The following is a 71,909-nucleotide window of genomic DNA, read 5'->3' on the forward strand; positions in this document are numbered from 1 at the left end:
CTTTTTATATTTTGTTAATTTGAATTAATTTTAAAAATAGTACTATACTTGATCTTAACCAAAAGACCAAGAAAGGTTAGCCAAAAGGCCGACCCAAAAAAATTTAGTATTACACTTGATCTTAACCAAAAGATTGAGAAGGTGTGATTATTATTTCTTTAACTCTATAGTTTTATAAGAGGCTTTTATGTAATCATTTTTACTTAAAAACATTCTGAAATTTGTAATTTGAATTAAACTCTTTTTATATTTTGTTAATTTGAATTAATTTTAATTTATTAAGTAATTACGAATTTTATAGAATTTATATCAATTAATAAATAAATACTGAAACACTTTGCACATTTAATAATATTATAGATATAGATATATAATAGTTGGATTTTTTTAAAATTATATAAAAATATATATATTAAAAATAAACAGTAATTTGTACTTCTGGTATTCTATCTTTTCCACTAGTAAAGTGGCACACTAACATATCAAAGAAATGCAATATTAGGTTACATCAACATAGAAGAACATGATCAGTTACAAGATCTGCTTCATTTAGGTCCCCAAATCAATCAGATCTAGAGCGGATTCATGTGAATCCATATCCAGATCCACATTTTAGTATTTAGGATTCATATTCTAATCCAGATTCAAAACGGATCCCATAGACATGATTCATATCCATCCATATATTTTAAAATTTTAAACAATATCCAAATTACTAAAATATACTTGACCGACTTAGGTTGAATCTCGAAAGAAATCAGATCAATTCCAATGTTAGCCAAATCCATACGCAATCCAAATCGGTGAAGGATGATGGATCTCTACATCAAGATCCATATCTGACCCAATTTGAATTTGGATTCAAAATTAAGAATCAAATTCGTTTAAATGGACTTCAAATAAAATCGGATCTCGGGTTGAACCTCTTCCATTTCAAGCCCTATCTGTGAGCATGATCCAAGTGAAAAACAAAACCCTGTATAAACTTGATCTAAAAAATTACTGATGCATCTAAACAGGAAAAAGTTTTATGCATGTACAAGATCAAAATCTCTAGTACTTTTAAGTTTTTCTTCACTACAGTAATTTTGCATATTTTGAATCGTATGAAAATAATGCATATGGGAAGTTGAAGTGAGAAGGCAAAAACCGACAGACCCATCTGCGAAAAAGATTTCAGCAGCAAATTATGAAATTGGCAATTGCTTCGAGCCAAGGAAATGAGGGCCTCAGTCTAGACAAAAATGACCTCGAATTTTGCACACGGGTTGTTTTCCACATGACTCCTAAATTCAGCATCCCCACTGAATCTGAAAGTAAATAAACCCTGCCTCTGTGTCATACCAACAGGATATATTCTGTAAACTTTGAGCTCATCCCCTCCTCTTATGCTTTCCGGTCTTTCCTGTTTCCAGATGGGAACATGTTTCAGGGACTTGAACTTCAGGAGCACAGCAGATTCCAAGGCCTCCAGAGTGAAATTTGATGATCTGCCCAGGAAAGTAAGATATCAGAATTCTTGACACCTCTAAAACAACAAACCAATCCTTTTAGAATGCTCGACTTTTGCAATTAGAAAAGGTAAGCAGGAAAAAAAAAATAAAAGAGAAGGAAGAAGAATATGTGGATCTTTTGATTAAATATGTGTCTACCGACAAGCAGGAAGAAAAAAAAAAATGTGTCTACCCCATCCAATTTCCTCAAATCCTCTAGTACTGAGAACACCTGCTGTTATGTCCCTTTCATTGTCCTACCTGGGTTGCTAGTTCTTGCCTCTTTGAATTTACACTCAGTTAACTATCACGGCTAGCACCCAAACCCACAAAGGTGGAAGAGAATTGAGTGCTATTGAGAATAATATGACTCATTTCAGAGCCTACAATGACCAAGCAGAATGGTTTCATTCTATCAAGGAATCCAACCACTAGATGTGACTATAAACATTTCAAAACAAACATAAACTTGCAATAAAGGACTAAGTTTTAGGATCCAAGTTTAGCTGGATAAAAAAATTGAATAAATCAAGTACAATTTTTCTTGCCAGGTAACCAAATATATTGGATTCTGCTAACATTTGAAAATGCATAAAATTTGAGCCTACAAGACCCCAACCAGATCTAATCATTTGCACCAGTAGTAGATTCTGATCACCAATGCAATCATGGATGTGAATTAGGCTTTTGACTTTAATTTCACAATTTAAGTATGCCAGCATATACTTGAGGTAACAACTGTTAACATCTTTTAACTACCATGTCACGAGTGTATAAGTTTTACAAGGATACAAAGTGTTCAACATGATTACAACAACAAAAAAAAAAAAAAAAAGTAATGTCTATCTAACTTAGACCACACAAATACGCATTTAACAGATGCACTGAAAGATAAAAGGCTTAAATTTATATATCCATTTCCTAGTAGCATTGTATACCACATGAGAACATCAAAAATGAGTTCTTATCGAGTCTGCAGGAAATTTCTCAATTATAATGTGCACCTTCTCTTCTCTTTTTTCCTTTTTCCCAAGCAAGGATACTTCTAGGACACTTCTAAGGAGAAGTCAAATCAGTTTTGGTATCATGATTGTTGCCACTCCTGGTAAACTCCTGGGCACATGTCAAACGCATATTGGATGTGCCCTTAATTTAAACAAAAAAAAAAAAATTCTTAGCATGTGGCTTATGCTTTTCAGAGACTTACAAGCAAAAGCCTGGACGTCACGTGTGACTATATTTTAACTCGGTTAAAAAAGAAGTATGAAGGGGAAATCAAATGACTTTATTAAAACATGTGTTCAATCAGTCTCAAAAATAAAAAATATAAAAAAGTTATATCATAGGCACGGACATTGGAGGAGAGTAAATTCTTATTGCATATACTCATCAATCCACATATGCACAAATATGTACTCATTCCATTCCAAAATAAGTGTCCACCTTTTTCTTTCAGGATGTCCTAATACAAGTGTCCACTTTCCTTCTTGGAATGTTTCAAATTCAAACTTTTCCAAATTGTCCTTGGATTTTGAAAAAAAATTCAAATGGGGTGATGTAAATGTTCATATTTTGTTCTGTTAGCTTTGCAATTTTCAAGGGGGAAAAAGTATTTCTCAAAAAGTTGTAATGGAGACACTTATTCAGGGAAGGAAGGTACATGTACAAAGCTAACGTTCCATGTACAAACATAAGATGTATAAACACACACATTTATGTATGTATAATTTCAAGGATCATATGAGATTTACCTCAAGAAAATGGACACCATCTCAAACCTTCCTCTCTCTCTTACATATACATGATAGATAGTGTCTGACCTTCTGCTACATTTGCAGGGTCGTTTAGGGAAACCTGGGCTCTTTTCTTCTTTCTCATGGACCATTGTTGCCAGGTAAATGCACAGACGGCACGATGAGTGAACTGCTGCCATATCTACAAGAGCCTTGAAAGAATCAGATGGACCGTCAAACTTCCACCTGAAAAATGAACACCCATTTGTAACGTAAACCCCTAAGTTGAAAGAACCAGCAGCAAACTCCAAAACATATCCCCGAAGGGAAGACATCATTAATAATAAAATAATGGATTTAGTATTCTATCCACATTCTAAAATTGTCATTACATACAAACGCACCGTAACGACTGATTGAATGCATCAGCATTTTCAGCAAGGTATTTCATGGTCTTGGCAACAGAATCAACATCCTTCAGTTCCTTAATATGTAAAACCGCACCTGGAGAAGGGGAAAAATCTTGGATATTTGGAGCACCAACCACCACAGGAACAGTTCCTACATATTTTGATAAATGATAAATTTATCTCTATCAGCACGATTACACATATGTAAGACTTATTTCTAAAGCATCCTATAAATGTTCCCCCCCCACCCTCAAATCTCAATTAAGCACCTGAAAGCAATTGCAGCATAATTCAACATATCACAAATCATAGTTCATAGCATGTTAAAAAAATATTTTAGATTATTTGATGAACTCACGAATTAGTCCAATTACTTCCAGAATCAAAGCTAATGTTTTTCTTTTTCCTTTCTTTCTAGCAAGGATTGCTATTTCAAAAACCAAATTCAAACTTAAACGTTTACAGAATTATTCCCAAAGATTAGCAATATTTTCCAGCACCACGGATCCAACTTTTTTCAAGATATTTTCCTTTCAGTTGAATAAATTAAAATTTTAAACTTCTGATTTTTATCATCCAAAAAGTAAATTTGTAAATGCATAACAATTCTTTTTTTTTTTTTTTTTTTTTTTGACAAGTAAAATGCATCATAATTCGAAACAAAATAAAGTTAGCAGCCAACCTCCAGATACAACAAAAAATCTGATTTTCCCAGACAGGTTTCAAATTCATAATTTCAGAGAAAAATAAAAAATAAAAAAATGGAACCTCTGATTTTTATCACCTAGAAATAAATTGTTCATGCATCCCAATTCTAAACCAAAATAAAGTTAGCAGCAACCTCCAGATACAACAAAAAATCTGATTAAAAAACTATAGAGCATGGATACTGACATAGGACATAGACATGGCATGATACAGACACGCCAACATGAGAAATCCTAGCAAAGTAGCACATGGACACGATGCAAAGGAATATACTTATAAAAAGAGAGTTGGTATATATAAAAAAGTTACTTTACGGTAAGTTAATATGACATTTTTACGACTGTAACATAAAATCACGTTAATAAATGATGACACATATGGTATAGAAAACGATTCGGCGAGGACACAATAAATTTGTTCATTATACGTGTATGAATACAGATCTGTATCGTGTTAGGAATTAATCCCCCCAAGATCTCACACAACAAATATGCAATGGCAACAAGGAAAAATAAGATGGAAAACACATAATCATGATAATTCCTTACTCCATCCGTGTCCACCTCTCTGATAGAACTTCCTATATTCTATTCTTTTCTAGTAAAAACTAAAAAATATGGTCTAATTTTTTTCATAATTTTTTTTATAAACCTTTAATTTTGATTATTCTTTGCATTTATACTATTTCTTTTTCATACTAAAAGAAATCACGTACAAATGGCCACATATTGAAATTAGAAAATTTATTTTAAAATTATGGATGCATCCAAGATGTGTTGACATGTGTCCAAAAGTGTCCTAGAAGTGTCAGCCTCCAATGCATGTCCACATGCCCAACACAAACATTGCTCTTCTTAGAAGCACCCCATATTTCTTAGTTACAAACTTATTTAAACAATATATATACTATCCAAATAAGATAAAACAAATAAATATGGAAATATTGCTAGGGCCAATCAGTTTCTAGAATTATATCAAGAATACAACATGGAGAAAACATAATGCTAACTTCATACCAGCAACAAGAGACTGAAAGAATTTTTCAGTGACATAATCCTCCTCATTAGAATTCTCAAAAGCCAAGCTGAATTTGTAGCGCTTCAGAGCTTGTACTTTGTCCACTGCAAAATAGTCATAGAATAAATTATTGCACACAAGTTTTGCTAGGAAGTGATGATTATACACATGAACTATCAAATGCAAAAATTTTTGTCTAATTACCAAATTTAAAGAAGTAATCAACATACAAAAGATTATTGGGGGGGGGGGGGGGGGGGGGGGGGGGTGGTGGGGATGATCTAAACACCAATGGAAAAATCAAAGATCACAAAATCTATATTAAATAGGGTGTTTGCTGATCCATGGTGGTTGCAAATATATATTATATATATTGAGATCTTTGAACACAAATTTTGTTGTGTTAATTTTATAAATTTTTTTTTTTCTTTTTTGTTAATTTATAACCTATTATTTGCAAAATGTGACTACCATATGCCTAGTTGTCTAAAATTTTACTTCTTGTCCATAAAAACAAAATGATGGGCCAACTAATTAACAAAAAGGAAAATTTCAGCTAAATGCTAAGTGTAAGGCCCAAACATACCCTAAGGCACCAACAACGATGGTCCAAACCACAACCTAGTAACCTACCACATGGACCCAGAAAAATACACTTGGTTAACACCACAAACAAGACTACCAAAGGTCAGCCTAACCCAAGAGAGCCTAAAATCCTACCTTGATTTTCAAAGCACCATGAAAACCCCCTGAGTTGCTTCAAACCCTATTTTGCTCTTCTCAACAACACGCCCTTTCCACCCATATCCATGACACCATGTCATCTAAACTCAAACTATGGTGAACATAAAGGAGTTAAAGCATCCAAGGACTCATACAAAGAATTTTACGATACATTAGCTATTTCGGTATGGTTACACTTGATTTTAGTCATTTCTGGGAGTTTCCTAATTTCACATGATTTTTGTTTAGGACCGAGTAGGATTCAGCTTGTTTTGATTTTTTGGTAGGCCATCTAATTTCATGAATTGGGGCTTATTAGTAATTTTTGTGATTTTTAGAGGTCTTTTGCTAGTAGTTAACCTTTTAGGGTTTTTTTTTTCACTATAAATAGTTGTACTGCTCAGGCTTTTAGAGAGTCTTCTTGTTAATAACAATCCGGTTTTTCTCTCTTCCAAACCTAGTGAATTCTTTGCTGAACACTTCCCCTTCGTTACTTGGGCTGTAAACAGGCAAACCAAGAAAATCATCAATAATCCCCATAAAATGAAAAGCCAAATATGGACGCAAATAAAATAGTATTCTACAGGGTAAAAGTGAAGAGTCTACTTTTTAGAGCAAACATGTGGACATTTGGAACTACAATACTAGGAGTAACTCCAATATATGAAATAATTAACTTATATAAAGAAGACCAATTTGCAGCAAAACAAATTGAACAAATACAAGCTTTCAGACTACCAAAAACAGCTACTGCCTAGAGAATGTACATATTAACCTAAAAACAGGAATTTTATAAAATTTTGCAATTCCATAACTAAAGAAATCCTTTAACATTATTGATATATATTTGACATGCACACCTTTTCCATCACGGTTTCGATGACAACCACCGTAAGAATCTATCTTAATGTTTGCCTTTTCAAGTTCTTCAAGAGCTTGCAACCGAAAGTTGCGAGCACCACAATTGGAAATGAAAGCAGCTGCCAGAGCACTCTCAGTCTTTGGTTGCAAAGGGGCCATAATATCATATTCAGCCCAAGAAAAATAGCCAACAGGAACATCTGATGATAGACTAGTTGTCATTATAATACTATATCCTCTCCTGATACACGAGGAAAATTGAATTATCAGCTTCACATATATTCGGGCAGAATTTTCTTTAAAAAAGAAAATCACTATTTCTGAGATAATCCCCAAATGGGAACAATTGTTATAGAAATATGACGAAAGATCATATTAATTGCCAGCATAAATTCCATTAACATGTGCATTATGCTATGCCCAAGTTCCAACAGGTAAGCAATTTCATTCAAGAAAATTTGATGTACCACTAATTTCTCCTCGGGCATGTCATTTCCATTCTGGTAAGGTAAAGGAACTTAGACACACTCAGCAAGACCAAAAGTAGACAAACTTTCCACTCTTTCTCAAATGGTGTTGTCCTCTAACAAACTCACTTGTTAATATGAAGATTAAAAAGAAGGATAAGAGGAATATGGTAACGAGGAGGCAAGGAAGAGGAGGAAATAACAGATTTTGATCAACCAACTAAAAAATTTACTTATTAAAAATAAATAAAAAAAAAACAACAACAACAACAGCTAAAAAATCGCAAAAAAATCCAAGTTCCTACAATTTATGTTTCAAGTGGATTAGACAGTTTGCCTGAGGACACATGTCTCCACCTATATATTGCATATGTTTTATTGTAGGAAATTGATCTGCCAAGGTTTCATTTTTCAACAAAACCATATTTAATAATTTTGCAAGACTAAATTCACTGTTTACAGACAGAAATGACATGCTCATTTTTCTTTGTATATATGCTTGTTTTTATACTCAATTAATCACCGCCAATTACTTCCGCAAACACTTTATTCAGCTAGTGAACCAACTTTCTTAGCTTAATCGCTATCATTAATCGAGTAGAGCTCGGCTGCTCGACAAGGGTGATTTTCGTAGTCTGAAACTCGGGATTCCTATATGTTTGGCTCTAGCACCTTTCATCAGGGAAGAAGAAAGTATGTGCTGAAGAAGAAGAAGAAGACACTTACCCAAAAACAAGGGTACACGGATCAAGAACATTTCAATCTAAGCCAATCAATAGTGAAAGAATGAACATTTTCTAGAAACAAACCAGTGTATAAAAAATGGACACTGTGATTGTGGATACCAGTGAGAATGTCGTATTTGATATAAACACAGTATCAGCCATCAGAACTTTCCAGGAACTAGGCATACAATCTGAACCAATCAATAGTGAAAGAATGAACATTTTCTAGAAACAAACCAGTGTATAAAAAATGGACACTGTGATTGTGGATACCAGTGAGAATGTCTATTTGACACAAACACACAATATCAGCCATCAGAACTTTCCAGGAACTAGGCAGTAGATACATTATGTGTGGCTGTGAATTAATTACATTGTGTTTTATAACTATCAACTCAGCCTGTGTTATCTTTAAACAGCCAGTCCCAAGCCCGGATAAAGGAAGAGAGGGCAGCTTGACAGCGAACATAAAACTTTTGCCATGACCAATATGAAGATGAATCCTGTGAATATTCAAGTAAATGAAATGGCATTGCTCTTAAGCAATGCATTGCATCGACTTCCAGATGCTTCGAAAAACGGGCAAGGGATTCAAATCATGAGTGGAGAAATGCACTCCTCACACTTATTTTCAAACGCACCCACATATTTAAATTTAAGAAAAACTAGTGACCACATTTTATTTCTTTTATGCACTCTCTTAGCAATGAAATATGGCACCCACATCATCAAACCAAGATCAGGTGATCAGCAGGACATTTGACACCAGTCCTCCAACCCTTTTGGTTGAAAAAAAGTTCATTTCAAGTTAATCAGAATCCTAACTTCTTTAGAAGTGTGGCAGTTAATGTGTTTGAAATTCGAACGTGCAATGAATCATCTCAGAGCGTGCTTACCCACCGTCGTGCATGAGCAATGTTGTTCTCAGAATAGTAATGAGATGATTCCATTGATCGAAGCACACTAGCTGTCCCAGTTTCTTGAGGTACCCCAAAAGCAGCATCAGGTTTCTTATTGGGGTTAAATCCAAACTTACACCCCACAGCACAAGACTTCCACTCCTAGATAAAAGGCATGCAAAAGAAATTTCAGAAAATATGCATGAGACGTGAGACTACGATCTATAGATGGTTATAATTCCAATTTATTCAAGATTAGAAAGAGAAAGAATGCAAACGTTATAGGGTCTGGACAAAGGACAAACTTTGAAATGACAAGAAACAACTGAGGACTGTCATTTGAAGCAGTTCAATCATTTTAACAAAATACTAGCAACCAGAGAAAAAAGAAATGAAAGAGTAACCATAAGGATACACTTCTCTCTCCTTGTCTTAATCCCATATAAATGGGCCGGCCACATGACTTCTCTCTCTAATCTTTTCTATTATATGTCATTTCACCTAATATATTTACCTTTTTAAAGTTTTTTTTTTTTGGGTAAATTCTTTTAAGTCATTTTTGGTCGTCCTGTCCGTCTATTACCATAAGGATTCACTTGTAAAGAGAATTTCTACAACCCTGCTAAAGATTTCAAATATACAGTTCATGCATGGAAACACAATTCAACTAAAGCACAAAAGTGACAATTTCCAGATTTGAGACCATCTGGCACTTATAAATTAAAATCCATATCAACAAATAAATGTGCATGCATACATCACACGTGGATACAAACGCACATACATATATGAATGTACGTAGATTTACATACAATACATATATATATATATATATATTAACAGCAAACATTTCTGTGAGAATTAACGAAAAGTAGAAAAGGAAATTAGTAATGTTTCAGCAAATATATACATATATATATGTGTGGTATATACATTACCAAAATCGGAGCTTACCTCCTCAAAACCATTAACTAAGATGGGTTCCTTCTGAAAATCCCTGGAATACACCACGGAGTCTTCTCTCTCCAACCACTCCTCGCAAGACTCGAGTTCGGAGCTCCGGTCAACAGTCAACACGTCCGACCCGACCTCATCGACTACCATCGCCGGCGAGGACGAGGTGAACTGATAGAAGGACTCGGCCCATGAGTTGAACAAAGCAACGTTCTTGGCCATGTCGAGCCGACCCAGAAAGCCGATCTCTGCAATAACAACTAGGGCTACCAATAAGGGCATCAAATTGGACCATCTCTTCTTGGAATTGTTGTTATTCGACGAAGAAGAAGAAGAAGAGTGAATGGGTAAATCTTCTTGCGTCGAACCTGGTCGTGTGAATCTTTGGTTTGGGGAAAAACCCATCAGAATTTTTTCCTTCCTCAGAAAATTTGGGTAAGAAAAATTGAAAATGAACGGAAAAAATAAGGAATTATAAGGTTGTGATGTTCATGGGTGGGTCGTCTATTTTGGGTTGAGGATGTTGAGGAGTGAATGTAGAGCTGAGATTATAGTCCTACCAAAAAGTCCACGCCTCCATGGAGGGTTTTCTACGGACGGACCAACATAGATAGAGGAAAATCAGATATGGTCATGGACTATGTTCGCTTCGCTCGTTGTTGCCGTGTTAATAATTTCTAGTATCATCTAATTATATATTTATATATATTATAAATAAACAAATATCACAAAATTTGAGGGATTACAAAGGACAAATTATTAGAGCATCTTCCTCCCACCTGAATCTTCAAAAAAATTCATTTACGTTATGAGTGGTAAATTGGTATATGAAATTTTGATATATCTATATATAAAATAAATTTATCTTAAATTTATTAATATTTTATTTTTTAATTAAACAACAAACAAAAATAAAATTAAAAGTTTTAATAATATGTGAGACTACATATTAAGATAATAGGAACAATTTATTTAGCTTATCAAAAACTAGTATGTCAAATTTGATATATATGATTCTACGTTAAATGAGAACTAAACATCTTATTATTCAGTTGGAGGAAACTTGTATACCAAAATTATATGTGTTGTGTTGGTATTGAAGATTCGGGTAGAGATAGTAGATGTGTGTTTGAAAATCTTGATGAGCATGGAGTGTGTATAAAGCGGACACTATCTACAATCTATGAACAGATCGTGATAGAGATTACATTCCAGTATAATGTCCAGCAAAATCTTTTTAGTGACTAAATAAATAAAGATAGACTCTCTTCTTATGATATTTATTTCAATTATTATGACATTCATCGGTAATGAACCGATCAATAAACAATCATTTTTCAATCATGGCATTTTCCTTTCTATCAATTCATTATGCATTTCAAACAAAATGGAGAAGTTGAGGATAATAATTGAACATCAACTAGACATTTGACTATTTAATTGGAGGAAACCTGTATGCTAAAACTATCCGCGCCACTTGAAAATTGAAGATTCGAGTGGAGATGCTTCTTAACATTCAAATAGGAAAAAAGGAAAAAAAATTATTAGGTTCTTGTTCGATTGTCACGACCAACCCACACTATGTAGACGTGTGTTTGAAAATCTTGATGAGCATGAAATGTATATAAAGCAGACACTATCTGCACAGTATGAACGAATCGTGACAGATATTGTCAAAGCCAATTCTAACTGCACGTAAGGAGAGCGTACACGGGGACTAATAGTATGAATATAAAGTTAGAATATATATTATAAATGAGTCAGTGGAATTTTAAAAAATTTTGGAGAGGGGGCATGGCGCCTCACAGTCCGCCATTAGCTGGGCCAAGAGGATAATTGTGACATCACACCACTTGAGAGGAGAGGTTGTTAATACTGGTATGGATGCACAATGTACACATGTTTTAAAAATCGTGAACGAATGCAGACAATTGTAGGTTATGTGGACGTGTAGTAAAACTTTGTTTTTGTACCACACTAATAGACATAGCCTTTGCTACATTGACTCAACATCTATTTATTGTTCAACTTTCATCGCATCTGACTCTATCTTCACCACCATCATAGACAGTCCAACCCTTCACAATAGGAGTCCTTCATATCTTCAAAGATAGAGATCAAACCATCAACCCTAGCACCACCTAACTCACCATACAAAACCTCTATGACACTAACTTATTCTCTCTTCAAACCCTACTTTCTTTATCCAAATCACAACTCACTAGCTCACACCCACACTCTCCACAACCAAACTCAAATTTGTAAATCAAGTGTCTCCTTCTGCACGCATATATTTTTATACATACACAGTGATGCATCTTTGCTATTACTTTGTTTGCAGCTCATTTGACTTATTGGTATTAATTTTTGGGATGTGATTTTAAATATGTAACTGTAGAAGGGAAAACATATTTTATATTAGGTTTGAAATAGCTGAGTCTATTAGAACCTACAAAGCAATTTTTTCAATCTGTATAAAAAAATTTGGTTAGCAAATTTGATTGTCAACGGTGTCAAGGGCCTCTAAAAATATGGATTGAAGGATAACAAGAACCAAATAAAAAATTATTTCAGAACTGTTGAGGGATAAATCCACGCGATCCGATACGACACCGTTTTCTTGCAAAGAAGAGAGTAAAAGAGAATAAAACGGTGTCGTATCGAACCGCATGAATTTCTCTCTCAACAATAACAAAAAAGAGTAGTTTAGTTGGATTGAACTATTTTTTAGTAAAAACAATAACAATAATAATAATAATCAAAGAAAAGGATGAGAATAGAACAGACTCGACATCACAACTGATAATTACGAAATAACAATGTAGTTGCGGCCAGAATCAATTCCTCCGAAACCGACTAGAATAGCGTGTGTTTAATAATTAATAGAAAAAATTACTAATTAGTCCAACTTTTAAAGACAAATAAGTCTTATAAGACAGACGTTTTACTTTTGAAAATTATTTCCAGATTTTATAACTACTGAACCTTTTTCTAGCATTGTCCTTTATTTCTAAATTTTTCATTAGCGTCTCTTTTTTTTTTTTTTTTTTCTCTCACAAAAATACAAAATTTCTCCCTAATTCCAATATCTTGTCACTAATACGGAGTACCTCTTTTATAAAAAATCAATTGTTACCAAAATTAATAATCCTAGAAATTTTAACAAATTATTTCGGTAACATTTATAATGAAATAAATTTTAACAAATTATTTCGGTAACTTCAATTGTAACTAATATTTTTTTACCTCTAGAAATTATCTTAATATATTAAATACAAAGTGAATTTTAAAAAACTTATTTCTTAAATTATTTATTTTTCAATAAAAAAAAGTTAGCAAGATCACCGCTTGAGCAACGAGATGATCAGGAGCTCCCATTTGGCCTACCACAACTTGAGAGGAACATGGCCCACAACTAGAATCCCTCCGAGTCATCCATCCACTCACTAAAAGAAAAAAGTAATAAGCCACATAGAGGGGACAGAATAATCTGAAAAATGGTATCAGGAAGGGCCCACTCCCTCCAATCAAAGCCCATCCTGAGACTCCTTGAACCCTTTCAAGAACCACAATCTGTATTTAACAATATCTACAAAATGTTTTCCTTTAAAGAGACACCATCATGATTACCATTGAAAAAAAAAAAAAGCCTTTTATGGTTGTTGTAGCTTGGAGGCATTCCCTTCACAAATAAAGCAACTTGAGTGCAAACAGCATTTGTGTCCAATAAAGCTCCATATTCTGCAAGTCACAAGGCACTTAGACAACAAAGAGTGCCTGAACCTTTTAGGAGAAAAAGAATCCAAAGACCATCATCAGTAGAAAGGAAAACCTCTTAAACTTCTCCAGAAATCAGTAAGACAAGTAATTTCAAAACATATAAAGAAATTATTAATAGGGAAAACATAAAAAAAAGTAAAAACTATCATCAATCTCTTTTTTACTTTTTTTGTGGAACTAAGCTAATATACGTATGCATGTATAGCATATATAGTAGACTTTCTTTCCTCCTGATTTGTAATTAAAAAAAATTCGTGGCAGCATTTCCACCAACCCATTACTATCAAGAACCATATCTAAAGAAAAACCTTACTCAATTTCTTGTCAAGGGATTTGTATCTCTGGCTGTTTCTTTTAGACTACAGAACCGTGAGAAAATCAAAGGTCTCAGAAATGATTTTTGCATCAGCTTCTGGAAAGATGAAGCTCTGGCGCTTTTCTGCTGGTCATTCGTTCCGTATCTGTTTCTCTTTCTGGTGAAGCATTAGGGATGGTTGAAATTTCTGTTCCGTGAAACTTCCCAGAGGGCAGAGTCTGAAAGAGCACAGGAGAACGGAAAAAAGTGAGACTATTGTACCATTTTGAACAGAGGAGTGATGACTTTAAAACAAATGGCCGATACAAAATCAACTATGCACAATACTTGATCTGTGCTCGAAGCATCAGCTGCAGCCATCTTCAACCTTTTCGCCGAGGATAAAATGCTAGATATCTCTTCTCAGTCTCCATTTACAAAATTCTGATCTGACACCTCTGCAGAAACCCAATAGCATACACTATACATTCTTATGAGAATTACATTCTTATGAGAATACAAGAAACAGATACTATGGGTTGAAGCAATAAATTATAAAAAAAAACTTCCTATATTTTTGGTAATATCCCTGCAACATACTTGCATTAAAAGAAATTAAAAACTTGATGGTAATTTCAACTAATTCAAACTGTCACGTCATCTCTCAACTTCTCTTCTCCCCTCACCCAAAATAAATAAATAAATGATTCTCTCTCTCTCTGATGGGTCTCAGTCATGCACGTTGTGCAAACGCCACATCGAGTTTTTTAGGAGGAACACACACCCATCACATCAAAATTGTGTGAAACTATAGAGAATATGCTGCTCTAAATCAAACTTGTCAGGTGCTGAATTAAATTATTAAAGGCATGACTACATATCTGACCATACCAAAAAATCAAACATCAACAACATAAATTACAAGTAGAAGTGAGAGTCTTCGCGAACTTGACATTTAGACTATTAAGGGGACCCCAAATCAGTAAATCTGAAACTTATTCTACAGAAATAAAAGCAAACTGGAAGCACATGCATGAAATAAATGCAAAGAAATATGAAAAGAACAACAAAATATTCTAAATCAAGCTTGAATCCCTTCTATGATATGTTTTGGTCAAAAATTTCATTAATGAAACGAGGATCCTTTTTGTGACTAAGATCCAAAAATATGAAGAAGAAACAGAAAGTCAGGTTAAAAAAAAGTTTTTTTAAACAGGCTTTCGGTTAGACTGCACAGCTGATCTTGACTAAAACAAAAAATCTATATATAAAAATAAAAATCTTAGATCACAAAACATTTTGTGCTGAACACATTTAAGCACAATCCTAACCACCAAATGAATTCAGCTCTTAAATTTTTAATAAATCTTTGTGGACTTTACAATGGAAAACAATCGCCTAGTAAGATTACCTGTGCTCAAAAGATGTAATTATCCCTAGACAAAGCTCAAGTGATATCAATTCTCATTAGCACTAAACTGCAGAATGTTTCAACTATATCCTAGACCAACATATTGCGATAGCAATACATTTTACACAAGACAGCGAGTTCTTGTGCATTGCAATGAAACAGTAGCAACTACAGTACAGTCGTCTAATCTCCTAGACAAAGAAAAAAATAAATTAAATGTGCATGTTAATTACAATACATAGAAATGTGCCAAAACAGAGACGATATATGGAAAGACAAGCTGAACGTATTAATATCTAGTAGTGCAACACAGGGTGTCCGAGACACAAAATTATGTTCATAATGACCTGTAATACTGCCAACTGAATGCTGACGGTAAGAGTGGCATATGGGAGGCTCCTCCAAACTTGTTACAAACCTATGGGGGAAAGCCCTCTTACCTCTTTGGGCCATTCGCTCACTAGAAAGAGTGCTGTGTTGTTGCAGATCAGCTGATGCTATGGTACGGCCTTTACTAGCACATTTAAAACGACATATCCGTGGACTATCCAGAATAACATGAGAATCAGCTTCAGTGTCCAATAGAGGCAAACTCTTTTTGAAGTTGATCTTTTGCCAACAGCCATCTCGCAGAACCATGAACTGCAAAAGTGATTTAAATTTATAAAGGAAAAAGAAAGATCAATAGAAACTAAAAAAAAATTTACTGCACAGATATAACAATCTCAAACAGGAATCAACTGCACAGGTAGAACAAGTACGGCAGAAAATAATACCCAAGATATTAAGTCTAACAAAAACCCTAACCTGGTCAGAAGAATTGCGAATATTGGCAGGCAGTTGCATGTATGAGCTAGGATCGGTTCTGAGCACCAGGCAAGCAAACCCATTGACCGGTGCAGCTGGTTAACAAAGGATGCTTCCAAAGAAAGAAGATATAACCTGTGATTATCATCCGTTCATCTCATGCACTCATCCTGGTAAAAAATAACCAACATGACAATGCAAATTTCCAGGAATATTAAAAAGAATGTTGACCATTTTATAAAACAAGGGAAATTATGTTTCAACAATGTTCAAATTTTTTCATGGACAAGCAATGAACAATTATTTACATTCTTGAATTAGAATCTCCAATATAGCCTCCAAAGTTTTTAACCAGCAAAGTTAGTACGTAAAATTTGAAGAGAGCCTACGAAGAATGATAAGATGATAACAATAAAATCATAGGGAAAAAGAGGTTCCACAACAGGTTTGAAGAGACCACCATTGAGGAATTTTAGAAAGCCGCCCAGGAAACTACCAACATTGAGGTGCATATAATTTTAAATAAAATAGGGAATGGGAAGAAAACACACTGTAATAGGGGAATGCCATGCCAATTCATGGAAAAACAGTCATCCTGTAGTTCTATATGACAAGAGGGTGATTCTACTTTTTCTCAGAAAGGAAGGAGATAATAGAAATGTGTCATTACAAACATCACAATCACATGTCTACAAAATTTTGATAAAATCAATTAATATACATCAATTTCTAATAGATCATATCAAGATCAAAAGTTCATAAGGTGTGTAAAAGATGGGATAATTTTAATCTCAAGAGTGATTTTCTTTTTCACCTAATGAGTAAGGGAAATTAGTTTTATTAAATTATAGTGCACATGTCATAGTCACAAAGAAACGAAACATGTAAAAACATGTAACCAAGTGTAAGCTAACTATGGTATGATCTACGCAACCTGAGAATGAAAGGAGCGATCTCGTAGTTCTTGGCATGACGATGTGTTATTCATCCCTTGGTCTGCTATGTCTATTATTCTTCTCTTAAATTGAAAGCAAAGGATTAAGAAGATTCCGAACCACAAAACTTAGCATTCTGGAATCGAATGTTCCATGCTAGAACGTATGCATCAATAGGAGAATCACTAGGTCATTAGGGTTTTATGATAATTATTCAACACACAAGGCCTACATCATAAAATACGCAAATCACAAAATCTTAAATTCCAAATAAGAAAAATACTAAACCCAACTAGATCATCATGCAATGCACTGGAGCTTTAAATTAACTAACATTTCACCACTCCAGAATGAACTTGCCCATAAGGTCAATGTTCTTCTCATATCCTATGTCACGAATCATCAGTGGATGTTATCCTTTCTTGGAAATTGTGTTCTACTAATGCCTTCAATAAATGACAATTCTACTATGCTAGCATCTTTGTAATATCCTCCTCTATTTCCTCATACAATCAGTACGAAGAAGTCAAATAGATATTTTCTAATGCTTCGTTCAGTAGGAAGGAAAAAATTGGATGTAAGGGAGAGAAGAGTAGATGAATAAGACATCCTAGGGAAGAGATTATGCCATTCCCTCTTTTTGTTCTGTTGGATGGAAGAGAAGAGAAGAAGTTGACAACTTACCGTGTTTGTTAGGAGAGAAGGGTAGAGAGAGTTTTAAATTATTTTTACTATTATACCCATCATTATCTATAATATTGTAATTTATGAAGGATGGTACTGTAATTTAAAGCATTTATAATAGCCCCCACTTGTCTTCCCTCCTCTCTTCCATCCGAATTGGAAGGATGAAAATTTGTGAAGGAGGAATGACTCATCGATCCTATTGTCCTCTCTCTCCTTGTCTCCTCTCTACCAAACGAAGGAAGTTTGTTCATTCCTTCGTACCTTCCCTCCGCCCCTTTCCTTCCTTCCTACCGAATGAAGCATAAATGTTCAACAATCTTCGTCAACTACCTCATGTTCTTTTTTGGAGACAACATGATCTTCCATCCTTGAATTGGTAAATGTAAACTATCATTGCCACATAACCTTTTGGTCACACCTGCTCAACCCAAATGCTACAATTTTTTTATTATTTATTTATTTATAAGTAAACCAAATACTACAATTAATATGGTCATTTTTGTGTTCAAATGGAAATGCTTCAAGAAACAATCCACCAGTATGCGCATCTAAGAAATGATCCCTTGCAACGACAAGAACCCAATAAAAATCAACATCATGGTCAGAATAAGCACCACTGTCCTAGCCTTGATATGTAGTCCCGAATAATTTTTCAATCTGGTCAAAGACAATAAAATCTTGAAATGGTTTTATCACCGTTTGATTGGTCAAAGAAGTAAAGCCCCTTTATCAAGTCAAACTCCACGAGTGTGGGACCCATGGGGGGCACATGCCAAAATCTCAAGGTTTAGGCTTTTTTTATGGACAATTTTTAAATTCAAAATTATTTCCAAAGAAAGAGAGACAAATGTATCTTATTTCTGTAAATTCAATTAGTGGTGGGTTTTCCAAATTAAACACCCCACCATTTTGCCTATAGATACAAGACTGCTCAACACAATCGAGTGGGAGGCACACAGAAACAGACAGAGAAATAAAAAGACTGTTAAAGCTCTGCCAAATCTTTGACTCTTTCAACACTTCGAAGTTTATAAAGATAAAGAACAACAAGCATGTCACACAAGTGCCATTCTCGTTTGAAAACCTTCAATTGCCTGTTCGGGATCAGACTTTACTACCCCTTGATCGAAACTTCATTCAAACCTTCTTCAATCTCGAAGATGTGAAAAAAAACCCCAACCACCTGTTCAAGATCAAACTCTTTGCAACCCTTACATATGAACACATCAAGGAGATCTAACCACGGGATGATTCTTTGCTATAAAGAATTGACAACAGAGGATTCTTCCATACATATATATATATATTTTTTTGATAAGTAATAATGTATAGAAAGAGTTCAAAAGGGCAACACATCCCTAGAATACACAGAGGCTGAAGCCAAAGCCAAAAGAAGGATCCTAAGGACCCACAGAGGCCAAGAAATCAACAATCTCCTCTATAGATGTACAAAATCTGCCCATACCACGACAAAGACATGAACACGACTAAATGTCAAGGTAATTATGGCTTTCTTGCAGCCACAACAAAAAAAAAAAAATCTTTTTACCTTCCTCTTATCCTTTTTTCAACTTCAACTTTAATCAAATCCATAACAGTACACTGGTTGCTACCACTGGTTAGAAAATCATTACAAATGAGTTTTCCTTGCCCTATCTTTATTAGGGGTACCACTTCTAACTTCGATCAAATGCATTTATTTCTTACGTATATTTCGTGTAATTTCATTAATGCATGCCACCATATTTATTTCAACTACACTTGAATGTCGAATATTATTTCTTAATAGCCCAATCCAACATTATGTACTGTCACAAGATATCTTGAACCCATCTCGCCAATAGATTTAGTGGCTGAACAGTTCCACCTTTAGATAGAGTATAACTGCCTCCACTGTATACCAATGAATAAGCAAATTACATGAAGCAACATTGTAGTTATCCAATTTTGAAACATATAAGAAATCACTTAATACCATCTAAGTTTTCAAAAAGAAATTCGAACTTGTAATCAATAAATATATTTTTTTAAACTTCAATCGCTAACTTGAGAATTTTAAAAAGGGGCAATGCATGTTCCATTGAAAAATGGATTACCAAAAAGGGACTAATAAACTAGGACAGAGGGAGTATATTACTAGATAAGAAGGTCATTTTACAAGAATAAAACTCAACAACAACTCAGGAAGATCTCCAAGCATACCCACCAGTTATCAACAAAAGGAGAGTGTATGAGCAAAAAGCACTTCTTTTGAGCTAGGTAATAGGTGATCCAGGCAAGTCCAAACCAGGAAATAGACTTGTTTTTCACGCATCATCACATCTACATACTTTATAGGTGAAGTAAGCATTAGAATTAGTTAGCGATAATGGAACATTTCTATGTAGCTAGCAAGCAGGAAAACAAAATTGAACTAGGGAGATGACCAAATGCAATAAGAGATTAAACAATGTGTTGGAAGTGTAACCTCGGAAAATTATTGGAGGACATTCAAAATAGTTTTTACTTGTTCTTTTCCACCTGTGAAAGCTCCGTTCTTATGCTACTCGGAGGACCAATACAGAATCTGATTATTTGATTGCCCTCTAGAAGATTTCCCATAACTCTGCCACCCCAAATATTGAAAACTAAGCATGTTCGATACCCCATGTTTGCCTGTCATATCCTTTTACGCCCCCTTGCCTTTGAATTTTATTCAGCTCATCCCCTTTTTATTTTTGGATAAGTAGCTTAAACCACTCCTCATACCTCAAGTCAAGAAAGTGGAGATTCCAACCACCTAAAGGGTTTGTCGTCTCTATTTCAATTAAACAAGAAAAGTCATTACAAACTTGCATATTGGCAGATATTTCGTACTGGGAAAGAATCCTGTAAGACCCTGCATCTTACTTTGTTTAACGTTTTCCTGTCTCTCATTTCAAGACCAACAGTCTTCGCAAGTAAAGTTGCTAATCTTTGATTCATCCACCCAGGGAAAAACCAAAAAAAAAAACCAATATTTGAATACCAAATCAATCTATTGAGAAGAAAAATTGAGAGGTAGTAAAGTGAAACAATGATTCAAAGATCTCGAAAGCAACTATAATAAGAGTCTGATGGTCATTTGTCTTTAGCAATGACACTAATTGATCTGACTATAAATTAGCATTCGTGACTAGTTATCTATGTATTCCAACATGTTCCATTCTCAGTCTTATGCTTTACTAGATAAACACACACACACACACACACAAACGTATATAGAGAGAGGTAGCAAGGTAAGAGCTCTTCAGATTTGTATGCCCCAATGGAAGCAAAATCACTCACCCATTGAACAAAAAATCTAGCCAACAAAGATGGTATAATCAAAGCAATAGCAACTAAAATTCATTATGTTTGCTTCTCATAAAATTCTGTTTAAAATAATGCAAAATTTTAAGAAAATCAAACAACCCATACAAAAAAAAATGTTTCTTAAAACATAACTGAATGATCTCACACCTAATTAAAACTTTCTAAATCCTAGTGCAAGTAACACATATGATCCCAATTCCCAACCACTCCAATCAACTTTATTCAATGCATAAATATCAGAAAATATCTTCAAGAAGACAAATATATAGATATAAAAAAGAAAACAAAACAAACAGATCAAACCAAACAAAATAAAAAAATTACCGGTCTTGCATTCTCATTGTGATGCAATACAAGTTTGGAATCCTCCTCAACAGTCAGAGCGGACGAGTTGGAGTTCGACCGAGTCAACTCATTTCTGAAACTCTCGACGGCGGCGAGATCTGGCCGGAAATTCTCTTCCATCTTTGTTCAGACTTCAGACAATGTGAAGTCCCTAAATTTAGCAGAGAACCCCTGGACGGTTGGTTGAAGCCTTAAGGCAAGAAGGTTAGAGAGAGGGAGAGAGAGAGGCGACAGAGTAAGAAGCGGTGTTGTTGGGGCCATTACGAGGTCCCACTTTGGCTTTTGCTTTAACACGTGTAAGTAACATTCCAGCTGTGTGACACGTCATCCTAAACGATAATATCTTCAGCAGGATAAGCGCAAAAAACACCCCTCTATATTTAGAAAGTCGCAAATAACACCCTGCTGTTCAAAATTGACCCCTCTAATTTTAAAAAATTGCAAATAAGGGTTTCTGACCAACAAATTTGCCATGTGCCGTGCATGTGAGCAAAAGTTGGGCTTTAATACCAAAAATACCCTTTTGCACTACCCAAAGGAAATATTTGCACACTTTTGAAAGTACAGGGGTTTTTTTATAAATAATTAACAAAATTTTGAAATTTTGTTATTCTCTCCTCTCTGACGACTCTCTCTCTAAATAATTAATTTTGCTATTTTCTTATTTTTATTCTTTATTTATTCTCTCTCTAAAGATTCTATCTCTATTTATATATGAATTCCTTATATATATTATTAATTTATTACTTCATTTTAAGAATTAAATGAGTTTAATTTTAATTTTTAAGTGATATATGTTAAATGATGTCAGGGGACTCCCATCGTCGATCTCTCACCAGTACACACTTATGTAACAATTTGAATTTGAGCTAGAATGAAACGACGGCAGTTTTCCCTTGGGTTCAAAAAAATATATACTTGCAATTTAGCAGCATTAACCCAAAAAAGTAATAAATATAAATATATATAGATATATGTCTGTGTGTGTGTGTGTGTTGATGGAATTGGTTTTCCTCTAGTGTTAATTTGTTTACTAAGCATATTTTTTGTTTTTTCAGTAAATGCTAAGAATTTTTTTTTTAACCCAATTAATTAATTAATTCACCTAAACAACCGGCCGCCCGTGAGATCGATGAGATCGACCAACAATATCAGTTGTAAATATCATAAGACTACTTGTGTGTATATGCATATCCATTTTAATTTCTTAGAGGTTTGAACTTCAGAACTGCAGTAGAAGGGCAGGCCTTAGTGCCTGATTCACTTCTTCCCATCAAACAGCTGAGAAAATGAAGCTGACAACTAGTTGGAAGGATCGGTAAATTTCATTGTCAATATATGTGAAATAATGCACAATTAATTAAAGTATAAACATAACTCCACCACTCACCACCGCAATGCTGCCCCACAACCACCTCCACCATTAAACATAAGTTACAGACCAACCCGAACCCCAACTTGGCTGAGTCCAACTCATTCGCCATTAAAACTTCATTCGAGCAAAAAATTGAGCAAACCAAACGGTGTGAATAACACACCTCATCTGGACGGCGTGAATAACAAAAAAATTGAGAAACTGAATATAATCTTGTTGAGATCGCCCCCAAGGACAGCCCGTTCCAAACGGAGGATCCGTTGCAGACGAGTCCAGCGAGGACGACATAAGTGTTGACGGCGATATTAGGCAACCACTGACCTAGAGGGGTGATCGATTTCTGGTTTCCTGTAGCCCCATTTCAATTGATTGGGCGATTTTGCAATCTTGACGGCTTCGGTGGTAAGAGTGCGGCATAGTAGGAGGTGGTGTGAGGAGAGATTGGATATTAGGGCTTTCATATATAATTGGTAAGAATGCTTACAAGCGGTTTGATTTGAGATTGATGATGCGGCAGTCAACGGCAAAGAGGATGATGAGGAGAACGGCGAGGCCGAGGGACGAAGGCGGCTTGAATGAAAACCCTCCTTCACCATAAACACCGGTGAGTTAAGAGAAGAGAGAGAAATTCACCCAAAACAAAAAATTAAAGCCTAGAGAAATAAGATTTCATTACCCACGTCACCCAAAACGACGTAGTTTAGGTCAATGTCTATTTGGGTAATTTCATCTTCTTCAATTTTTTTTTTATTATTATTGAATAAAGAATATTGGGGGGTATTTTCATATTTTTACCTACCCCTCTGACAAAAAGCCCTTATTTGCAACTTTTTGAAATTAGAGAGGTCAATTTTGAATAGTATGGGTGTTATTTGTAACTTTCTGAAAATAGAGTGGTATTTTTTGCACTTACCTCCTAAGATCAACCAGATAATCTCTGTTGACAATGTGAAGTCCCTAAAAAAAATTTGATGGTATGAAATTCGTGTTTTGAAATAGTTAATATTTTTTAATAATACAGTGTGTTTTTACTGTAGTGGTGTGACCATATTAAACGATATACTATAATGGTGTGACCATATTTAAGTGATTCAGATATTATAACATCCTAAAAGAAATTACTTCAATTAAATTAAACGCGTATGTAATAACAAATGGATGGACATTATCCATAAAATTTTGTGTTATACTTCAAATTTTATTTTCATAAAAGTTATTACAAACAGACCTGATTCGTAAATTTTTGTGTTATACTTATTATATATATGTACAGTATTATTTTTATTCTCGTTGCAAATTACAAATAATAAATGTTATCTTCTCGAAATAAAAGTGTTAATACACTACCAAAACTTATGACTTAGGAAACACAAATACTTCTTCGAAGGCCTCGTGACGGTATCATATACGTCTCCAGTCTCAATATGCCCGAACACATGTCCGATACTCTAGAAAAGTATCCGAATTTTTTAAATTAATTTTTAATTTTTGGATATAGCTAGGATATACGGAATACTTTTTAACACGCCAAGAATACTATCCAAAGTCACAATGAATGGTTGCTTTATTTATTTTTTTTTTTTTATTATTGGCAAAAAAACTCACATACACTACTCATATATTTACTTTGCTCATTTGAAAACTCGAAACCTCACCTCCATTTAGAGAGGTAAAAGAGCCCTTATAAAACCTAAAAGACCTTACTACCCTTCTTATAACCATTAGATGCAATACCCAACCAAACATGTCTTATATCTATGTCCCTTAATCCCCAACTCTATCTTCTTCCTTGCTCGATCTGATTGACTAAACCAACCCGATTCTGTCTCTATCTTTCTCTGTCTCCTGCCTATATAAATACATATGCATATTGCTTACCCAAAACTTAGAATATACTAAAACAAACATTGCTCGGACCAAGGTTTTAGTTCAAAACCAAAATACCCAAACCTTCATGGTCAAGCATCCCAAGAAATCTATTGGGTAAAAAGGCAATGCTCGTCATATGACTTGGGGACTCGACTTTGCAATTTGGTGCATGACCCAACAAGAGTTTTATATATGGCCGAACATGAAAAACAATCAATTCTCCATCAAAAATCCGAAAATCAAAACATTGAACAAAAGATTCCAACTTAACATATCCCGTGGTCATCTATTAAGTATAATGTATATATACTCACACACATTTCATATCCATTAAAGAGATATAGAGAGTAAAGTTTGACATTCTTTGTAAGAGTAAATTTGCAAAGCTGTGAGCTATGATGGCCTCCATGACGCGTTTTAGAAACGCCTGAATCGCGGCAATGAACCTCCAAATCAACTGTCGTTAAAATTAAGCACCGGGTTTGAGTCCGAAAGTGATGGACGGCGGTAATTGAATCTGAAGGATCACGAACGACTAGCTGAAGTAGTTGGGAGCCCATCTCAAGGCGTTCATGCGCACTTCTCTACCACTGACCACCACCATACAACATGGTTCTCTGTTTCATTTGTTTTTAATATATATTTTTGAGTTTTTTTTATTAAAGGACAAAATTATCTTTATCCGTGGGATTTTTTTGGCACTTTATCCTAATATTAATAATCATAGATAAGAATCAAACATATACAAAAACAATAATCTATATATACTGGAGTATATGAAAAACAATAATCTATATATACGGGAGTACATGAAGAACAAAATTTTATACCACAATCCAAATAGTTAACAGAGGAATTACAATAAAGGCCATGGCTTTCGACAAGTTGGGCACGTATTCTTACTCCACAACCACTCAAAAATGCATCTGGTATGATAAACATGGGAGCAAGACATTCTAGTGATCACCGCTGCCGTCGTTAATTCATCGAGACAGATCAAGCATTTATTGCCGCCGCCACTAAACTTCTCCTCCTCAGCCTGGAACAACCTCACGGGCTCAACTTCAACAAGCCCTCTTGGTTCGTTAATCGCAACCACTCTCAGCGGAATATACCCCTTTTCGCCCAAAAATTCTCTTATAATGGCCAAATAGAACTCCACGTCTGCGCTGTAACTATCACTCGGGTCATCCTCTGCTTCCTCCGTCTCGTAATCTATTTGGTTTTGGTGATCTGAAATCGATAACTCGTCATCGGAGTCGTATCCCCATTTAGGGAGAAAAGGGTCGGAGTCGGAGTCGGAGTCGTATCCCCATTGGGGGGGAATAGGAGGTAACATCGGCGTAGGCGAAATATTGAGATCGATGTCAGTGTGATCCATGATTCGGATTCGATAAATCTCAGTCACAATCACAATTTTGGGCAAATTGGTACCAATAAAATTATTGGGGCAAAAATTGAAACTTTTTAGAAGATTGTCTGAGATTTGGTCGCCTAAAGGTACAATGGTCTCCGGTAAGAACTGTTTGGTGGCGGCGAGAACGGTGTGAGGCAGTGACTTGATCGAATCGTGAGAGAGCAACCCCGTGAGATCGAATCGGATTGCTCTCTTCAACCTCTTCTCTTCGACGTCGATATCTGCATGACCATTATTAGGGTTGAGAGTAGTGAATTTGCTGGTGATGAAGTAGACGAACAGACCTTGGGACTCGGAGATTCGGTTCTTACGAAGCTTTTCGTTCCACCGGAACACCCGCACTCTTTTGCTGTAAGCTTCTTCCTTCACAATCACCATCTTTCTCTCTCACGGACCCAACAGATGCAATCGCGTTCCCATGGACTCTTGTTTATATAGACGAAACGAATTTATGAGTTGGGAATCAAGTAGGAAACAGACACAGTGTTGTGCTATCTCTAGGACTCTAACTGAGGCGGCTTAAAGATATATCGGGTTAATATAATTTTTTTACTTTCACCTCTAATATTCCTGTTTTTAATATTATAAATTCAATTTCACAACTCGGACTAAATATTCCTGTATTAAAATATCAGATGAATTTGAGTTATCATATGATCATAGTCAATCTCTATATTATAAAATATTAAAGTAATTTTTAATTAGTTTTGTAATAAATTATTTCTAAGCACAATTTAAAAATAAAAAATAAATAATGAAAATTATAAAAATAAATTATAAATAAATTAATAGAAAATTAATTCTCCAAATTATTAACATACAGTAAATTAAAATTTAAGAAAAGAAAATTGTAACGACTCAAAACTAATACTTTTTAAACATGACCTTCCCTAAAAATAGGCCTATCACAATATGTTTAATTGCATTTTTAACCTGTCATGGCTCAAATTCCGAATTCACGGTAACAAAAGATAATGATACAACCAACTAATCTAGACAATGCTTCAAACTAGGATTATCCATCCATTCATCAACAAGTTGCATACTATCAAATCCCCATCCAAGACATCATCAATACTTTAGTTATATTACATGACAAAGTTCTACAAAATAATTATACATCTTTGCACTTCTAGTGTTTTACAAAATAATGGGGAATATACAAAGATACAAAAGTGGATTTCTAACGCCGTTCAAGCTTGAGGTGGGTTGTCATCCACCAATTCCTTTCCAAGACCTGAAAAAAATATATATAGATATAGGGGTGAGCATATAGCTCAGCAGGTGACACTTAAGACACAATTCTTGTGTTCTAGTGAATCCAAATAAAGCATAGGCCAATGGGAGATTGGGGACATGCATTGAAGGGGAAAAATAATTACAAGTACAAGTCAAATTCAATCACACACAAATGCAAATGGAGTGAGATGCAATGCATGCTAAAGTCACTCCCCGTTTTCATTCTCAAAACCATCACGTTCAAAGTTAATGTAACCCCCTTTGGTAACCCCGCCGCGACGAGAGAAGGATTGACTACCGTCCCTAGGCCCTTGGTGACCCCGTGGCGCCGTCGAGGGGCCCGAATAGCTCAACCACGCTAGGGTACTCTCCCTAGTCCTCCCTAGGCTACATTAACCTCTGGCTCGTTGGTAACCCCGCAGCGACCGGGTTTGTCAAAACCAATTTTTTTTCCAAAACATTCATTCCCAAATCCCCATTTTCATTTCAAGACAACCACTTCCCTTTTTCATGCAATCCAATGAGATATAGGCTCATGTCATGATCTCAATATAATGACAAATGGGAACTTAGCACAATAATAAATAAGCATGTTCTCATGGCATCATTATAGCATGTTAGTAATCTTAAAAAAAAATGTAAACAACCATCACATAGACATACTTTTCATTCAACCATGTTATACACATTTACATAACTAGCATGTTGTCAATTAAATCATTTTAATCAAAATTAACAACAATTAAACATGCTATAACACACATAGAGGAGCATGATTCATTATAGAGCAAGATTCCATGGCTTAAGATGTCCCTACCTCACAATCCAAGCCGAAATCCCTAGAATAGGTCCTCCAAATTCGAGCTCCAAGGAAGACTCAAATCTGGAAATTGTTAGTATGGATGCGTAGAGCTCGCTACAAGCTTCGTTTTGCCTCAAACGGCACCTCAATCCGACAAAAGATGAAGGAACAATCAACAACGGAAGTTGAAGTGAAAAGAAAAAAAAAAAAAAAAAAGGAAAAGCCGAGAGCAGTCGGGAGAGAGAGAGAGCAGCAGAGACCAATTTTGGTCTCACAAATCACTTAAAAAGTGATGTGGGTCCCACTTTATTTTATATTTCTTTTCTCTTTTTCTTTTTCATTTAAATCACACACCACACACACACAATTATGTACACAGACTTCACAGAAATTGAAATATAAATAAAAAGTATTATAATTTTAATATTATATATATACAAAAAATTAAATTAGGATTTTAATTTATTCTAATTAAATTTGAATTGGAAAATTTTAAACTAAATTCAATCGCAAGTGTAAAAATAGTTTATCCAAATAGATGAAAATTTGGGCTAATTTCGGGTTGGGTTGCAGTTGGCCCACCCAATTTGCATCTTACCTATATCTACTAATATATTTTAGTCATGTTACAATATTTCAAAAAATAAAAATATACGTGTCTTCAAATGAATTGTTAAACAAAGACCTGAGAATTAAAAAATAGTAGGCGCGCGTAGTTTCCTTATTTTTGCATCTGGCCAAGTGGCTTTGTGTTACAAACTACGTAGCGCGGCCACACGAAACACGAATACGTTGGCATGAAGGGAGCAAGTTGAGTTTAACTTGAATCATCACAGTAGTGAACTAGTGTCTATAATTTGAACAATATCAAATTCTTTTGATATGTCCAACTAAAAACAAAATATTTTTGAATTACTTGAAATCACATCAACAAAAGCTTCAACGGAACAAAAGTGGACCAAGCATGCATAGAGTTAGTCCAAACGATCACCTTAAATTTGTTAGGCCGAATTAGTTGGAAAACCAATGCATCCCCATCAACTAATTGATGATCCATAGCAAACCCTCTCCACCCACCACTAAGTCCTGTTTTCAGAGAAAGGTATTTCGTTGCGCTTTCATTTCCATCCTCACTCATCCAACAAAGTGATCATTTCATCACGCTTTGGAAGATGTCTCTTGCAGAACTGTTGAGGAAGACCCTAAGCAAAATAGTGCAACAAATAATCACAAATGCATACAATTTTCAACATTACCGAGATGACTATTTTATCCTTGGCAACAATAATCCGACTAACTAAAAGCGGAAAGAACAGCTTAAGTGTCTCTTTAAGTTCTTATTTTTCTCAATGCATGATCAGTTCACAAGAAGGTACTAGAAATTACCAATAAAGTATATTACCTATTACCATCATCTATTGTAAAACTTACCAGCCAAAACCCACCAGTCATATGGGATTGAAGCATTGGCTTTACAAAGCTTGGGAAATCAGGTTCCAAACCTGATAGCAGTTCTTCTGCTCTATCTCGAGCATACTCCCTATCTTCATCTGAGGCATATACTCGATTAGACAAATCCCTCCGCTTATAGCCATAAATCCTATGTATGAAAATCATATTGTAAAAGGTACAAGATGAGAAATCAACAGAACATCCAAGACTGCATTTTAATTGGAAATATTGAGTTATATACACCTTCTAGGCCTCCCCAGAGGTTCAACTGGAACCTGCCAAGATTCAAGAGATTTGAGGGTCAATGATTTATGGTGAGGAAACATTTTAATTGAAGCCACACTCAGTTGAGAGGTGCATTGTACTCGAATAAAGATATAGTAAAATGTTAATATTAATTTATAGATAAGCTAACTTCAGACAAACATCAATGGCATACAAATCAAAATCGAAGCACCTCCATTCTTGAATAAAATGATTACGCATAGTCTAATTTCAAACATAAATTAATTAGATAATAATATAGAAAACCCCAACTCATTAGATTTATCTGTAGCTTTATATCTAAAGGAAGTTCTAATCTGTAAGGAGGACACAATCAGATTTAATTTCATCGCAAAGAACAATTGCAATATGGCCTAATTATTTCAGTTTTCTATTTTCTGATAACTAAAAAGTAAAAAAACTGTAAAAAAATCTGCATGGTTGAAAGTTTTCACAAAATGACTGACCGGATAAATAAAATAAAATAAAAAGAGGCTGTTTTCAGATAACTGTGATTTATAATTTTTAAAAAATAGTTTTATGAGTTCTGGAGAACTGTATTAAATCAAGCACACCCTAAATAACTCGTAACTTGATCCTGTGGGGGAAAAAACAAATCAACAACTCTTTTGGGTGATTGTTGCAGTAAATGATCACGAAAGTAATACACTAATGAAACAATACCAATGTGCAGCTATGTAAAGTACTGTAATTTAAATTGACTCACACACACACAGGGAAAGGAAAGTTAAGTAGAAAGGAAAATTAAACCGTCTTGATTTCAATCCAAAAGAGAAGAGGGATCATCACATTCTCTTCCTTAAGGGATAATCCCCATATTTTCTTCTTCTCTCTAGAATTCCCAAACAAAGTGTTAATAAATTATAACTAGCTCTGTGCAATTTAACCAAGATAGGAATTTTATTATGCAACAAAAATTAAAGGCACAAAAACATAGAGACAGAGAGATATAAGGAGAGAGCTCACATCCTTGTAATTAGGTGTTGGCTTGTCTGCAACACGATTGGACCTCCTCACTGCAGAGAGGTCCAGTGGCTGCCTAACCCGTGGTTTCACTGGCTTCATCTATAAACAATGCATCCAAATCAATATACATATATCCATATATATGTGTGTGTCTATATATATAGAGAGAGAGAGAAAGAGAGAGAGTGAAGTGTATATTATCCTTTGTTGATCATATGAAGAAGAACTATGCCACCACAGAAGCCTCTCTACAAACCAAAAGCTTCAATCCACCAGAAACCTCCATCAACGGCCAACCCCATTGCCAATCACCTCAAACCCCCCTTCAAACCACTGAAACAACCCATCTATAATGTAGCTACCTCACCAAATAACATCCCACTTAACAACAACAAACACAGAACAGCTCCTATCCCATATCAGCAGAAACCTCCCAAACAGATTAACCAAAAAACCTTACTTAAACCCCCCCACCCCCTACTACTTCCTTCCTTACATAAATCTATCACCCACCAATCCCATCCTCATTCTCTGGTCAGCCTCACATTCACTTCCTTGAATCTACCATTAATCCTATAAGGATACTTTCAAATGACACACGCTGCATCACTACCTCACCTCCACATCATACACATCAAACCTCTCCCAATACCCCTCATGTCAACCCTCTCTTACCTAGGAACTTTAACCATCTTCTCTACTCCTCCCCAACGCACCAGATTGATAGGTTGCAAGAGCAACTTGAATGGAAAGATGAGAACCTCGGGAGAGCCATGGACATGTACAATACTCTCAAAAAGATTGTCTCTGAGTTGAGAAGTGAGCTGGCTGAGCTCAAAGCACAAAAGCAACATCATGTTCAATCACCAGACACTGATCAACCATCACCAGCCATTGATTAACCACCACCACCACCACCACCACCACTACAGGTGGGCCACAACCAATCATAGAGGGAATAGGTATGATTTCAATTTCAAATTCAAATTTGCCCCACACAGCCACTACAAATTTGCCAATTCTATGCTTTCAGCCAAACTCTCCACAAACAACATTGGCCCCACCACCCACCTTTTCCAACCTAATCTAACACATAACAGACAACACAGTAATAAATGCATCTATTCCCCACAAACAACCAGTCACTAACCAGCAGATAAAACCTTGGACTGAGGTGGTCAAACAAACCAACAAAATGAGCCTTGACTATCTACCACCACCTCCTTCCTCAACGTACATTGACCCACCTAAAGAAGTTATGGAGGAAGGGATTAACTTTTGGGCCTCATACCACATTGTTGGGATCTCTATACATAAACGTATCCCATTCCAAGTTATTCAACTTGTTGCTAACAAACTATGGAAACCTCTTGGGCTCACACAGATAATCATGGGTGATAATAACTCTTTCATCTTTAGGTTCAACTCTTCTTCTGAGGCTGACAGTGTACTTTCAAAGGGTCGATGGTCAATTGCAGGACACCCCTTCTTACTCATGAAATGGAGTCAACAATCTCAATCTCAGCCACACAACATTGGATGCATTCCCGTATGGATAAAGTTTTACAACATCCCTCACCAATTCTGGACAGCCAAAGGTCTAAGCCATATTATCAGCATAGTTGGAAAACCTCTTTATGCTGATGAATCTACTGAAGAAAGGTCTAAGCTCAAGTATGCAAGAGTTTGTGTTAATCTTGATCTCTCCAAACCACTTCAAACAAAGGTTCAAATCAAAGTTGAGGACAAAAAATTTGAATCTATCATAATTGAATACCAGTGGCTACCAAAGTTTTGTCTGAAATGCAACCAACTTAACCATACTCAAACTTCCTGCCTCTTAATCACATCAAAGCTACTAATCACCCCACCAAACAACTACCCCCAACCACTATAAGTTCTACTATGGAAGACCACAGCCCAGCTAAGATGAACCACAACAGCATTTGGATCACTGTTAGGAAGAAAAACAAAAGACCTGCCACATTACCAGAATCATCATCCCAGCCACCAACCACCACAACTAATAACAATTCTCACCACTAAACAAGATAAATCAACCCCACCCCATCAGGGAAAACCGCTCTCCATCTCCAAAGCCATCATCCCGTAGACCAATCACTGCTACAAACAACCAATTCTCCCTTTTATCCACTAACCATAGCTCAACATCACCCCCAACATCATCCTCAAACCAAAAAATGGTGCAAAACTCAGTTGCAAATTCACCATCCCTTTCTAACCAACCTGCTAATCACTCCCCTCTATGCATCAGGAAACTTAACTTTTCAGAGTACAAATCTCCTTCCCCTATTAAACCATCAACTTCCATGCCTCCACCACTAACCTTCCCTCAGTGTAAGAGGGATGCTCTACCACAGAAACACACAATCACCACCCCAACACCACAGAAACCACATAAGTTGACAACTCCTACCCCTTCACTCACTGTACAGAAATTGGAACTGCAACCCAATTAAGACATTGTCTTCACTAAGTGATCCATCTTCTATCACCAAAGGTAAACTTACAGCCAGAACCATGAAGAAGGAAGCTAGGAAGAAACCCTGTAGTAGCTCAGAATTGATGTGTAAACATCCTAGAGTTCTCTTTACTCCACCCTTTAAATGATCTCCTTTGCCACATGGAACATCAGAGGATTGAACCATCCCTTTAAACAGTCAGAGATAAAGAGACTAATCTCTGATAAAAAGCTAAATTTAGTCTCAATTATAGAAATAAAAGTGTCCCTTGCAAATGTGGAATCCATCTACAGGGCTTTGTGCCCTTCATGGTCACTCATCCACAACTATCCATTCTCTCCTCTTAGGAGAATTTGGGTACTGTGGAATCCTTACCAAATTGATCTCAAAGTCATTGATACTAACAAGCAAGTTATTCATTGTTCTATTTCTATTATAGGGCAAAATTGTACATTTCACACTTCCTTCATTTATGTTACTAATATGGCAAATGAAAGGCAGCTACTTTGGGAAAGCATAATTCATTTTGCTGGTGTGTTCTCTCAGTCTCCTTGGCTGATCGTGGGTGACTTCAATGTCATACCTACTGTTGCTAAAACCTTTGGAGGGTCTACAAGAAAATGTCAAGCAATGTCTGAATTTAAGGACTGTCTGCAGCAGACTGAACTGGATGATCTCAAATTTAGTGGCATTCTCTTCTTATGGAGTAATAGAAGCCATGGTAATGCATGCATAGCTAAAAAATTGGATAAAGCACTTGTCAATCACATGTGGTCCACCTCTTTTCCACTTTCAGAATGCAAATTTCTCCCTCCAGGTATATCTGATCACAACCCCATTCTCGTCACTATGGAACTCAATATCCCCCACAGGTGTGTCCCATTCAAATTCTTCAATGCATGGTCATCCCATCCTAAGTTCTTACCCTCAGTTCATGAAGTATGGTGCTCCTATATCAGGGGCACAATAATGTTCCAAGTAGTTCAGAAACTAACTAAGAACCAAGTGCAAGAAGGAATTCACAGAGATTGATTCCAAGCTCCATATTGTGAAGATTGAACTTGATACATGCCAGTTAGATTTGGATATAGCCCCAAATGATGAGCTTCTTAGAGAGATGGAAAAGTCTTTTATCTCAGATTACCTAAGGCTTGCAAAGATACAAAAGGATATGTTGAAACAAAAATCAAGGATGAATTGGTTGAAACTTGGAGATTGCAATTCCACCTTCTTCAATAAATTAATTGCTTCTAGATACAATAGGAAGAAGATTGTGTCACTTACTCTTGATTATGGGTAAGTCATTAATGGCATGGAATCCATTAAGCTTGAAATAGTTTCTCACTTCCAAAATCTGTTAGGTTGCTCACCACCAACCACACACCATTTAATTAACCTAGTCCCTTTCATCACAAAACAGGTCCCCCAACACCTTCACAGCTTCCTTGATGATCCTCTTTCTTACACTGATATCAGAAAATGTGTGTTGAACCTTAAGAAAGACAAAACCCCAGGTCCTGATGGCTATAATGCCCTATTCTTTCAAAAAAAAATTGGTCAATTGTTAGTAGATTAGTCACTACAGCAATCTCTGAATTTTTCAGATATGGAAAACTATTAGCTGAAGCAAACAACACCTACATCTCTTTGGTCCCAAAATGTCAAAATCCCACTTCCCTACATGACTATAGACCAATCTCATGCTGTAATACAATCTACAAGGTCATTGCCAAGCTTCTTGCCTATAAGCTGCAATCCACCATTCCATTCATCATAGACCCTTCCCAGTCAGCATTCATTCATGGTAGAAAAATCAATGATCCAATCCTCCTTGCTCATGAGCTACTTAGAGGCTACCACAAGGACAACTCCCCACCAAGATGTGCAATTAAGATAGACTTGAGGAAGGCCTTTGATTTTGTAAAATGGGACTTCATAATCAACTATTTAACCTTGTTCAGCTTCCCACAGAAATTTTTCTCACTTATTCATGCTTGCATCTCCTCACCCTCCTTCACCATTGCATTAAATGGGGAATTCCAAAGATATTTCAAAGGGAAAAGAGACCCGAGGCAAGGGGATCTAATTTCTCCATTCTTCTTTGTCATTGTCATGGATGCACTCTCTTCCATCATCAACTGCTATGTGAGTAAAAGTACCATTAGAGGTGTAAAGATCTAAAAATCACACATCTCTCATATGCTGATGATCTTCTCCTACTTTGCCATGCTGATATTACTTCTGTCGCAGTTATGAAATCAGCTCTTGATCATTTTAACACAATGTCTTGCCTTGCTATTAACCTGAGTAAAAGCTCAATTTTCTTCTCAGGCACTAATCCAATCACAGAAAGCTACATCACCTCATTACTTGGCATTGGGGTTGGAACCCTACCAATTAGATATCTTGGGGTCCCTTTAATTTCAACCAACCTTAAATCCACTTATTGTAGCCTACTCATTGAGAAGATAACTCATAATATCACTCATTGGACCTCTAGATCCCTTTCATATGCTGGCAGACTGCAGTTAATCAAGGCAATCCTTGTCTCTACACAGCTCTATTGGTCAGGTATCTTCATTCTCCCCAAAGCAGTTATCAACCAGCTCAATAGTATCTTTAGTGCTTTCCTTTGGTCTGGACCTAAATTGAAGTCCTCTTGTGCCAAAGTTGCCTAAGGTAAACTTTGCAAACCAAAGAATGCAAGGGGTCTAGGTATTCTGAACTTGGAAGTGTACAATAAGGCTGGTATTCTTAGATACATTTGGGACCTTCAATCTCAAGATTCCAATAAGCTATGGGTTAAATGGTGCCATACACTCCTAGTTAAATCAAGGAATTTTTGGACTTTTACCTATCCACGACCTTGTTCCAGGAGCTAGAGGAAGATTCTACAGTTGAGACATCATGCAAGATCCATCATTAAACATAGAATTGGAGATGGCAGTGAAACATCCTTTTGGTGGGATAATTGGGCTCCAGGTGGTCCATTGTGCTTAAGATTCCCAATTTCAATTCTCTCTGAAGCTGGTCTTACTGAGAATATTACAATGAATGCCTTCATTACCAATTCTACGTGGTCCTTTCCTATCAGCATCATCACTGCAATTTCAGAATTAAACACTCTCAATCATCCATGTTCATCAAGGAGAGATAAGAAAGTTTAGACTGTCTCCCCCTCAGGTGTCTATAACTTCAATCGCACCTCAGCCTATCTTGTAGGTCAATTACCAGTTGTCCTATGGTCAAACTTAGTTTGGCACTCCCCAATTATTCCAAGGATGAAGCTTAACCTATGGCTTGCTGTTCAATCAAAACTCCCCACCCTTGACAGCAAATCCATGACACAACACTATAACATATGTGTGCTATGCAGCCTTAAAGCAAAATCCCATGATCATCTGTTCTTTAAATGCTGTTTCATCTCCCCAATTTGGAGGTTTATCCGCAACAAGATCCACTTCTTCTCTCAATTTCAAAATTGGGATGGGTTGATTCAGCTTGCTAGTTCACTGTGGAAGACAAACACGCCAACAAATCAGCTTCGCAAAATTGGTCTATCAGCCGTGGTCTATTGCACTTGGGAAGAACGCAATGCCAAAATCTTTCAAAGGAAGAAGTCATCTCAGAGAACAATCCTAGCAATTAAAGATTAGCTACACCATCACCTCCATCCTCAAACTGGGGTTCCTTAACGATTGCGCAGCCTCCCGTTGTATTCTAACTGACTGGAACCTTTCTCCTTCTTGTTACCGGCCACCACCGCGTCCGCCAAATTAAGCTGCCTATTGCCCTCTTACAATGGAGGCCAGCGTCCTTCTCACTGGAATGTTTCAACTGCTTTCCTTAATCGACGGCTATTAGTCCGTTAATTGGGGTAGTTAGTTTTGTTGGCTTGTTGGGCTATTGTTTATTCCCATTTATGGGTTGTTTATCCTTTATGGGCTGTTTGCCTTCTTGAACCTGTTCTCCCTTTTGGGTTGGTTTGGCCAAAGGCCCATTTTGTACATTTATCTATTTTATATATATCAGTAGCTTTATTTTACCAAAAGAGAAAGAGAGAAAGAGAGAGAGAACCGGAGAGGGCTTAAGGTTAGTCTTGAGAGAGAGAACAAGCTTATTAAGATTGAGTTCTTCCATTCTTTTCTTGTTCTCTTCTAATCTCTTCTGACGAATTTCTTTATATTTTGACTTTGAAATCACCATTTTGCTTTTTGATGATTCTCCCTCTACCCGAACGTACTCGTGAAAAGGGGAGAGAAATGAGGAAGAGGAAGAAGAAGCGCAGAGGATACACAAGACTGTTAAAACCTCTCTCCAAAACCCTTTCTATTTTGTCCCCTCTATTCCGTGTACACTCACTCAATGCAATGCTAGTTTGAGCGCCACTTTGGAGGTTTGAACTTTTGAATTTTCAAATGTTGTCGTTTAGTGGACTACTCTATATTTACTATTTTATACTCAGTAGTAATACGATATATATACTCGGTAGTAATACGATATATTTACTACTATATTATATATATATATATATACTCAAACATAATCTCTCTCATCTAAACCTTCCTAAGAGAGAGAAAGCAAACAAGAGATCCACTACTTGGTTCCATATTGTAGTGTCATTCCAGTAACCTGGTGGTGGGTTTCGTGACATATACACAATTTTAATCAAGTCTCTAAATTTTACATTTTTTGTAACGGAAAAATAGAGGTCAAAGTAATAAACCTCAATCATTTTATTTATTCTCATTTATATTTTAAAAGACAAAATTATAGGTTAAGTTTGTAATTTTTGAATTTGACACCCACGGGCAACTAAAAGATACCTATATTTGATTAATTATTTATAGGTTAAGTTTGTAATTTTTGAGTTTGACACTAAAGATACCTATATTTGATTAATTATTTAAACCGATTAATGATATTAGCACAAACTATTTATTTTTTCATAGCATTTATTAAAATTTTCTCGTATGCACAATGGTATAAATGTAGAGTATGATGATCATCTTATAATATAAATACACTTAATTAGTAAGGAAATGATTGTTTTTTTTTTTTTAGGTTGGAACCAAGAACTCACCTAAGCAGGGCCCCTTCGGGACCCACCCTAGGCTACAAACTTGGGGGTGCAGAGCCACGCCCTAAGGATACACCAGGTAAATCGGGGGTGATAATGGGGTTGGCAGGGATCGAACACTGGCCTAGTGTGAGCCAGTGCCAAGCACCTACCAACTGAGCCAAGCCCCCGGGGGCTATGATTGTCTTTGTTTAGATCAGTGGTAATGCAGTTATTCCTACCCATCATCATCATTTCAGTACGATATGATTGCTCTAAAAAAAAAGCTAGCTTGTTCCAAATGTGTCATTTTAGGCTTATATTTTTCCATGTGCATTTGATGTTCAAAAGACCTCAAGACAATATTGAGGGCAGCATAAATGTATGAAGATAACATATTTAAGGCCATCCGTCGTCATGTTACGGTGAATGTGAGCCCAGAACCAGCTGGTTGTGTAATTATAGAAGACAATTGAGTTTCTACTATATAAGCCAGATGGTGGATTGCAGTCAACCCCACCTTTCTCCCGAGTTTGTTCATTATAGAATTTCCGAAGATGAAACTCAATTTAGTACAGCTCATGAATCACCTCCTCCATCAGAACACTTATTAAGGCTCGTCAAATTGAATGACTGTGAACCATCTCAAGGGTATAATTGATGTCCTTCAGAAAAATAAATAAATAAAGAAAAAGAAAAAAAGGGAGGCAACTACAGCTCAGCCTCAAGTCATTGTACCCTTTACTGGAGTTTTGACTCGTAATAACCAATTTGATACGCATGCGGTATGCAGATCCTAAAACCAATATGTTAAGGGTAAATTTGATACTAAAAATTATATTAAATTCTATTTCCTTTTCCTTCCATTCTTAGGGGAAAAACAAAAGTTACTATTTAAGCCTAGTCTATCCTTCCAGAACCCTCAATTTCTTTTCCTTTCCTTCCATCCATTTATACCAAACAAAATTTTGTAATCGCCCTTTATTACCTTTCTTTTCTTTTCATCCCATTTCCATTGTACCAAACTGGGCTAATGGTTCAACTTTAACAAGCCTGAATTTGGAAATTCTATTAAATATAGTAATTTATATGACTTTTTAGAAAATTGAAACATTATTTTAATTGAATGGTAAGATACGAAAGTTCAATATTTAAATATTTGCGTTGTTAATTAAAAAAAGCTTTCCAAACTTGCTATGTTTGGTTGGAGGAAAGGATTGAGGAGGGATAGATGAGAGGGCGAATAAACAAACTTTTTTGTGTTTGAATGGAAGGAAGGGAAAAGAGGGAGGAAGTCTTTGTATTTTTTTATCCGTCCAAAATTGGAAGGAAGAGGAGAGGGAAAGGAGTAATAACTAACACAAATATGAAATTTTCATTTCTAACCTTCCTAAAAATTTGGATATAGATATAAAATTTAAAATTTTTAAATAATAAGGGCATATTAATAAAAAGAATATAAAGACCCTCTTCCCCTTTCTTCCAATAAATAAATTAAAAAAAAATGTGTCACCACATCAATCATTTCTACTATCCATTACATTCAACCAAAAAAAAAAGTTAGAGAGGTACCTTGCCTTTCTTAGAGATACCTTATCCACCCCTTCCCCTATCCATTCCATAAATTTTTCTATCGCTCCAACCAAACGGAGTAGCGGTAATTTTGGACCAATTTAAATTTTGTAAGATTACTTTTCTTTTTCTTTTTTAAATGAAGCATTTGTCTTGGAAATATTGTAGAAAACAAGGAGCTTATTTTAAACGCATGGGAATATATATGTGGCACAAATTAGTTATAAATAATAGTTATTGGCAAGGTCAAATTGCACTGAACACTAATTTTCGGGAAAAATTTTTTTTGCACTGAACACTTCTGAATTATACAAGTAATTATTATTCTCTTTTTTCAAAAATTGAACTTAAGTTATGTTGCAATGTACATTCTTGAACTATTAAATATAATGACCTTTGGAGCAAATGACTATTTATTTTAGTAGTTCATCCCTCCTGATAGGATGAACAGAAAAAAAGAAGAAAGAAAAAATCAACTACCGTAGTTTAAAATCATGTTTGAATTTCTTAAAAATCAACTATCGTGATTATGGTTATTGATTTTCAACTACGGTAGTTCTTGAAATTCAAACAAATTCTATAATAATAAAAAAGTAATAATGAAATCTTATTAGTAAAAAAAATATAAAAATTATTAGGTATTTATTAAACTAAATATAAAAAAGCTATCAAATTTCAAAAGAATGGGAGGATGAACTGATATGGTAACGTAAAATATGAGGTTGTATAAGAGTATCTTCAACCGTTGTGTGTATATATATATATATATATATAATTATATATTTGTTGTGTAAAATATTTGATGTGTCATAATATATTTACACAAAAATTTTGAATTATTTATTTTTAGCTCTAGCGGTTGTTCTATATCTTTTGTATAAAAATATATCCTCCAATAACAACCAACCAGTATCATGTCTGACCCCACATAATTTTTACAAATCTACTTAATATGGGGTTGTTTAATGAGAAAGAGAGAGGATAAAAGAAATATGTTGATGTGGCTGTGTAAAAAGATTGTGTAAAATATACAACAATTTTACACATTGATGACGTGGCAGTGTATATAACTGAAGATAAAAAAAATTTACACATCATACGTGACAATGTATATTTTACACAAAAGAATATTTTAATACACTGCTCTAAAATCATGCATGCCACACGATGTGCAGGCTCTTCAAGCTATTAAGGGTATGTTTTTTATACACAGTAGACTTGATCATGTTTTGTTTGATAAAGGTGCTACACATTCATTTGTATCACATGAATGATACCAAAATATAAACTTTTTTGAACCAAAATACCGAGTACTGATCAGTAAAATTAAGCATAAGATATAAAACAACCAAAATATAAACTTTTTTGAACCAAAATACCGAGTACAAAATTGATACACGCAATCCATTAAATTTTAATGTCCGGTATTTGTGAACGTTGTGAACGCCTCTATAACGAGCTATTGGATTGCTCCCCATTATTTTGGAACCTGATTTTCAGCCTTCACAACTTTAACTTCTAATTTAGAATTCACGCCCTCAAAAAGATATATATATATATATAAAAGATAGAACCACGTGCGATACCCGTGATTGTAACTTAGTTATATTTTAAAATAGTAAAATAGTTCAAATGAAAAAAATAATAATAATTTGGAAACGAAATGGAGAAAAAAAAATCTAAAATAAAATTAAAATAACTAACGGTAACTTGTAAATACAAGTGCTAAATTAATTTTTATTTATTTATTTAAAATTTCAGAGCAGAATAAGTTTGAAACTTTAAATTATCATTCATCTGTCACTAAGTCAATCCTTTTGTCACTTTTCATCATTTTCAAAGTCTTTTTATGCAAAACCTTATGGAAACCTAATATTCTTGGAGTAATATTTATACTAAAAGAATTAAAGAATATAATTTTATTTCGCCTAGCAATGAAAAAGGCTAGTGAATCAACAGTAGAAGAGATTTATTATATCAAATCATAAATTGTATTAAAATATAACAATAAAAGAACAATATATCTTAAAAGGTTAAAAAGAATGGAGTACAAAATTACCAAAGGGCCAGTGGTCTAGCGGTATCAACCTCTTACCATACAAAATTATCAACGGATCAGTGGCCTAGCGGTATCAGCCTCTTACTATACAAAACTACCAACGGGCCAGTGGTCTAGCGGTATCAGCCACTTACCACCCAAATGGAGGTCAGGGGTTCAAGTCTCAAAAGAGACAAGTATGTGAGAGTACCAACTATGAAAAAAAAAAAAAAGGAACACAAAATTATGTAGAAAAGGAACACAGAACAATAAACACATTATATACTCAGAGAATGAAATTTTAAAATAATAATAGTCCAATAAAAATATCAATAAAAGTATATTAACATAAAAGAGAGTAAGAAACTTCTGGCTTGTTGGAGAGTCGTGATTATGAAAGGCTTCAAGATTGTCACGTTCACTGAAGAACATATACCAAGTCTTCCATTATAGTGTTGCCCATAAATTCAAGATATATAATGAGATAGTATATCGGTAGTAAGGAGGGATATTTAGAAAATAAACAATAAACAAAGAGAAAAATGTAAAAATTATATTTTATTCATTAAATTACTATCCTATTTATAGGATATTACACACCTATTCATGAAAGGATATGTCTGTTCAACTAAAAATAGTTTTTGCCTTAACTTTCTTGAAAACCAATTTGATGCACACTAATCAAAGATGTGTCTCCAACAAAAGGGTGTGACTGCATTTAATAATTGTTTGCACATATATTTTTACATAGAAAGATGGAAAGAGAGAGAGAGCGCAAAAGACAGAAAGCCAGTGCAAGAGACTAATTTAGGAAGTTGAAATATCCGTTTACTTTTTTTTTATATGATTGAATCGTTATATGCTTTCAATAGTTTTGAGGAAGCGTATCTTATTTTACAAAAAAATTAATATATACAAAATAATTTAAATTGATAGTTGATAGGAGTATATTTTAACTGGACAATAACTCTTTATGAAAGAAAATGTTTGTAATATAAAAAGTGTTTGAATTTGAAAGAAATTCTTTATAAAATAAGACACTTGCTAAGCAAAGTATATAAAACAGAAGGGGTGTCCGGAGTGGGTTTTTTTTTTTTCTTTTTTTTTTTTTTTTCTCGCAAATGAAAAAGGTGTTTTGACAAGGAATATCAACTATGCAACCTTTAGAAATCAAAAGGTGACCCACGACCTTCTCTCTCTATCGCCTTGGAAACTTAAACTTTTCATTCTAATCCATAAACCCACTGCCCACTTCTACCACCACCATCGCCTCCTCCTCGCACATATATTCTGTTCTTGAACCTAACAAGCCCGATGCCTCTCCTCCTCCGGTGATGCCGTCGGTGTACCTTTTCCTGTTCGCTACGATCATGAGGATGAATTGCTCCGGCGTATTTTCAGAAACCCTTTTAATTGATGGCCATCACACTTTTGAGCAGTTCAGAGTTCTCTCTAGTCTTTTCTTTCTCTCTCTATGCATTTCTCTCTATCTCTATTTTGTGGTTTGATGAGGGGTAAAATGGACTTTTCTAATTTCCGGTGATAGGAGATGACCGGAATAACCTTCTCTATCCTAAGACTTCCACCAAGACTATAGTTGAGGGGGGTTATTTGTAGTTGAGAGGGATTAGTTGCACTTGGGAAATAATTAGAAGGGGTTTATTGCACTTTACCTTTAAAAAAATGAGAAGCATTTTAATATTATTGATATGGATAATAAAAGAAATCAAAGTTTTGTACAATATTTGACATGTAAACCACAAAAGTCAACTTATTATTATTATTTTTTTTCAGAAGCTCTCAAAACTCAATCTTAAATATTCAATCATATGCTTATATGTATAGTTGTATACTAAGCATAACCCTTTTCTACCAAAAGAAGAAAACAACTCATAATAATGAAGTTGCTCGTATTTATCCCCAAAGAAGAAAACAATAAATAGCATACACCATGAGATACTGCTTCAGCCCGCTAAGTTCATCCACAATAATAAAAAAATTATAAAGAACAATCACATTGATTAATTGAATCTCTTGCTCCACGTATTAATTTATGTGCCTAATTTTATGGTTTTTTAAACCAATAAATTTCATATAATCAGGAAAATAATAAAAATAATAATAAAGCTAAAATTAATTGAATAATACTCAAATACAAAAAACTTATTTTAAAATCCTAAATTGTACAAAACTTTAGCAATTTTATGAAACAAAATTAACATAAGCAAAATCAATAGGCAAATAACAACAATTGAAAAATACAACTCATAAAATCATCATGCAAACTTAAAAATATTTTGTTTTAGTTTAAAATCTTCAAAAATAATAATAATAATAATAATAATAATAATAACAATAGATGGATAAAACTTAACGAGAAATAAAACCGGGAAAATAATGGAGAGAGAACAACCTAGATGCGGTTTGTGTTGCCAAATTTTAGAATTAGATAGAAAAAAACTCTTTTTAAAAATAAATAAAATACGTAAGTAATATGTGATACAGTTTTACATATACTCCTCTAAAAACTTTTTAAAAAAAAGAAAATAAAATCTTTTTAAATTAATTAAAAATGGAATAGAAACTTAAAATAAGACAGAATTTCAAAATTATATAGATTTTTTTTTATATTAAAAGAAGAGAATATAGATATATACTAAAGATATAGATATACATGTGTATCATACTTTCTGTTGACTCCATGTGGGATAAAATCAGTCCATACTCCATATAAAAGGGCACACTAACTTTTTTGTCATTATTACTATTCCAACTCAATTCAATGCAAAACATAGTTTTATCCATTACTCCATTAAAACTAAAATCTAAGCCATTACGAATTTATATATCCAATGCTGAGTATTAGGAAGTACACATTTTTAAGAGCTATATTCTTATCGGATATGTGTCGGATATCGATACTTCATAGATAATCACGAATATGGGTGGTAATAGGGGCGGTTCTGAGCGGGTACACTCCAACTCATTTCTGCTCCATTTAAAATACCCTAACTCGTCCGACCCGTTTATGTTTTTGCACTCCGCGAGTACCTTGCCCGTCCCAAATGTTTCCCTTTTTTGTTTTTTATTTTTTTCTCCCCAAAAATTATAATAATACAGCCCACACAGAATGCATTATCAATAATATATAGTTTAATATAAACTTCAAATTACAAATATAATTGTAATGACAACAATACACATTAATTGAATTTATGGAAAATAAAAAATAAAAATACAAATTAATCGGGCTGGGCGGGTCCCCTGCCCCCGCACCAAAACAGCACGAGTTTTTCCCTATAAAACTCGTCCCCACCCAAATCCCTTATACTGTTCCTCTGAAACCGGTTTAAACGGGCCAGGGCGGGCAAATTACCATCCCTATTCACACATATGTCATACGTGTCAGATATATCTTAAACATATTCATAATTTTAAAATATATTTTTATTTTTAACACGCATCAAATTTTTTTTAGGTATTTCGACTTCGTATCTGACACTTCTCAATCACTTTATAACACATTTTAAACAAATTTGAATATTAAAATGCAATTTTTCCAACAATAATAACATAATAGTTAAGAAAATTTTAAATTTTAAGGATCCTTGTTTTATGTGTGGTAAAAAGACATTTTATGTCATATTAATAATTGCATTTAGCTTAAAATTTTTAAAAAACAGACCTAAAATTAATATTTGTATATATATAAAAATAAATTTTATATTATTTTTATTGTACTCGTATCTTAATTTTTTTAAAAAGTTTTGTATATCTCCATACCCGTAATATTTTGAAGTATCCGTATTAGTGCTTCCAAAACGCAGGTCCATTACAAATCCAACTACGAGCTCATCTGCCACCTACCTCTCTTTTCATTATCTTAACGTGTAAACCCTAGTCATGCTTTTGCGACAAGAGGCTGCGAGCGACAACAACAAAATTAACACGGCCACTTTCTTTGATCTCAGTCGGAAATACTTTTCGATTGTGTAAAAGGAATCAAAACATTGGCCTGATTTCCTCATCTATTAAGAGACAGGTAGATATATATATATATATATAGTGTATAGTGTATTTTGTCGGCTCGAGTTTGCTCAACGATCGAGCCGAGATCAGCAGGTGCGTGGGATTTTTCCCGCCATTTAACTGTTTCTGTAATATCGTTCTAAATTTTTTTTTTTTTTTCTTTTTTTCTTTTTTAGACAATACTTACATCCAACGCAGGTTGGATGAAGCTTGTCCAACCTGGATACGTGGCCCAATCAGGACATGACAAGTGTCCATAAAACACTATTGAACTTAAGTTGAATACTACCCAACTTAAATGGGTTTGACCCGACCGAACACTTTGCTCTCTCCTAAAATCTGCAGCGATTACAGCGATTTCAGAAGATCGCTCCCTTTGCTCTCTCCTAAAATCTGCAGCGATTGCCTATCAATCCCACCACTGCTCACCCACCAAGCACAACCATCAATCCCAAACACAGCAGCCATTACACCCAAATAGCAGTCCCTAATCGAGAGAGAGACGTATTCGCAGGCCACTATCCCCACCATCTCCGCCGGAATGAACTTCGAGCACAGACTACATCGCCGGAATGAACTTCTCCGACCACTCGCCGTCACGCGCTCATGCGAGTAGATCTAACGCTTTTACACGCGCACACGCGCCTCTTCTTCTCCGGCGATTGCAATACAAGCTCTGATCCAATCCACGGGCTGCAAATCCTCCATTCTCTCCAATGCCGTGAAGATACCGTCAAGGTGGAGGACTGGGATGGGTTGATGAGGAATTGGGACGACGTGGTGAAGGAGATTGATTAAGATGTTTGTAGAGAGAGAAAGGATAGAATCTCACATAAATGGGTTTTTCCCGAAAATATATGGGCAATGCCCAATTAAATTTTATATAATTATAAACACGTGTCGGAATTCTATTGGGCCACGTACCAGGTTGGACAAACTTCGTCCAACCTGGGTTGGATGCAAGTCTTTTTTTCAAGATTGTTAAGGCCCCGTTTGGGAGTAGTTTGAGAGCTTCCCGATGCCTCCCAAACGGCCCCTAAATCTGTTACATTGAGATATATATATATATATATATATATCATCTAATACGAGCTTTGAACTCATCCTTCTCTCTGATACTCTCTCTCGTTCTTCTCTCTGATACTTTCTCTCTCTACGTCCCACCGTCTTCATATACTTTCAATCTCATTCTATACCAGTTGAAGATTAACAATGGCTTGCGAGAATGACAAATACAACTCTCGGTATGAATATTTTGTTTTTGGTTTTTACATTTTCTGAGACCATTTGTGCTTTTCTTGTTTGAGTCTTTACTGTTTATTGCTGTTCTTCTTTTTTTTTCTTTTTTTTTTTTCATTTTCAATTTTCTGTTCTTCATCTTTTCTTCATGTGGAAAACGTATACCAAAACAACACTGATTTAACTACATTATATTAACTCCAATTTCTGCGTGTTGAACTTCGTGCTTCATTTTTCTTTATTGCTGTTCTTGATTGACTCATAAAATGTGTTTATTTTGAGTCTTAACTGTACTTCATCTTTTGTTTGAGTCTTGACTGTTTATTGCTGTTCTTTTTTTCTTTTATTTTTTTCATTTCAATTTTCTGTTCTTCATCTTTTCATCATGTGGAAAACCTATAGCAAAACAACACTGAATTATCTACGGTATATTAACTCCAATTTCTGAGTGTTGAAGTTTTTGCTTCACCTTTCTTTATTTCTATTCTTGATTGACCCTTAAAATGTGTTCTTCATCTTTTATTCAATTCATCCAATTCTTGGATGATTATTGCTGTTCTTGTTGATTGTGAGTCCTGATGTGTTTTTTTATTTTTATAACAGCTGTGAAGAGGACCCAACACCACAGGCAGTGAGTGAACCATCTACTGTGCTGTCAAGGAAACATACCTCATCTGTGCCTGGTAAAAAACCTATCCTCTGTATCAGCATAGACTCTTATCAAATTATAAGGCTGCATCGTTATTGACAATTGATGAATTTTCTCTTAAAGTTTGCTCATATCTTCTTAGTTTCATATATCGATCATTAAGGTACTTAGCTCACATAGCTTTTTAGAGCCATTTGGTGTCAGCTACGCCAATTATGTATTTTAGCCAGTCTGCATTTTCTGCAAGCTTTTATATGTCCTTGTGTTATATATATAATCACAGGTTACCATGTTTTCTCAAGTGTCCTTTTCACCTTCTTTTTGTTCCCATTTTATCCTTAGCAAAATTGAATGAAGCATTATAGCTTCTTCCCCTCTTAGAATGTCCCATAACTTCTCCCAAATTAACCATAGGAGAGTCCTTACTGTTGAAACTACAGAGTACATAGTCTGTCAATTGAAGGCCCGAAGACTCTTTAAACTGCTTTTGACTGTTCCTATTACTATATCAGAACTGGCCCTAATATGTTGTTTCCAAATTTCACTTGTAGCTTTATTTTATCAACTAAATTGTTTTACAAGGGCTGGAAATGGGATATAATTTTAGTGGCCTCAAAACCCTAAGCCAACTTTCTTGGTGACTTAAACAGTGGTTTAGGCTTTTCCTAAATGGATAAGGTATTTACTATCTTTGGAGATTCAACTCTGTGCCTATATTGGGGTGTATAATTAACATCTATCCTGCAGGTAACTGGAAAGACTCGGAACCATTGGGTGTGAGGTTCATTCCTGAAGAATGGGAATTGTTCCTGTACCTCCGGTTGAAGGTATCTGGGAATCAAATACCTCCTGGAATCATTGAGGAGGTAGACATATATCAATTCGATCCGATCCAACTAGAAGGAGCTTTCTCTTCCTGCACACATAATAGAATGATGTATTTCCTAACCCCACTGCATAAGGTGGGGTCAAGGAACCAGCGAGAGGCTACAAATGGAACTTGGAGAAAAGAGAACAAAACATCAGTGAGTGATGCATTGGTAGTGGTAGGGGAGAGGGGATCTTATAGTTTTGATAGGAAAGTTAAGAAGGTTGGACAAACAAAATTTCTAATGAGAGAGTACAAGCTCAAGGAAAACACTGACTGGGCCTTGAGTGTGGTATACCCTGGACCACGAGAGAGAAGACAGACCAGTGATGAATTTATATTTACTGACTGGTTCAACAAGATGACGTCAGCAAAAGAGAAGGGAAATGATACGGATGATGGAAGTGATTTATCACTGTCTCTCTCTCTTCCTAAAAGGAGGAATGTTAACCTCGAAAACAGGGTATGTAATTGATGTTTCCATGCATGATACATTAGGCTGAAATTTCTTTTTTACTTACCTCTTAAATTAATTCAACTGTTTTATTTCATGATCTTAAATAAACACTAATTATGATTGAATATTTTTTTTCCTAATTGTATGATTGATTTTCTAATGTTTGGTAAATTGTATTAGGCCCTTTACCGGTAATATGTTATTTTTTCCAAAATTTTTTTTTTTTTTTTTTTTTTTTTGTTTTAAATTATTATTTTCAGTTAAAGTGAGATGACACTGAAAAAGTCATAATTTTTCCTTGGTTAGCCTCAATTTGTGTTAAAGAATTTGGTTTAGATTAAAGACTAATAAAAAGGAATTGAGTGACAGATGATTAGTATATTAGAAGTGGTTAGAAGATAGAAACGAGGAGAAAATCAGGAACGAGAGTGTTGATGGACTTTATGTCCATGTGCCTTTCCTTCTCTCTTAAACTCTTGTGGGGGAGGGAGGTCACTGATCTTGTCAGGATAAGTGTGATCAGGATAAGAGTTCACTGAAATGAAAAACATGACAAGAAGGAGGATGTGGTGACTTCATGGTCGATACAAATTTGTTTAATTTTTGCTGCTGTTGCTTAAGACTTTACCATTTGAAAATCTCAGGCATTGTTCAAACATGCTATTTGGTTTATTTGATGTGTTTGGTCAAAGCAGAACTGCCAATTTCTTTTGTCAATAGTCGGATTTAGTTTTTTATGATTTTTTTATTTCCACTGTGCAGGTGCCATCTGATGCTATTGCGTGCAGGCGTGCAGTGGTTCGTTCTCCCCACTTAGTGAAGCTTGCTCAAGAATGGCCTTGATTGCAGTACATCAAATATTGGAAAACATTGGCTACAGAGATGATGAAGGAGTGATGACAGATTAGGTTTTTTGCTAATCAAATAAACTTTTACCATTGCACCGATATACATATTTTGTTTTTAATCTAGCTCAGATTTGCTTTTCAACATTGCAGATCTCATTTCAAATGCAAGACAAGTCAAAGAAAAAGGGTGATGCTGCTTTCCAAGAAAAAGATTTTAAAACTGCAATCGAGTGCTACACGCAGGTTATTATCATTTTTAGTTGGTTACAACAAGCTCTTTTATGTGTATGCATCAATGCATGCGTGTTTGTATGTCCACATCTATACATTTACTTTGGGAGCTGATAAAAATTTCATGACATGTTTTTTACCTGATATGGTGGGATAACACTCACTTGAACAAATAGCCTTTTCCCAGTTGATGTGATAAATTACAGTTTGTTATTTAACTTGTAGTTCATTGATGTTGGAACGGTATCCCCAACAGTATTTGCTCGTCGTAGTTTGTCTTATCTTATGAGCAACATGGCTAAAGAAGCTTTTAATGACGCAATGCTAGCCAGAGACATTTCTTCAGCCTGGCACATTCCATCTTATCTACAGGCTGCTGCACTTTTTGCTCTTAGAATGGAAAATGAAGCGAGAGTAGCACTTCCTCAGCTCTTGAGGCCAAAAAGGACAACCAATGCACAGTTCCCTTTCCTCTTTGATTTGCTTCTGTTTGGCTGTGTGTTGAGTTTTGTTTGATATCACTATAGGGAAGGTTATGACTGGATAGTGCTATATCAACTTGAAAGGACAAAGAATTGGGAAATATTTGCTCTATTTTACATTCTAAATGTTACTTAGTTTTGATAGTCTCAGCTTCTTTGTCGAGGTCTTATGGGCCTAATATCAGGCATGTTTGTTAGAGAGAGGATATGAAGTTGCGAGTATTTGTTAGTTCATTCATGACTGCGTATGCCATGTATATGTTACATTGAAGTGTGTTTTATGTTCTTTCTTGTTCAATATTTGTCTTGTTAGTTCATTCATGATTGCGTATGCCATGTATATGTTACATTGAAGTGTTTTATGTTCTTTCTTGTTCAATATTTGCCTTGTTAATCTTAGTGAGGACAATCTTGTTTTATGTTCTTTCCATGTTGTTGTTCAGTATTTGCCTTGTTAGTCTCAGTGAGGACAATCTCTAATAAATCATATATATATATATATGATATGATCTCCTTTTTAAAGGGTTATGTGTGAGGGTGTTTGCATGAACTTCGGGTAAAATGCAAAAAAACCTCCTTCAATCATGCCCCTTTTTGCAAATAACTCCTTTAAAGTACAAAAAGTACAACTCCCTCCCAGATTTTGATAGTTAAATTCCTCGTGCCTGGAACGTGACCACCCAATTTAATTTAATTGAACATAGATACTTGGTAAAATCTTGTGTTTTATTTACTTTGCATTTGAATTCATATATTACAGAAAATTGATAAAAATATATATATATAAACAATTGTAGTATACTTCATATATTTTTTTTTTATCTATATATATATATATAAACAATTGTAGTATTCTGTCGTACCCATATCTAATTTTTTTTAGATTTGCCATATTCGCGTGTCCATATCGTGTCTCTACTTCATAGGGGAAAACAAAAATAACACAATTTATTTGTTTTTCATCCTCTTTTTCATATTTGGAGGATGAGTTTGAGTTTGTGTACGTAACAATCATTCCAAATAAATGAGTAAATGATAATATATTATCAACATGGAATGATAGGATGAAATGTAATTTGACCGAGGGTATGATCGAATGAAATGAAAAAAATAAAATTCATGTAGACCTAGCTAGTTGAGAAAAAAGACATCGGATATTAGTTTTCAATCCTGACAGTGACAAGCCCAAAAACCGAGTACCGCAAAGCAATGTAAATGCAGGTTGTGTGAAATCACACAGCATATAAGATGTTCATCAATACAATGATTGCAGCATAGATCACAATCAATTATCAAAGGTAAGCCCAACAACTCAACACTGCAAGAAAATTGGACACACAAATCCTATGCTTCTCAAGTAATCAGAAATAAAAAGGTATAAAGAATATGTGAAGACAACATTCTAAAGCAATTGATTTCCTCTTAACAAAATAAATCAATGGTGAAACCTAATGTCACTAAAAACATTTGGGGAACAAATCTGGATGACTCAACTACAAAGCACAAGAGGGCGACTGTGTGTAAGAGTCTTTTAGACAGCGAAAGTAGCAGTTTCTTACAAAAACCGCAAAAAACTGCAACGAATATATTAATTATAAAAAATATATATATACTGAACTCCGCAATATTTGTTGAACAAACAATTGCAAATACCAAGTATGTTGAGATTTTAAGCTAATGGCATTAAAAATCAGTAGATATTCATGATCAACTGCTTGAAATGAAGAACCAAGGGGTCTTTTGGGATATCAAAATAAATAGAACGATGAAATTTATGGAATTAGGATCGTTTCCCCGGAGCTCTTTTTAAAATTTGGTAAGCAAGAATGCTCGACAAATGTTCACAGAATGTGAAAGGAGGAAGAGAAATGTCAATCAACATACTTAAAATGAATAGGAACAAATTGCAAATTGATAAGCAGCTGCAAGTAGAAGTGCTTCAATAGACACATACAGTAAAACAGTAGCACATGCATCATGCGTGTTTGTGTGGATGAGAATAGAAACCATTGGGGTCTTAGAGAAAAACAATTTATAAATCTGATTCTCATTGCAGTTGATGTTCTTACCCTTTGTATAAGACTAACACTGACAACGATCTGACTTATCGGGTTTCTGAATAATATATCAAAAATTCATGTCATCCAATATATCAATACTTCATGTCACCAAAAATCTCCACAAGTACAAGTGCCATCTTTGAAGTGATGGAAACGGTTAGAGTCCCTCACAGTAATCTCCCTTTCAGTAATCTTCGAGATGAATTTAGTAAAATTGTGGCAATCCCCACAAACCCGCAAGTTCTTAAAGATTCTAATAGTACTCTTAGGAGGTGTGCTGATAATTCCATATGCAATAGCCAATCTTTCATTATGACTTGTAAGGATGTGCTCCTTCTCATCTTCCTCAACGTCCTGCAACACAAAGCTATAGTCCGGAATATAACCCAGACTCTTCGTTTTGGCATTTAAAATCTGCAGCTCCTTGTATATCTCCACACACCTGGGATGGGATTGGTTTGCAGTATAAAAGACTTCAATCCTGTTATTCAGTTCAATTGAGCTCCATCCTGGAGTCTTCCTCAATCCTCTGTCTCTAGCCAATGCTCTAACTTCATCCACTCCCTCCCATTTCCCAACATTTGCATAGATATTTGACAACAAAACATAGTAGCCAACATTCTCCGAATCAACTTCAAACAATTGATCTGAAGCAAATTTTCCCAACTCAACATTTCCATGGACCCTACAAGCACCAAGAAGAGCTCCCCAAATTGAAGCATCAGGCTTTATAGGCATACTCTCTATGAAATCATATGCCTTTCCTAAATATCCACCTCTACCAAGCAAGTCTACCATGCAGCCATAGTGTTTCAAACTAGGTTTAATACCATAGTCTTGCATTACATGAAAGCACCACTGACCCTGATCAACTAACCCTGAATGACTACAAGCTGTTAATAGAGATAAAAAGGTTACATGATCCGGCTTCACTCCCGCATCCAGCATACCTCTGAATAGTTGCAGAGATGTCTCACCATGCCCATGAATTCCATGACAAGAAATTATGGCATTCCAAGGGACCGAACTCATCCTGGGTATTTCATTGAATAAAGACATTGCATTATCCAGTCGCCCACATTTTCCATAAAGGTCAACAAGGCAAGTACCAACAAAGATGTCCAAGTCGAGACCGGTTTTTAACACCCGTCCATGAGTTTTCATACCCTGTTGCAAGGCTCCAACATGAGAGTAAGCTGGTAAAATGCTTACCCAAGTACCTTCGTTTGGTGTGAGGCCCTCGAACTCTTCCATCATGCAGTATACTTCAATGGCCTCACTAGCAAAACCATTTTGGCCATAACCCGTGATCATGGTGTTCCACGAAATCACATCTTTGAAAGGAATTTCTTCAAAAACTTTACGCGCATAATCTACAATACCCAACTTCGAGTACATATCCACAACTGCATTTCCAATGACAACATCTTCCATAATCCAACATCTCCTCAGGATGAATCCATGAACAGATCTGCTACTTGGACAGTCTCCAAACTGCCCAATAATAGAAGCTAAGCTCACCAGTGTCAAAAAATCAGGCTGAATTTTATAGAACTGCATCTCCTGAAAGAACTTAATTGCTGTATTAGGATCACCATTCTGCTCATATGCAGCAATTATGGAGTTCCAAGACACCAAATCTCTTTCCATCATTTGATTAAAAACCTCCCGTGCGTGCCCCAAGTTACCGAATTTAGAATACATGTTAATCAAGGCATTGGACACAAACACATCAAACTCCAATCCATTCTTTATGACATACAAATGGATCAACCTTCCATGTAAGATATCATCCATTTGTGCACAAATAGGAAGAATAGTCGAAACAGTAACTGAATCCATTTTCATCCCCTCCAATCTCATTTCATCCAAGACACTCAAAGCCTCTGCAGCATTTCCATTTTGACAAAACCCAGAAATCATGGCATTCCAAGAACCCCTATCTCGAAATGGCATATTATTAAATATTTTATTGGCAACAACTACAGAACCAAATCGGCAGTACATATGCACCAAGGAAGCAGCCACAAAGACATCCCATTCAAAACCCAATTTGAAAACCCAGCCATGTATCTTCTTCCCATCAAGTAAATTACCACAAGCTTTTAACGCCGGAGGAAAAGTATAGAAGTCAGGCCGAACTTTAGATGTCAGTAACATTTCATACAAACACTTTACAGCTTCAGAGAAACGACCATTGCGAACATAAGTAGACACCATGGAGTTCCAGGTATAGACATCCCTTTCTGGGATCTGATCAAAGGTGCCACGGGACAAAGAAACATCGCCAAGATTGGCATAAAGATTAAGGAGTCTACTGGCAATAAAAGTACTTTGAACCTTCCCCGACACAATAAGAAGGGCGTGAAGGTGCTTAGCAAGGTGGGTTTTGGTGCATGAGTGGAATAAAAGCTCAAAATTAATCTCTTTGTTCTTGTTCTCAATGCCATGTGAAGGAATTAATAAACAACTTGCAGTGGTGGAATATGACCAGTTAGGGGTTTGAAGGAATGGAATATACTTCTGAAAATGCCTACATTTACAGGATGGCACCAATCTGAGCACACAGACAGTATATCAAAATCAGCAAAAAATTCAAAAAGTTTTATATGCGTGTCTTGTGCACAAATACTAGAAGTGTGAAGGAGCTTGAGAATAGAGACATTAAAAGTTTAATTTTTTTCAGGGAAAAGTGAATAAATATGATTCATTTATCAAATATATATATATTAGAAACATAAATTAAGAGCAAATGCACAAAACGAATCTAACAAGCAGGATTGGAGTTAACCCATGTAACTCTGGAAAGTAGAAGATAAATTTGTAATTAAAAAACATGTAGAATTTTGCTATGGAAACCGAAAAACCGATAACAAATAAGTAATAGTACCTGAACATACATGTAAGTTCACGGCAATATCAGACGATAAATGAAGTCGGAATGGCTGGCTGTGAACAGAACATATATAAGCGACCAGCAGAGAGGTTTTAGGGCAGGGCTGGCCCTGAGATTCCGAATATTTTGAGACGCCTTAGGCGAACTTTCAAATGTGAGGCCCTTGAGTTTCACACACACAAAAAAGAATTATAAGAGTGCGAAATTTTAACCCGAAGTTTTTAAATTCTATATCTAATATAATTGTGCCCCTGTGCATTGTGCATAAGACAACTAACTAATAACTATAAAGTTATCACCACCAACAAATAATTGTGCGTCTGTACAGTGTGCATAAGACAACTAATTAATAAGTATAAATCTATCACCACCAATAAATAATTGTGCGTTTGTGCAGTGAGCATAAGACAACTAATTAATAAGTATAAATCTATCACCACCAATAAATAATTGTGCGTTTGTGCAGTGTGCTTAAGACAACTAACTAATAATTATAAATTTTTATCACCACCGATAAATAGTGCGCAAATTGTGTGCATGTGCAGTGTGCATAAGACAGCTAACTAATAACAATAAATTTATCGATTAAAGAGTGCAAAATTTTCACTGGCACAAAACAAAAAATGAAAGAGAACAGAAAACTGCAGCTTCTTTTACATGCATTGTTTATATAGCAACTAAAATTTGATGATTACATATGCCAAAAATATGTGGTGATGAGGTGACTATATATATATATATATAGGAGGCTGAACTTGTAGTACTGAAGAAGTAGTGGGACTTTTAGGTTATATGTGTCATCCACTATCATATATAGTTGTCTCTTTCACTCTTTATATTACCTACACTGCACTTTGTGTGTGTGTTTTTTGGGAGCCAATTACCCACAGTGATTGATTGATCATTGCTACAGAAGACCTGTGCAAATTAATAGAAAAAACCATTAACTTTTGTTTTGTTAAAGCCTGCTCTTGATTTCCATGTGTTTGTACATTCTGTTGGCAAGTGTTTTGACAGTATTATTAACTGAAATTCTAGCTGAGCCAACTTCAAATAACATCAATAATGGTGGTCTGTATCTTCATATAAAAATAAAATAAAAATAAAAATAAAAAACCCTTAATTTGGCACTTTTAAGTATGAGCATAATTTAGAGATCGAAAAAGTTAATTATTATCTCAACCCACGAGAAGGGATCCTTAATTTTCGTGGGATTGAATGTGAAAACGCAAAAAATTATGAGGAAAAGGGGTATGGTTGCTGCTGTTGTGAGATTGGAGTGGACTTAGGGAGAGGGAAAAAAAAAAAAAAGTACCTTCCATAGATTATGGACTTGATCGCCATGAAAGACACATGTAGAAAGGCACACATTTATTAAAATACTAACAGAACCATAATATATTCATTCAGCTTTTGATAGCCATCACGGACAGTGACACACACAAAACCCTAGCTACTTTTCACTATTGGAACAAAGGTAAAGGCCCGAATCAAACGAACCAAAGTTAGAACAAATCAAATGATGAGATGAACGAAAGAAAGAAACATATATTAAAGATCGATTCATGCAAAAGGAGAGAGAAGAGAGAAGAGAGAGAGAGAGAGGATGAACAAACCTTGTCACCTGAGGAGATAGCGGAGGCGCCCTGCGGAGTGTCGAAGCAGATTGTATCGTCTGAAACTTGCCCTAACTTATTTTTATTTTTTATTTTTTCCATCCCTTGAGGCCCTCTAAAATCTGAGGCCCAAGGCGACCGCCTTGGTCGCCTTGGGCCAGGGCCGGCCCTGTTTTAGGGGTTAGGGTTTGTGTGTGTGAGAGAGACAGAGTTGTGATAAGCAAATAACGGTCAGCACTCAGGTTTTGGGGATTAGGGTTTGTGAGAGAGAGAGGGAATTAAGACTGCGCCGTTTTGATGCACCAGATTGGGCAAAGAGGGAATAGACTCGGGTGATTTAGATTTGAGGCCTTTTGGTAATAAAGCCTATGATTCTTGGATTTTTTTTAAAGGATTTTCTTTTAAGACAGTTACATTTGAAATGACATATTGCCTACAAAGAATGAAATTTTTATAGAATTTTCTTTTAAAAAAATTCTATAAATAATCTCTTTGAAAGGAATATTTAGTTATTAATTAATATGAAAAATATTTGTTATGAACAAATGATGGATTTTAGCTAAAAAAAAAAAAAAAATTATGGAACGCAAGCTAATATTTATAGGACAAGACTTATCTACTCATAGGTGAGTAGGTCATTTCTATTGATTGTTGATGTGTTCCAATCACAAATGCACAAATAATTCGCAAAGTGATAAATTAGGAAATTATAGTGGATAATTGGATTTATTCCAAAAAAAAAAATTTATTGTCCCTTTTTATCATTTTTTTTATATTGATTGAACCACATCAGCGGTAAGTAAGAATGACTTACTCACCGATGAGACAAGTCTTTTCCATATTTATATGTGTGGATATGTTAAACTTTTATGGCAGTATTTTACAATATTTCTATATGGAAAATTATGAAAAATATTTAGAGTATGCGTCAAAATATCTAAATTTATTTTTCTAAATGTTATATTTGATAATTTCGGAGTAAAAATTTAAAATGAAAAAATGTTGTATGAGTTGAGATTTTAAGATAGAAGGTTACGAAAAGAATGCAGTGTGAAAAAATTTTAGAATTATATCTTGCATTTTATGACCATCATTACTCTTTTAAGCGTGTGGTAAATTATTGATTCTCACCCAAAGAGTGGAAGGATTAAAGTAAAATTCATTCACTATACGTTTAGAACATCCAAATCGACAAAAGTTGACGTAAATATATCAATTATTTATCATTAGAAATATAAAAAAAGGTGGGTACTAAATCTGATTGGTAACTAATGCCAGATATAAGAAAACGTGGGCCACATTTTTATCTCATGCATTTTATGACCATCATTACTCTTTTAAGCGTGTGGTAAATTATTTGATTCTCACCCAAGGAGTGGCAGGATTAAGGTCAAATTCATTCACTATACGTTAGAATATCCAAATCGACAAAAGTTCACGTAAATATATCAATTATTTATCATTAGAAATCAAAAAGTTTAGTGCTTTGAGGATTGAATGCAATGGTTGATCCAATTGTCAGTATCATATACAACTAATTTAAAATAAATAAATAAAAAATGTTTCCAATACAAACATTTTGTCTGGTTTTGTAAAATATTAATGGCCTGTTATACTAAGATTATGTTTGTTTGGATGTAAAATGTTTTTTTAAAAAAAAAAAAAATCATGTAAAATATTTTCTTTATTTGTTATATTTTTTGGTATATGACAATAGTTTATAAAACATTTTTTAAATCAGTTTTCATACATAATTAATTTCTCTCTCTTATATATGCTAAACAAATTTTACTCTCATTCACAATACCGATTCAAATTTGTATCACTTTCTCTCTCTCCTTTCACTCTATGTATATGTATAAAGAGAAAATGTTAAAGATTAGATTTTTAGATTATGAAGACTCAAAAAAATTAGTTGTTTATATGAGTTTTCAATTAGAATTAAGATGGTTAGACGACCCAAGGTCCAAAGTCGCATGTGAAAAATGACTTGCGAAAACTTTTTTGATAAATAATTCTAAGTCATTTGGAGATAAAATGATTTACAAGGAAAATAATTTTCTAACATTGAATTCTCTCAAACATCGAAAATTAAGAAAAATAATTTTTAAATAATATTTTAGGACGAATTCCATTGAAACTTCAGAGTAAAATACATACCAATTTAATCAATAAGATTAATTTGAACTGTTGTATAACAACATTGTCACTAAGACGCTTATCAATCATGTAAGCCACACTGTAAAAAAGTTTTACGATAGGGGCTGGGGAGTGCGGAAAAAAAGTTACGATAGGGGCTGGGGATATTTTTTTGTGTCCAAACCATTAGGGGTTGGATCAACAATTGTATTGGGTCAGCAAATGCCTCAACTGTGGGCAAAATGAAGGAAGCGTATGTATGGACGTAACAGTTGAAGTTGGACCTGGTACGGTGTGGGGGCCCACCGTAAAGGTCTTTTGTTTGTTCTGCGAATCAATAATGGAGAGACACATGTTGCAACTTGCAAGGGCACTCCATTATGTGACCCAAATGATGTCGTGTCACCCTGACCGACTTTGCATTGTCTATAATGTGATACACAGATATAGTCTGATACCCACTGCACTATCACTTGTACGATTTTGAAATGGGCTTTAGACTTTTGTTCCATTTAATGCCCACTTCGCACCCTCTTTTTATCCTCTCCTTTGGAAGTATCTTCACAAATTTTTTTTTTATTTTCTTATTTTCATGATAAAAATGTTAAGGGATAATCGTTAGGGTAGGGAAAGAGTGCAAACTTGAACACGGAGGAGAGTGGAATTTTGTGTAGGGTTACATCCACAAATGTACCAAGGAATTTTAAAAGCGAAGGCAACTCTCCCGGTCCTTATCAATGCTGGGTGCGAAAGCATTCGGAGCGAAAAGGATTACATACCCGCGTAATTCATGGCGTAAACAACGAATGTTTATCCTTGATCGACTAAGATCAATGGCCCAACTAACGCGTGAAACACTCCTACTAGGGAGTATAGTCACAAGACCTAAACTTAAAGGAATTGATGGGGGCAGGCAACTAGACACTTATCTTAGACAATTATAGGCTTTAAGGCTGGCATTGTACAAATAATTTGCTGTTTTAAAAAAATGGCGATATTCTCTATTACACTTCACTTACCTTTTTCTTTTAAAAAAGTAATAAGAAAATAGTTGAATTCATCATTAGTTATTTCATAATGGACAATATTTGTCTACTCATCGGTAAGTAGGAAATACATATTTACTCCTGATGTGGCGCAAAAGTAATGTGACAAGTATTCTTAAAATAAAAAATGAAAATTAAAAAAACTGAATGCTTACTGGATCAACCCAAATTGATGCAAATTAAATCGTAATTTAACTCTCTATCTCTTTCTCTCTCTCAAACTATTCCGGTGAAATCCTAATCTGCTAACAGCGGAAGTCTTGACTTTTATTTTTTACGATATAATGTGTAATCCTTATATATACTTATCAATTATTTTTATTTAAAGTACACTAAGTTACATAAAATCTGGTTCACATGATTTGATAGATGATTTGTTGATTGTAAAATAGATTGTTATTACTTATTTCTGATCTTCTTTTTCTTTAGGGGAAAAACAAATATTTATGTATCATTACATTTATAATTATTATTTGTATTCATCATCCAAAACTTTATTTGTATCTTGTAATATTATTATTTAAAAAATTTAACTTAAAATATTTTTTTTTCGACAAAATTCCCTTCTCATTCACTCCCTGAACAAAAAGAGTAGTGAGAGAGGGGAAGAGGTTACATTTGGATCATATTGGGTTTAATTCGGATAATTTCTCAAATCTTTTAATTTTTATTATCATGTATTGTAGGGACACATGTTCCATTAATTTTGCGTCACATCGGGGTAAGTATAAACTTCCTACTCACCGATAAGTAGGCAAAAATTGTCATTTCATAATGTCATAACTACCTTTCATACAAATTAAATTTTTTTTTTTTACATACTTTTTTTTCGGAAGCCCTCTTAAAGAAGATAATTTATTCGATCTATACAGATAATTTCATTTTTTACAGTCAAAAGAGATAATTTATTCAATAATGACTTCTTTTTTTTTTTTTCAGGTAATTAATTCAACAAAGTTCACTTTTTTCAAGTGTTCTTTTTTCTTTTGGTAATTTTATGATCCCGTCAAAAGAAATAATTTATTTAATAGAAATAACTTATTATTATTTTTTTAATCCTCTTCTTTTTTTCATACAGTCAAAGGAGACAATTTATTCAACATATATATTTTTTGTCCTGTAAGTTTTTTTTTCTTGTCTAAAGAGACCCAAAATATTAAAGATTAGAGATAAGAAGAGAATTTTCCAGTTGTGTCATTTTTAAAAAATAATTATTTAGAATTGCCATTTTTTTTTAGATTGGAGTGCAAACGTAAAAAAAATAAAAATAAATAAAAAAAGTGAAATGCGAATATCACCTCTCTTTAGAAAATATTGCTTTTTTTTTTTTTGGAATGATGCAAGCAAAATATGTTGATAATGGACATGATTGTCATTGAATAATTATAAAATATTGTACATGTTTTTTAGGATATTTGAAAATGATTCTAGAATCAGAAGATAAATTAACAAGCATTTTTACTTTTTGTTTTTCACCTTTGAAATTGTAAATTGAATAACATTTGTTGCAATATATTTGAATAATATTGAAATCTTTTCGAAGAGGTCAAAATTGGAAGAATCAAATTGATGTTTTGAGTTGTTTTCGCAAAATAACGTAGTGATTAACACTAAAAAAATTGCTCTTAAAAAAATCTTACAACAAATATAACTCTTATTATTGTTAAACACGATCCACAGATAAAAAAAAAAAAATGTTGTTTCTATTTAAGATAAAAAAAAAAAAAAAAACAAAAAACACGAAACAAAAATGATTGCCAAATAAGGTCTAAAATAGCTTGAGTTGTTACTCAAACATTGCCAAGTTGATAAATCTTAACAAGAATTTGATCCTTAGACTTTGCTATTTCCATACGAATCGGTTCTGAGAATCATGTGCCCCCACTCCAGCAGCTGTAGGTTGTTCTGCTTTGTGCTTGCCTACTCGGAAGAGGAAGTATTATAGAAGTTACTAGGATGCCCTTCCATTGGTACGAGGTAGGTTTGGGGTTTGCAGTTTGCAGTTTGCAGTTTGCAGTTTGCAGGACATTCTAAATGAGTGTGTATTTTCTATAAAAAAAAAAATTTATTTAGGCCTAGTTTGGTGGAAGAATAAAAAAACGAAAGAAATATTATATTATTTTTTGTTATTTGAAAATAAATGAAATGAAAATTTTTAGAGAAATATGAAGGGAAAAGTAAGGACATGTTTGGTTTGTAACTCAAAAAAATTTTTCAAGCATTTAGAAAACATAAAATTGTTTTATGATAGCTATAAGGGCAAGTATGGATGGGGTAGATTTGGAGGGATATGGAAAGAAAATAAAAGAAAGGACAGTGAGGATGTGTTTGGTTGGTTAAAAATGAGAAAAAATAAATAATAGGGAGAGATAGGGTATGATTCATTTAGAGAGAAGTGATAATGTTTAAGTAATATTTTTATACTCAAATCCTATATATATATATATATAAATCGATATAATAATAATTTGGTTGTTATCATTTATTTTCGTGATATCTAAACAAGAATAATATCTTTTGTCTTTTCTTCTACCTATCTAAATATCAATAAAGATTATTGTTATCATTTATTTTCTTTTGTTTTATCTCATAACTTATACTATTATTTATTTCCTTTTTTTTTTTTTTCTTATGTATTCAAACAAAACTTAAAAGACAATTATCTGAAAATAGACTTTTTATAACTGATATTTTTTTTCTTTCTCTTAAGTAATTTTTACAAATTCATTGACATGAGAGAAGATAAAAACTATCATGTCAAAAAGGAGGTTATTTTAAATTTTAAGCAATACAATTTGTTAAAAAAACAGTGAACCACATAATTTTTTATCATTTGTTTCCAATTTTTAATTTGTAACCTAACATACAAAATTTTAAAATTTTCCCTTCTTTTCTTTTCACTTTTTAAGTAATGAACTAAAAAACCTGCAGTCTGTAACTGACTCTCTACTCTTTCTCCCTTTCTCCAATAGCCACGATTTCAATAAATTTGGTGTGTTTCAATAAGCTCACTCTATAGGTGTTTTTCACGTCGTTTTTGTTTTTGTTCAATTAAATTTGCTCATGTTTGGCTTGTTTTCAGTTAATATGGGTGGATCTGTTTTTTTTCCGATTAGATCTTGATCTAAGTTGGTTTTTGTTGTTTTCGATTTGATCTAATCTTTGTTCTTGATTTGATCATGTACGGAATTTGGGTGATTTTTTCCTGTCGGAGTATCTTGTGAGTTTACTTTTAGAGCTGTTGTCTTAATGATAGTCTCCTATTGCTGCTTTTCTTCTTTAGTGATTTCCGTTACAGAACTTTGGCTCTTATTTTTAACAAATTTGGACCCGTCGTTCAATTTTTTTATTTTGTTTCATGATTTGTATAATTTTTTTTTTTTATTTGACTTTTGTCACTGTATCCCCATTAATGACTTTGCATGGAAAAAAAAAAACAGAACAAAAAAAAAAAAACACTGATAGGACAATATTAACAGGAAAAAAAAAAAAAAAAAAAAGTTGCTCACGTGCGGCAAAGTGAAAGGCAATGTTTTGGCTGCACGTGGCGTGCGTACAACACACCCAGGGCGGCACATTTACTCCAGGCCTTCGCGTCTCCACTCCGTTAAGTGAAGCGATCAAAATGATTTGGACAACGTGATGAGGATGTCGGAAAGGGTGAAAGAACGGATCAGATTCTCCCACGTCGCGAGCTTCTATTGGCCACACATCAAGTCAAGAACCACTGAGCACAATGATTGGTCCACGTTGCACTCCCCTGATTTAATTTGATTATTTTATGAGCGTAAATCTCAACGCTTCCACAGAAAAAAGAGGTCCTTAAATGGCGACTCGTGTTGAGGCGGCTCAAGACACCTGTCGCCTCCACCACAACCCTAGCCGGCGAAGAAGAAGGAAACGACACACCAACACCACCTTCTTTCTCTCTCTCTCTCTTACTTTCTCTCTCTACCCCCTCTCTCTCATCCCAAATTTTATCCCAAAAAGAAAAAAAAAAAAAGGTAAATTGCGTCATATCTCAGTCTCAGTCTCAGTCTCTACACTTTCCTAATTTGATATTTTGGGTGTATTTCTATTCATCTCTCATATGAAGAGCCATTGATCATTACAGAAATTACATTCGGATGATAATTGGTTTTTTTTATCATTATTAATGTTTTTTTGGGTCAAATTCTTTGTTAGTTGTAGTGAAATACAGTTGTAAAATTGGCTAGGGTTTGTAGATTTTTTATTCCATTTTTTTTTTTAACTTTTTCTTTTTGGAGATGAAAGTAATTTTTTTGAGAAGGTTTTTTGAGAAGGAAATGGGGTAAAATGCAATTTTTTTTTGGTGTTAATTTTGGATTTTATGGTCGGATAATGGATATATTTTTATAAACTTAATGTATAAATTGCATGTTTGAGTTTGGTTCTGAATTGATACCAGTATTGATAAGTTGTAACTTGAATGTTGTGTTTGATTTGCTTATTGTTTTGTGTGCTTTGGTTATGTTTGGATCTGAATTTTAATACTTGAAGGCTTTCACATTCTGATATTTACCAAAAAAAAAAATGTGCACATTCTGATCAGCATGAATAGACTAGTTTTTACTGCTTGTTTGTCTTTACTAGTTTCGATTCTTGACAGCGGATTCATGTGAGAGATCTTGCTTTTCATTATTTTATTTTATTTTGTGGGTAAAATCTTGCTTTTCATGCTCTATATAATCACAAGCTAGATTTGAGTTTCTTTTGATTTGACATATAAGATCCTGAATGGTGTTTCTGCTCTATATATATTATATAATACTTGACTGAATACTGTGTGTGTAGGATATGATATTTATGGCTTTTTGTAATTGAGTTTGTTTCGTCATTATTTGGGAATGGTGGTACTGTTTCAAGTAAAACATAATAGTGATTTGAATTTGGTTATTGGAATTTGTCCATATGTGGAAATTGAATATTTTTGTTTAATTTCTCACGCACTCTTTACATGTTTGTATGAATTCTGGGTTTGAAAATGAAGATAGGAAGCTGAAAGGAACTGAGGTTGTATTTGATATTGTTCAATTTCATGTATAGGTAAGACGGTTTGGGTCAGCTGTTGCTAGAACTACTTCAATTGCCTGGGTATATAAGATATAATAATTTGGGATTTTGGTCCAGCTGTTGCCATTTTTTGCATTCTTGAGACATGGGATCTTATATAAACTTCAAGAATTTCAATAGCACACCACAGCCAGAAAGCAGTGGCGGGAAACCAGTGGGGAATTTTCCGCTGGCCAGACAGTCCTCCATATACTCCTTGACCTTTGATGAGCTCCAAAATAGCATGGGTGGGGTTGGAAAGGACTTTGGATCGATGAACATGGACGAGCTTTTAAAGAACATTTGGACAGCTGAAGAGATGCAAGCGATGGCCTCCTTCCCTAATGGAACAGAAGGGAGTACTCCTGGTGGGAATCTGCAGAAACAGGGTTCACTTTCATTGCCAAGGACTCTTAGCCAGAAAACTGTTGATGAAGTCTGGAGAGACTTGCTTAAAGAAAGTGGCAGCGCAAAAGATGGGGGTGGTAGTGGGGGATCAAATTTGCCGCAGAGGCAACAGACGTTGGGAGAGATGACACTGGAGGAGTTCCTGGTGAGAGCAGGGATAGTAAGAGAAGATACTCAACCAATTGCAAGGCAGACTAATGGTGGATTTTATGGTGAAATATCACGACCAGGTAACAGCAACACTGGTTTGACTCTTGGGTTTCAGCAGCCAACTCGGAACAATGGAGTCTTGGCTAACCATACCACGGAGAATAATAATTTAGTTCCTAATCAGTCCTCTAGTTTAGGACTGAATGTAGGTGGAGCCAGATCTTGTCAACTACAGCAACAACAGCAACAACTACAGCAACAACAGCAGCAGCAGCTCTTTCCCAAGCAAGCAACTTTGGCTTTTGCCTCTCCTATGCATTTGGTGAACAATGGTCAGCTGGCTAGCCCAGGAACAAGGGGTGCAGTTGTTGGGATGGCTGATCCTCCTATGAACAATGCTTTGGTTCAAAGTGCTGTCATACAGAGTGGAGCAGTGAGCATGGCTGGTTTAGGTTCTGCGAATGCTATAGTTGCTGCAGGATCTCCTGTGAATCAGTTGCCTACGGATGTCAATTCAAAGAGTAACATAAATACATCTTCGCTATCACCAGTTTCTTATATGTTTAGTGAAGGTACACGGGGAAGGAAGGGCAACGGAGGTCTGGAGAAAGTGGTGGAGAGAAGGCATAGGAGAATGATTAAAAACAGAGAGTCTGCTGCAAGGTCACGGGCTCGGAAGCAGGTGAATATACTAATAGCAATTATACATTTTTAGCCATTTATTCTATTTTGACTTGAACCATAGTTTATTTACAGTCAGTTTTCTTTTGTGATTATTGAAGCTAATCAGGGGCTTTATGTTTCATAACTCAACAAAGCCTTTTCACAACTATGTGGGGTTGGTTAATTGAATCATGTTTTATGATTCAGTAGGACTTCATGGTTCATGCTAGCTTTAAATGTTTGTGATGTGTGGCGTTGCAGTAACCTTTTGCATATCTAAGTGCACTGCAGATCATTCATAAGAAAGCTTAGTATGTGCACACCCACTCAATTTGTAACAAAAATGATTTTGAGAAACAATTATAAGGCCAGCCTATTCACCAGCCAATAACTCCCGATTCAAACAATCTCATAATTTTTATTTAGAATTGACCTTACCTCCTCCTAATATCTAGAATTTCCAGTTACTACATGTTGGAGAACAGCTTGTTTCTAATAAATTCTTCATATGGCTTCCAAAGTTCACCTGAAACTTGGAATGCTGTAGTAGAAAAAGAAATGGGCAGAAATGTAGTGTCGAAGTCCAGTGCTGTTGTAATCTGAAATTCAAAATAAGATGGCTTGTATGACGTTGAGATTTTTATTTTCTTGGATAAAAATTCTCTCTTTAAAAGTGAAATCAATTGATGACAAACAGGAAACTGGTGGCTGTGCTCAACTTCTAGGCTAAATAAATTCATGTTGAGGTCTCCCCGTGACCAAAAAAGGAAGAAAGCAAAGAAAAGGTAATATTGATCGAGATCAATTGATTAACAATTTAAAGCCATAAAGAAAGGTCGATATTGGATACTTTCCAGAGCATAAAAGTTGATATGGCACATGATGATAATAGTGAAGGAAAAATTATTGGACAGAAATTTCTGTGGAGTTTTGTCTCTATTTCTGGTTGTTATGAATCTCTTATTAGTTATCATTCATGAACGTGTAGCAGCCCAATAATTCTATGCAAGTATGTAATTGAAATGTTATTTATTTCTAGAAGCCTTAGTAAAACACTGCCATATGAAAGAAATATATGACAAGAAAATGAAATAATGTTTGCTCACTCGAACAATAATGAAAAATTCAGGGTAATAGCTATATTACATCAAACGGGTGAGTATGTCATGAAAAAAAAAAAAAAAAAATGGCAGCAGCAGCAGAAGAAGAGAGAAAAAGATTGTTGTCATCTTGAAGGTTTGCTGATTACAACAGATGATTTGTTGGTGTTCTTATGTTAGTTTTCTGTTTTCGCTTCTTACAGGCATATACCTTAGAATTGGAAGCAGAAGTAGCAAAACTGAAGGAAATTAACCAAGATTTGCAGAAAAAGCAGGTATATTACTGATTCCATTTAAACTTTTTGTGTTCCTAAACTTTTACTAATTTATTCTTCTTTTTTATTTTTTTATTTTAAGATAATGTTATTAAAAGATTTTTGTTGTGACAACTTCCTTGTACTTTTTTGTTGCTGCAGGCAGAAATAATGGAGATGCAGAAAAATCAGGTACATGTCCCATTGCTTTATGGTTTTCCATAACAGTAATCATTGTATTTAATTATATTATATATACATAAAAAAGGGAGAGCATATGCAGAGTTGCACAAGAATCCTGATAGCATGTCTCATCATTCATGTATGATAATTGAAAAAGATATGTTGTTGCATATTTTGGGCATTTACCTTTTTAGTTCTTTACAAATTGTCTGGTTCTTTTTTTCTTTGGATTTATTTATTTTTCATACTTCTGTAAGACAACCAACTGCAATAAGAATAGCAGTCCAAAAGGATTAAAATTTTAGCTGCCATAAGACTTCATGATTGACTCATTGAGCTCATTTGAATAGTGACCAACTGGAACATATGTTTTCCGTCAAGGCAAAAGCCGTTATTGCTAGAAATTCTCATTTAACACGGTGGTCCTTGTAAATTAGGAACATTGCTTGTTCCTTGTTTTATTTGGCCACTAGTACAAGTGATTCACCATCTGCATTTGTTTCTTTGCAGATTTCCGAAGCGCAGAAAATGCCATGGGGTAGTAAAAGACTCTGCTTGAGGAGGACATTGACAGGCCCTTGGTAGAGCTGATGCTTGAATACACAAACTTGTCCCCAGGTCAAATAAAAGAAGTGGACAGTTTGATCTGATTCATATCTTGTTCTACAAAGGGTAATTGTCTGTATGTATAGAAACAAAGAGTGGTATGTAAAATATGGGACTGAGATTAGATTAATCTTGTAGATTGAAGCTGGTGTGATGTCTGTTTGCTTCTCTTTTGACTACCAAAACAACTAGGATAGTTCTGAAAGGAAGTGTGGTCTCACTTTTACCATCTACTTCCAGGACTAGTTAACCATCATAAATATCTGAGTTTTTTTTTTTTTTTTGTCATTGGGATCTTTTGTTCAGTTCATCTCTGAAGTTCATATGGTTACAAGACAAAAACATAAACTGATAATGGCATATCTGAGGAGTCTGACTGAGGAACAAGAAGTTTTTTGAAGCAGCAAACCTTTGGGGACTGGTTTGGGGAGTTTCCTATTGGGTTCAAGGAAGATGTAAAATATGTGTTTATTATAAAACTTGAGTTTGTATTTTTATGTTGTGTTCTATATTGTGATGCATTTTCTTGAATTGAATATATATATTTTTAGTTGGTACTAAACCACGCATGTCTCCTTGAGATTCAAATTCCAGATCTCCATTTGAAAAGTAGTGACCTGGTACCAGAATTGAATTTTAATCTTATTAATGTAAGCATATCATTATGTTATAAAAACTTTTTCCATATAAAAGAAGTTACAATTATTACAACTAAGAGGGACATGAAAAAAAATATATCAACATCAAAGGAGGGAAAAAAAATATTACTGTTAATTTTTTCTTGTGCTTAGATAAAAAATAAAAAAATAAAAAAAAATGAAACAACGGTGCTAATCCTTAATTTGTTTAGAGAGAAAATTTATTTTATTATGTAAGTAAGAAATGATAAAAGTATGAATTTACTTTTATAAATAAATAAAAATATCCTAAATCCTCTATTTTTCTAATCATACAAGACACTGTTCCAAATATCTTTTTGGTCTTCATTGTTAGTATTTAAAACAAATGACAATAACAACAATAGGCAAAATATTTTTCTAATTACTTTTTAATTAATTGGCCTCTTAAAGATCGGCGAAACAGATTTGAATTTTCTGAACTGTAGCTCCACTCATTTTCTTTTGTTTTTTGTTTTTTTTTCCGATGCTTTGATACACACCCAAATTACAGTGAAAAAGAAGAGAAAGTTTTGTTTAGATAGAAAATACAGATGGCGGCATAAATCGGTTCTCCAACCTTTTGAAGGTAATCTTTCCAAACTTTTAAAGGATTAGTGTGTATTTGTATTTATATGTCTATGTTTTTGTCTTCAATTTTGTGTCTTTAATTTGAACGCCCTTTGAAAACTTAAATGTTTGATTTCCTACCAGTGCAACCTTTAATTTCTCCTAACTTAAACAATTGATAATTGATTAATCTAGTGACAAAGATAAAAAAACAGTAAACAGATCATTTTTTTATTCTGAAATCATGATTGAGAAATAGGGAAAAAGATAATTGATAGAAAGTAATTGGGATATTTTGGTTTTTCATGATTTTTTTTTTTTTGTCATTTGTTTTATTTATATTATTAAAATTAGTTTTGCTGAAGTAGGGATTAAAAAAAATATAAAAAAGGGGTAATAATCAATTTAAGTTTTTGTTTTTCCTTTAATTTTGCCAAACCTCTTTGTAAATTAGTAAAATTGGGATGTGGAAGGTCATTGTTTTATTGGATAAGGGCTCATTGGCTAAATAAAGCCACCCAAATTACACGGACCTTTTCACTAGCTTAAGATGTCATATTAATTAGTAATGAATGTCATCTCTAGAAACAGATTTCATTCTTCTCTTATTGAGGACAGGTTGTGACCTACGTGCTTGTGTTAATTCAATTGTTTCAAAAATATTAGTCACTTTAGTGGGTTTGATTATTTTTATAAGAGTAAATGATTTTGTCAGTTCATTCTAGTTGATCATGATTGCAGAAAATTCTATATATGATAATGGTACTTTTATATGCTTAAGTAATTTTTATTGTCATTATACCTATCTTCATCTTTCTCAGGTTATGAGGCAACGTTTTAGTCCTCAAGTATGCATAAGAAAAATAGCCTGTGTCATAAGAAAAGTTGCTTCCCAACTTCAAGACTGGATCAGAGAATTTATCATTATTGAAATAAAATCGTTTTATTTTTTTTAGTTTTGGTTTCTATTTTATTCTGGCAAAGAAAAAGCTTTTTCATTCATAAAATAGAATTAAGATATACAGTCACATTCAACTTATTTTCAAACTATTGAGGACATTAGTCAATCAAATGCATGTAGTTTATTATGCAGAATAGTTCTTTTTAACTATTTCGTTCATTGATTGATCTTGGACTTGAAACATGGTTTAACATATAAGCCTCTTGCGGCTGATGCAATATGGAGGAAATATCTATATAGCATATGTATCAACTAATTCTTTCTTGAATTGCCTTACAAATTGCCAAAGTATCACTTTCAAATACTGCATTACATTGCTATTCTAAATTTAAATGACTTTGGCATTCAAGCATATGTGTTACATATGCGTATCACTTTCAAATACGGATTACATTGCTATTATGTTGGTATCTGGATTTTAGTTTTGGAGTCATTTATTCTGTTTAATGGTTGTATATTCATTTGTTTAATAATGCAGGACAATACGGTGACCCAATTAATCATCATCAGAGGCATTCGATAACTTCTATTGGATGAATGTATTCAAACATTGATGTCTAGATACTATATTATTTGGTACATATT

The 71,909-nt window shown here is 34.5% G+C and overlaps 6 protein-coding genes, 1 long non-coding RNA gene and 1 pseudogene across 8 annotated transcripts; 3 read left to right on the top strand and 5 right to left on the bottom strand.

Moving 5' to 3' along the window:
* Positions 1 to 962: 962 nt before the first annotated feature.
* Positions 963 to 10,665, bottom strand: LOC132294084 (glycoprotein 3-alpha-L-fucosyltransferase A-like). The gene is made up of 7 exons (XM_059791811.1): positions 9,991 to 10,665; positions 9,038 to 9,198; positions 6,945 to 7,186; positions 5,361 to 5,465; positions 3,631 to 3,787; positions 3,245 to 3,472; positions 963 to 1,490 (listed from the first exon to the last, which is right to left on the bottom strand). The coding sequence occupies exons 1-7, from the start codon at positions 10,393 to 10,395 to the stop codon at positions 1,235 to 1,237; spliced, it is 1,554 nt and encodes a 517-aa protein (XP_059647794.1). The 5' UTR covers positions 10,396 to 10,665; the 3' UTR covers positions 963 to 1,234.
* Positions 10,666 to 13,017: 2,352 nt separating this feature from the next.
* On the bottom strand, positions 13,018 to 16,337 carry LOC132294085 (uncharacterized). The gene is made up of 3 exons (XR_009477964.1): positions 16,284 to 16,337; positions 14,414 to 16,118; positions 13,018 to 14,304 (listed from the first exon to the last, which is right to left on the bottom strand). It is a non-coding gene; the product is annotated as an uncharacterized LOC132294085 (long non-coding RNA).
* A 9,263-nt stretch (positions 16,338 to 25,600) lies between these two features.
* Positions 25,601 to 26,741, bottom strand: LOC132285926 (uncharacterized). The gene has a single exon (XM_059788166.1). The coding sequence runs from the start codon at positions 26,620 to 26,622 to the stop codon at positions 25,684 to 25,686; it is 939 nt and encodes a 312-aa protein (XP_059644149.1). The 5' UTR covers positions 26,623 to 26,741; the 3' UTR covers positions 25,601 to 25,683.
* A 2,054-nt stretch (positions 26,742 to 28,795) lies between these two features.
* On the bottom strand, positions 28,796 to 31,487 carry LOC132294086 (B3 domain-containing protein At3g19184-like; annotated as a pseudogene).
* Positions 31,488 to 46,160: 14,673 nt separating this feature from the next.
* Positions 46,161 to 50,659, top strand: LOC132294087 (NAC transcription factor 25-like). The gene is made up of 5 exons (XM_059791812.1): positions 46,161 to 47,413; positions 48,012 to 48,091; positions 48,805 to 49,388; positions 50,145 to 50,290; positions 50,381 to 50,659. Exons 1-4 carry the CDS (start codon positions 47,382 to 47,384, stop codon positions 50,223 to 50,225), a joined length of 777 nt encoding a protein of 258 aa, XP_059647795.1. The 5' UTR covers positions 46,161 to 47,381; the 3' UTR covers positions 50,226 to 50,290; positions 50,381 to 50,659.
* LOC132295777 (serine/threonine-protein kinase BSK3-like) lies at positions 50,393 to 50,977 on the top strand. The gene is made up of 2 exons (XM_059794062.1): positions 50,393 to 50,473; positions 50,687 to 50,977. Exons 1-2 carry the CDS (start codon positions 50,393 to 50,395, stop codon positions 50,975 to 50,977), a joined length of 372 nt encoding a protein of 123 aa, XP_059650045.1.
* A 1,983-nt stretch (positions 50,978 to 52,960) lies between these two features.
* Positions 52,961 to 57,818, bottom strand: LOC132294088 (pentatricopeptide repeat-containing protein At4g33990). The gene is made up of 3 exons (XM_059791813.1): positions 57,516 to 57,818; positions 55,894 to 56,061; positions 52,961 to 55,560 (listed from the first exon to the last, which is right to left on the bottom strand). The coding sequence occupies exons 2-3, from the start codon at positions 55,899 to 55,901 to the stop codon at positions 53,109 to 53,111; spliced, it is 2,460 nt and encodes an 819-aa protein (XP_059647796.1). The 5' UTR covers positions 55,902 to 56,061; positions 57,516 to 57,818; the 3' UTR covers positions 52,961 to 53,108.
* A 6,676-nt stretch (positions 57,819 to 64,494) lies between these two features.
* LOC132294090 (ABSCISIC ACID-INSENSITIVE 5-like protein 7) lies at positions 64,495 to 69,699 on the top strand. 2 transcript variants are annotated; one of them, XR_009477965.1, is made up of 6 exons: positions 64,495 to 64,704; positions 65,768 to 67,013; positions 67,692 to 67,779; positions 68,298 to 68,369; positions 68,511 to 68,540; positions 69,042 to 69,064. XR_009477965.1 is itself a non-coding variant. In XM_059791814.1 (5 exons), the coding sequence occupies exons 2-5, from the start codon at positions 65,880 to 65,882 to the stop codon at positions 69,114 to 69,116; spliced, it is 1,311 nt and encodes a 436-aa protein (XP_059647797.1). In that variant the 5' UTR covers positions 64,497 to 64,704; positions 65,768 to 65,879; the 3' UTR covers positions 69,117 to 69,699. The 2 variants fall into 2 exon arrangements, 1 of the variants encoding a protein (XP_059647797.1); XM_059791814.1 differs by lacking the exon at positions 67,692 to 67,779 and having other exon boundaries at positions 64,497 to 64,704; positions 69,042 to 69,699.
* Positions 69,700 to 71,909: the final 2,210 nt, after the last annotated feature.

Source organism: Cornus florida, unplaced genomic scaffold, assembly GCF_030987335.1.
Source record: "Cornus florida cultivar Cherokee Brave unplaced genomic scaffold, ASM3098733v1 CherokeeBrave_3.0.0_Hap2_Chr02, whole genome shotgun sequence".
In the NCBI taxonomy this organism is placed as follows: domain Eukaryota; kingdom Viridiplantae; phylum Streptophyta; class Magnoliopsida; order Cornales; family Cornaceae; genus Cornus; species Cornus florida.

What these genes read in the sequence shown, in the direction of transcription:
- LOC132294084 (XM_059791811.1), bottom strand. Translation starts at nt 10,395, where the DNA reads ATGGGTTTTTCCCCAAACCAAAGATTCACACGACCAGGTTCGACGCAA. An exon ending in AACATTGCTCATGCACGACG is followed by an intron (nt 7,187 to 9,037) that starts GTGGGTAAGCAC and finishes CTCGTGTATCAG; the next exon opens with GAGAGGATATAGTATTATAA. An exon ending in ATGGTGTCCATTTTCTTGAG is followed by an intron (nt 1,491 to 3,244) that starts GTAAATCTCATA and finishes TTTCCTGGGCAG; the next exon opens with ATCATCAAATTTCACTCTGG.
- LOC132285926 (XM_059788166.1), bottom strand. Translation starts at nt 26,622, where the DNA reads ATGGTGATTGTGAAGGAAGAAGCTTACAGCAAAAGAGTGCGGGTGTTC.
- LOC132294087 (XM_059791812.1), top strand. Translation starts at nt 47,382, where the DNA reads ATGGCTTGCGAGAATGACAAATACAACTCTCG. An exon ending in ACATACCTCATCTGTGCCTG is followed by an intron (nt 48,092 to 48,804) that starts GTAAAAAACCTA and finishes TCTATCCTGCAG; the next exon opens with GTAACTGGAAAGACTCGGAA. An exon ending in ATGTTAACCTCGAAAACAGG is followed by an intron (nt 49,389 to 50,144) that starts GTATGTAATTGA and finishes TCCACTGTGCAG; the next exon opens with GTGCCATCTGATGCTATTGC.
- LOC132295777 (XM_059794062.1), top strand. Translation starts at nt 50,393, where the DNA reads ATGCAAGACAAGTCAAAGAAAAAGGGTGATGCTGCTTTCCAAGAAAAA. An exon ending in CAATCGAGTGCTACACGCAG is followed by an intron (nt 50,474 to 50,686) that starts GTTATTATCATT and finishes TTTAACTTGTAG; the next exon opens with TTCATTGATGTTGGAACGGT.
- LOC132294090 (XM_059791814.1), top strand. Translation starts at nt 65,880, where the DNA reads ATGGGATCTTATATAAACTTCAAGAATTTCAATAGCACACCACAGCCA. An exon ending in GGTCACGGGCTCGGAAGCAG is followed by an intron (nt 67,014 to 68,297) that starts GTGAATATACTA and finishes CGCTTCTTACAG; the next exon opens with GCATATACCTTAGAATTGGA. An exon ending in AAGATTTGCAGAAAAAGCAG is followed by an intron (nt 68,370 to 68,510) that starts GTATATTACTGA and finishes TTGTTGCTGCAG; the next exon opens with GCAGAAATAATGGAGATGCA.